The sequence below is a fragment of the Coffea eugenioides genome, chromosome 3 (genome assembly GCF_003713205.1).
Source record: "Coffea eugenioides isolate CCC68of chromosome 3, Ceug_1.0, whole genome shotgun sequence".
Classification (NCBI taxonomy): domain Eukaryota; kingdom Viridiplantae; phylum Streptophyta; class Magnoliopsida; order Gentianales; family Rubiaceae; genus Coffea; species Coffea eugenioides.
The window spans coordinates 41,722,557-41,794,645 of record NC_040037.1 but is presented as its reverse complement, the minus strand read 5'-3'; the positions used below and the strand labels follow the sequence as shown (position 1 = coordinate 41,794,645).

General features: G+C 34.8%; 3 protein-coding genes, 1 non-coding gene and 1 pseudogene across 8 annotated transcripts; 1 reads left to right on the top strand and 4 right to left on the bottom strand.

Moving 5' to 3' along the window:
• Positions 1-3,274: 3,274 nt before the first annotated feature.
• On the bottom strand, positions 3,275-3,410 carry LOC113767226. The gene has a single exon (XR_003467944.1). It is a non-coding gene; the product is annotated as a small nucleolar RNA snoR86 (small nucleolar RNA).
• Positions 3,411-6,581: 3,171 nt separating this feature from the next.
• On the bottom strand, positions 6,582-9,245 carry LOC113765276 (shewanella-like protein phosphatase 2). 2 transcript variants are annotated; one of them, XM_027309396.1, is made up of 2 exons: positions 9,136-9,245; positions 6,582-8,240 (listed from the first exon to the last, which is right to left on the bottom strand). In XM_027309396.1, exon 2 carries the CDS (start codon positions 8,051-8,053, stop codon positions 6,767-6,769), a length of 1,287 nt encoding a protein of 428 aa, XP_027165197.1. In that variant the 5' UTR covers positions 8,054-8,240; positions 9,136-9,245; the 3' UTR covers positions 6,582-6,766. The 2 variants fall into 2 exon arrangements, with proteins under 2 accessions (XP_027165197.1, XP_027165196.1); XM_027309395.1 differs by having other exon boundaries at positions 9,141-9,245.
• Positions 9,246-20,033: 10,788 nt separating this feature from the next.
• On the top strand, positions 20,034-53,652 carry LOC113765092. 4 transcript variants are annotated; one of them, XM_027309147.1, is made up of 3 exons: positions 20,034-20,087; positions 20,478-20,591; positions 28,657-29,026. In XM_027309147.1, exons 1-3 carry the CDS (start codon positions 20,039-20,041, stop codon positions 28,797-28,799), a joined length of 306 nt encoding a protein of 101 aa, XP_027164948.1. In that variant the 5' UTR covers positions 20,034-20,038; the 3' UTR covers positions 28,800-29,026. The 4 variants fall into 4 exon arrangements, 3 of the variants coding, with proteins under 3 accessions (XP_027164948.1, XP_027164950.1, XP_027164949.1); XR_003467699.1 differs by lacking the exons at positions 20,034-20,087; positions 20,478-20,591; positions 28,657-29,026 and adding exons at positions 26,897-26,968; positions 45,327-45,328; positions 53,270-53,652; XM_027309148.1 differs by lacking the exons at positions 20,034-20,087; positions 20,478-20,591 and adding exons at positions 26,905-26,968; positions 27,378-27,388 and having other exon boundaries at positions 28,554-29,026.
• A 3,874-nt stretch (positions 53,653-57,526) lies between these two features.
• On the bottom strand, positions 57,527-58,226 carry LOC113766661 (trans-resveratrol di-O-methyltransferase-like). Its single transcript, XM_027310829.1, has 2 exons — positions 57,845-58,226; positions 57,527-57,765 (listed from the first exon to the last, which is right to left on the bottom strand). Exons 1-2 carry the CDS (start codon positions 58,224-58,226, stop codon positions 57,527-57,529), a joined length of 621 nt encoding a protein of 206 aa, XP_027166630.1.
• A 10,487-nt stretch (positions 58,227-68,713) lies between these two features.
• Positions 68,714-69,692, bottom strand: LOC113766660 (annotated as a pseudogene).
• Between the last annotated feature and the right edge of the window lie 2,397 nt (positions 69,693-72,089).

The following is a 72,089-nucleotide window of genomic DNA, read 5'->3' as shown; positions in this document are numbered from 1 at the left end:
GAGGAATTTTTAAAATATATTTTGAGATACATTTTAAAATTAAAATATTTTTAGAATACTTTTTAAAAATTAATATTACCACCCATAATCACCAACACCACCCCCTCCCTCATTCTTTCTCCTCTCCCTCCCTCTTCCTTTTCCTCTTCCTCCTTCCTTCCTCTTTCCTAACACCCTCGATCAGGTCGCGGCCAGATCGCATTGGAGGGTGGCGGGGAAGAGGCGCAAAGGAGGAAAAGGGAGGGGGAAGAGAAAGAGGGAGGGAGGGGATGGTAGCAGTGGTAGGTAGAATTGAGAGAGGGGGGTGGTGGCGATAGTAGATGGTGGGTGGGGGTGGTGGCGGTGGTGATGGGTGATGGTGATTGGTAGAAAATGTTGTAGAATTTATTTATTTTTTAAATTTTTTATGTATAGTTGTGAGTTGTTTTTGATGTATTTTATGTATGAAATGTTTTTTTAGTTGTTTTGTTTGTATATTTTTGTAATATTGTATTTAAAAAACTTGTTTTTGAAAAATAAACTAATCCAAACGGATTAAATATTTTTTTGGTCCAAAACAGAGCCCATTATTTATACGTGTCAGATAAGGATAGGCCTCACTGACACGGGACTGTCTTTGTGAATTGATGAGCTTTCATTTCCTTCACTTTGGATGTGTCGTTGGGCTGCATTCAAGAGCGAACCAAATTGGACTCGATTTAGCATTGGTGGATAAGCTTCAATTATTGTTATTTGACTTTTCAGCCCCTAGGCCTTGCACAGATGTAATCCAATTACAACATTATTCTCATTATTATTATTTGAACTTATATTTATTACTACTATTTTGAATTACCATTTGAAGTTAAATTTGACAGATCTATGTGACAGGTTTACTGGGACTTATTAAAAATTATAGAATTCTATCTGTCTTTTCAAAAGTTCATACTTTTTTGCTCATATTACTATTTTCATTAGCATTTGACTGTATCTTTTTTCACATCTCTCTCTCTCTGTAAGTGAGAGATGTTGAATTTAAGATCTTCTACTTACAATTCCTCCCACTTTAATGTGATTTTGATATTTTCAAAGGTCTCAAGAAAAGTGAAAAAAAATTTCATCCTTATATTTCATTCCTAAGTTTCAGTCCAAGATTGTTACAATCCTAGATATAGTCCTAGGTTTCAGTCCAAGATTGTTACAAGTCCTTGTACCAGGATTATTTCAATACAGTCCTAGGTTTCAGATTGTTACAAGATTGTTACATGTCCTAGGTTTCAGTCCAAGATCAAAGTAACAACCTACTTACAATCCCTCCCACTTTCCATCTGTATTTCAGTCCTGGTATCTTGGACTGTATTTCAGTCCTGGTATAATGTGATTTTTGGTATTTCATCCTTGTATTTTCCACTTTTTTGGTGTGATTTTGATATTTTCCACTTTCAGGATGGAAAGAAATTTGTTTTTTGAGGTTTCAAACCCTCCATATACTTGCTTGAGTTGGAGCTAATCAATTTATTTGAGCTGATAATGCTTGACTTTATTCAATACATATAAAAACTCAAATTTTGATCATGCAAACTCATGAATAGTTTGAATGGCTTTCATTTATCTATAGCCCTACTTGCTACTAGTGCACCTAAATTTAAAGACATTAATATGATGTGAAAACTATATCGACAACGAGTCACTTCGATAAAAGTTTCTCCAAACGCAATGCTGTCACCTTCAAGCGGAAAGAACAGACATGTGCATCATTAAATTTGGCAAAATGACAAATCGTATGTTGAATGGGGTCAATATTGAGATTTTAATGTAAAACGTTTAAGATGTTCCCTTTGCGACATGGAAAATGGCACTTTCTTTTTCGGACATAAATTGACTCACTTGATAAGGATAAAACTATTTTATCACAAAAAATCATATGTTCGAATCCCTTTTCTATAGATGTGAGAATTGAATTGGTGAGCAATCTGTAAGAATCTTTATAAAAAAAACTTATGATTTCAAGAGCACGTTGTGACTTGCTACAATAATCAAAATCGAATCCACTTAAGCTTTTGAAAAACAAGGAGGAACCAGTGAGTCTTCATATAGATAATTTAATCATTTATAACTTTTTTTCCTTGTGTTGGTTTATCTTTGGTAATGGAAATGCCATCTACAATCCAAATTCTCAACCAAATGAAAATTTGGTATTTAGGTGTATGAATAGCGATAGATATATAATAGAAGAATATGGAGTATAATTTTCAAGGCTACAAGTTACCATATAGAGGACGGGTGCCATAGAGACAATTCTTGACCAAAGAATTTGGTTAAATGTCATATTGTTTGAGGCTATTTTTTGAAGACTCTTTTCTACACAGGTTGAGAGTCAATCCATCAACTTTTACAAGCCACTGTAAACAGATATGAAGATTGAATGGTTTTGATTTCCAGTTTATAACTGTTGAAGCACATGGAGTAGATTTAAATGCCAAGAGGCTATATATCCATTTGTAGCAAGAGCAACGACTATTGACATTAGCCCATTGCTAAAGCAACTTTGCTAAAATCCCCATTGAAGGCGATGCCCTTAATGTTATACAATCCCTCAAACAGCAGATTCATTTCAGAAGAAATAGTAACAAAATGAGACGAGAGGTAGGAATGAAAATGGTAAATGCAGTGATTTACACCTAAGATTTACTAGGAATCCAGAGATTTGCTAGCAGTAATTTCCCTTTTCTAGGTGGCTGGTGAATCGAGAAAAATCCACAAGACTAGTAGAAACAATTTATCATTGAATCATGATATAAATTGGATAACATTCGTAGTTTTTTTTTCCCTATATTTTCAGGATCATTAAAGAAAAGGAACAGAACCCAATATTCAATTTGAATTGCAAGTAATTATCAAGTATTCAATTTCAATTGCAAATGATTTTAAGCCAGTATTGAATTTGATTTAAAATTTGTTCTTCATAGTTACACGTGGCTTAATACCTATCCTTTCTTTTCGTTCATCATTTTTGGTTTCTAATGTTATTTCCCCAACGAAATTAGTTTACATATGCATTCATCAATTCCCAAAATACCAAAAAAACCAAATTAAAAAAAAAAAACGAAAAAACAAAACACCATAACCGGTATACATTATTTAGAATCTTAAAAAAAAAAACCAAGAAATTCTTATCCTAAAAAGCAAGAAATCGGTAAAAGTAAACCCGTTTTCTTTAATTAAAAAAAAAACTTTTAAAGGCATATTGTTTATTTGCATATTAACAAAGAGATGGGGGGAAAAGCGTTTTAGCAATGTAGCGACTTGTTCGAGGCCGTAATCAAAACGGGAACCGAATATCTGAAAGGCACGGAGAATCGCTGTAACGATTTCTATCGCCAACCTTCAATGCAAGAGAATCGTCATCGTAAAAATTGACGCCCTTGCTCTGCAAATTGGCTTAAAATCTTTTTTCCCCAATTTCTCCCACAACAAAATTAATTTAAGGAAATAAAGAGAAAAAGAGAAACAAAGAACAAATTAGTTTGAGAAAGAAAGAAAGAAAAAAAAATGAAGGAAAATAGAGCAACAAGAAAGCGGCTGAACGGATGAAGCTTGGAAGAAGAAGACCTGGAAATCAGAAATGCGATTTGAGCTTAATTTATAGGAAAAACAAACTGATTGAAATCAAACCCTAGCCCAGTGTGGACAGACAAAAATAGCCCTATACTGGAGAAGGTGGGCTGCTGGGGTGGAGAAGGTCCATTACATTCATTTTGTGGCCCAAAAGTTAGGGTTAAGCTTGCTGGTTGCCATTTTAAATTATGGGCCTTTAGAGTCTAGTACAAATTTCTTTGATTGGTTGGGCTTGAGAGCTGGTGGTGCAATTGCGGATTTGAATTAATGGGATTTTTACTTAGAAAAAAGAAATGCTTTTGTGTCTCCACTCTCCAGTTAGCTCTTTGTTACTATCATAACCCCCATAATTTTTAGGATATGACCAGCAAAAAGGAGCATAAGAGGGGTTGGAAAGATCATCATCAACGGTTAATGGCTAAGATTGGCTTAAAAGTTGTTTTTGAAAAACGGTTTTGCTGCAAAAAAAAAAAGTGACTACTTTTCTATATTTAGTGGTTAATGTAATAGGCGTGACATTGGATAACGGAAGGCGCGGGACAAAAAAGAACGTATTTGTAACAATTGTAGATAAATAATAAGGATTAAGTTTTTATTCACTATCAGTGTAGTGAAATTTTTACGCTAACAGGTGTACATGTATGCCACTTATACAAAAAAGTAAATTTCAAATTTGAAATTAGATTACGCGACGTGTATCTATACTAGCTCATGTATACATTGACTGTGCATACAAAATTATTGAAATATTAATCGTGCACAATATTTGCTTTAGAAACCCTTTTTTTTTTTTTTGTCTTTGGAGTTGTTGGGGGGGGGGGTGGTGGATTTTTTTTTTAAAAAAAAACTCTCCATTGAAATATATGCGGCTAAATTTTTAAGTTGTAAAGTATGTGTTGACATCTTTCACCCAAAATAACTCAATACACTGCTCCTTTCATTGTCGTCTTAAATTTTTGATACAATTTCTTATGTGAATTATGTCATACCGGATGATATATTTTTTTTAGGGAATATATCGCAAGGTATGATGCATTTGATATGTATAACATGCTTCAAAAATTAAATTGGCGTAAGTGGAAACTGAAAGAACACGATGTGTAATAGAATATTAGCGATTAAAAATACGACATGTAAAAACTTGTGTTTGTGCTAGTTTCATGCACTATTTCTACTTCTACTCTAACCTAACCTATTTAGGGGAGAATCCAACTAGATCAAAAGGAGTTAAAAGGAGTGGTTCCAACGTTTAAACCAAAGGGATACACTATTTCACACCCCTTTGAGATATAAATGGACTCATAAAAAAGCTAGGTTGAGAGGTGAACCATGGTATTTTTAGGGGTTGCATTCATGTCTAGTTCGCCTAAGTGTGTCCAAGATTCGTGACTTGCATTCCATGGTTTTTATTCATATAAAGAACTTGCTTAAAATCATATGATTGCTTCAAAGCCCTCCGGGACTTGGTCTGGTGGTTGAGGTTGCTGAAGATGGAGCCTTAGGTCCCTAGTTCGAATCTTGCTGCCAGCAAGTTGTGGAGGGTAGAGGGGAATACTCTACTGGGTCTACTCCTTACGGGTCACCCCTAAAAAAAATAAAAATATGATTGCTTCAAAGTTGGAAAATTGGAAACAACTTTGCAGTGATCGTAATCATGCCTTTTAATGTGATCAAATTCAGTAACTCAGTTTCTGATTCAACAGCTGAAATGACCTAAACTTCATAGTCACACCCTGTTAGTATAAATAATCGCCCCAAATTAAACCAAATAAATCACAACCTAAAAGCCAATACAAATAAATTAACATGCCTAAGCTTGCTTTCTTGCCTATCCTTTTGTTCCCAGTCTCAAGTAAGCCTTACCTCTTCATCATGTCAAAATTGCAAAATTTCTAGCATTGCTTAGAGTCTCCTACCTCTGTGTGTGTGTGTGTGTGTGTGTGTGTGTGTGTGTGTGTGTATATATATATATATATATATATTTTGCGCAGTTTACCAATTTCCAGAGGGAATAGGGGCAGGAGAAACGCTGCAGCCAAGTACATTAGCCTCCAGGAAACTGCTTAAAAGTAGGAAGAATTTAACCAAAAGCATTTGCATGATCACAAATTATAACTTTTGTCCTGAAAAATTAGTTGGTCCCAATCCAAGAGGTGATGGAGCTCTTCCTTGCGGTAGCTCCTGTGTTCATAACCCTAGAGATTGTAAGGGTGATTGTGCATGTATTTTTCCTATTTACGTCTGTCTGGGAAAATGTTGTGGTGATTCTTTAGCTTCTCTCTGATGAAATCAGAAGCTCAACTCATCATGCTAATGCTTCACAGTTATTACTAGCGTACCTTGGAAAGGCTTTACATACATACACATATATTGGTGTAGATTCAATATGAGATATATGAGATATAACTATATTGATAAAAAATGGGTAGCAGTTCGACTACTAAATCCCGTACACACTAACAGATTGTGGCACAAGATATCCAGCAAAACCATATCCTTTTTAATGGTACTCATAAAAGGATCCTGATGGCAGAATGGAGAGAATAGTCAGCCTGCACAAAACTCTGAAATATCTCTAAAAATTCTCAACTACATTAACCAGAAGTAATCGTCTTGAATATTGTAATCAACATATTGTTAGCTTAGTCTAGCTGCCAACAATTGCTTGTTAGTTCATTGGCTTGAATCAGGAATGCTATAATGAGTTTGTCATCAAACTCAAGAACTCTGCATTCTCTCTTTGAAATAAGTAAAAGGAACCCAATAGAGCATACATATTGCAGCATGAAAAAGCCATTTAAGCTAGATACATCAAAACACACACGAAAAAGGGACATGTTGGAAGTAAATTATGTTAGTCATACAAGTTGTAAATCAAAAGAAAAGCATGAAGTGCATCAAAAAATTCATTAATAGCTTTATGACAATAAGGGAAAACATGAAAGGCAAGATATGAAAAAAGACAGAAGAATGCTGGACAGAGATTCAGACAGTAACGGTGGATAATTATGATTTCGTGAATAAACTTAGCTTGATGCTAATAAACTGTGAATAAGATTTTTAACAACTGTACAATCACAGGTGATCTACAAATAAATTTAGTAAATATCAATATTTGGTTTCCAAGTTCGAACAAATGCATTTGCTTAGAGTTTCTTGAAATCAAGAATTAAGCATGCACCTCAACTTGCTTCTGCCCTTGTTTAGGGATTACGGATCCAAGTTCATCTTGTAGATTAGCACCCAAAGTCTCATTCTTTCTCTGATACAAAGGATTTGACGTCAAGATCGTGATCTGAGAATTTTCATTAATCTGCAATACCTCAGCCAATCCATTGCCGCATCCCTTTGACATACCCACATCTATCCTGATCGCTCTGTTACTACAAGCTCCATTAATGCCACCTTGCTGAATAGTATGCCCCATAATCATCCTCTTCGCCCCAGGAATTGTGTTCAGAACATATTCAAGAGTTGAACAATCACAATGTTTCCCCACCTTATGGGAGTACTTCCTTGTCCAAACAATGGAATCCTTGCCCTTAACTAACTCCCTAGCAACATTGTCCCTCACCCCAAGAATCCAATCCCTCACATGCTCATTCACCTTCTCCAACCCATACTCTACATGATTAGGCAAAAGCCCTCCATGTGCAAAAACAGAATCGCCTACCACTACAATTGTCTGGTTTCTTGACAAAAACCTCTCCGCAATTGGTCCCTCTGGCCTTAATGCAGCTATACGTGCTCTAATACCACGCAGAAGCTCCGGCTTAACATGAGAAAACTCATGAGGGATTCCGTCAAAAGGGTCCTCTGTGGGGCCACCAAACCCCTCACACAACTTCTTCATGTCATTCCCGACACAGTACCACATAGCCCAATCCTTGAACTCTTCCAAACCCTCTTTAGTTGCAAAACGGAAATCCCCATCAATGTTCATAATTTCGTGATTCCCATTCATAGTAATAATGGTTCCCCCATCCTTGACTGCTTCTCTTCTCAGTTTCTCAAACAAGTACATTATCTTCAGTTCATCACCACCACGATCCAAGATGTCACCAACTTGTACCACAGTGCTGGAGCCACCACACCAGCGATCCTCACCATTAACAAGGCCTGCAAGGCGGAGAGCTTGCTTGGCCTTTGAAAGGTCACCATGGAGATCGCCAATGGCTATGAGCCGAGTAGGAGCCGGGAAGATGGTTTGCAATGTGGTTGAAACTTTGGGGTCAACACTATTGGAATTAAAATCAGGATTGCTTTTGGGGTCAACACTATTGGAATTAAAATAAGGATTGCTTTTTGGTTCTGGATTCAGGCCCTGAGGTAACAGGAAGAGCCCACCGCTCACAGAAAAGTCAACGAAAGTGTCCACGAAAGAGGAGAGCAGAAAAGGGAGGTTTTGGCATGTGATATTGCTTGGGGATGTTTCTAGTTGCTTCATCTCCACCATGTTGGATAAGTTGTGTAAGTCGTAGTACACAACTTAATGGATTTGGAAGTAGGGGCCAGTGTTGCTCTTGGCTACTTTATACGTTTCTCAATTCTAATCAACCTTCCTTTTCAAATATAAATTGATCAAGCATGCCTGAAGAAATTCCTAAGCCTACTCACAGTTACATTACCTCGTAACTTCATCCCTGCTTAAACAAATTTTCAAGAAATGATATCGTAATCAAAACAAACTGGCTGAGGCCTTACAGTAATTTACATTACAAGCATGAGAATTTATAGATGTGTAAGACATATTTCGTGAATAAAACAAAACCAGTTATTAGGCACAACTTAAAACATGCTTCAATGGTTAATGATTGTTGTCATTTGCCTTAAAACATGAGTTCAATTCCCACCTATCCCATTCTACCTTCACACATCCCTCTTCAGTTACTGCAACCAACTTCTCAGACAGCGTTCTCCAAAACTTCTCAGAAGGCACACTAGTTACTCACCATTCATTTCCACTTCTATTAATAGCCGTAGCATGGCATTTTCCATACTGTATTCTCCATTGTTGAAATCAGCAATATCACATATTCTGACGCAATTACTCTGCGAAAATTTGTTATTGGCACTCCCATACACATTGAAAACACTCTCCCTAGACTTTTTAACCACGTGAATCAGACAATAAAACCCCTATGCTTCATTGCATTAACACACTTCCTCGTTGTAAACTTGTAATTAAACTCAATAACACCGGCACTTTTTTCTTCTTTCCTTTTTACCTGAATAGAACACTAATCTCAAACCTTTCCACTTCATTAATCAAATTCACTTATCTCTCTAATAATTCCCATGATGGCTTAAAATTGACTCATGACATCATATACTATAATCAAAAACAAAATGGATCTAAATCACAAAAGGATTAAAAGATTATTAAGCCCAATTAAACGCAATTAACAAAACGATATAAAAGGGGTAATTTCTTGAAATTCAAAGAATTGAAACGAAACCCACAAAAATCCTTTCATCATTCGGAAAATTATAGAGCAGGGATAATCCATTTCAGAAGTATATTAGAGAGAGAAGTACCTTACCTCCTCAGGTTAGGAGAATTTGCATCTGGAACGATGATCGATGAAGGCCGAGCTTTCCAGTTCAGGAGAAGAAGAGAAGACAGACTTGACCTTCAGTCTTTAGGGAATAATCTGTGGAAGATGAGGCAAGTTACTTTACGGGGACTCTTTAAACTTAAATCTCGTAACGGTGGTTGTACCTTTTGCATAAAGATTTGTACCATGAGGGGAAAGTACAAGAATAGTCAAAGCTGTTTCCCAAAGAAGTTTTTGGCTAAATTTAGGGTTAATTCCACTTTGTCCCCCCAAACTTTGGACGATTATCCACTTAAGTCCCTAAACTTCAAAATGGGACACTTAAGTCCCTAAACTTATAAATACCTCCCACTTAAGTCCCTGAACTTATAAATAGGGACACTTTAATCCCTAAACCCTCATAAAATGGGACACTTCGACCACCAACGGCATTCATGATTTGTTAACAATTTTCCTTAAGTGGGAGGTATTTATAAATTTAGGGACTTAAGTGTCCCATTTTGAAGTTTAGGGACTTAAGTGGGTAATCGTCCAAAGTTTGGGGGGACAAAGTGGAATTAACCCCTAAATTTAACTTCTACAAATTTTTTAACCATTTTAACCAGAATAATCTTAAAAAAAAATTTTCAAAAATTTTAAACTACACACTTTGAAACACACAAAACACAAAAAAAAAAAAAAAAAATTTCCTTCTTCCTTTCTCCTTCCACCTCAATACACCACCACCTCCGCCGCCGGCTGACGCCCCCCCTTTTTTTTCCCTTTCTTTCTCCCCACCAACACCGGCAACCTCTTTTGGTGTTGGCCACCTCTTTCTTTTTTTATCCATTCTCTCCTCCTCCCCTCCTCCTCTGCCCGATCTAGTCGCCCGTTTAATGTAATATGTACTTTCCTGCTGATCAATAAAAAAATTTGGTAATGGATTTTCAGTTGAAATCCTTTGCTATTTGGAATTTTCATGGTAATGGGATATCAGTTAAGATTCCTTGCAGTCTGGAAAAATTCCTGGTAGATGTCATTTTTTTGATACAACAAAGTTATTTTTTGTTGCAACTCATTGTCAGAAAGGAGAAAGTGTGCTTTATTGTTGTCATATTTTGGCACATTTAAATGATCATGTTTTATCACGAGGCTTTCCCGTAGAGAAAGTACATAGTGACGAACTACTCAAATGAAATTTGTATAAAAATATTTCCTGCTACTATTATTGTTATTTTAACTTTACACTATTAGACACAGGCTCATGCAATTTGAAGGGGACTAGGTGCGGAAAATTTATACGGATCAAACCAAGAGTTTTCATTCAAGAAATTTTTTGTGGTTTGACAATCAACCTTGAACATTGATTTCAAGAATTCACATTGAGGGTAGATTCTACAGAGGAAAGAATGAAAATCCTTTTAAAATTTCTGCAAAACTCAGACCTTACCTGTAACGTATCCAGGTAAGGAAAATTTTCTCCTCGCCTGATCATATATTGCAGTGTAATATATTTCCTGAATTTCTTGAAAATTGTGACGATCGAATAGCAATTCTTTTTCTGTTGAAATCTGACATTATAGGGTAATTCTTTTTTCAAAAACAGATTAGAATGAATTATTGACCAGGTATAGAATAAGTTATCCTCCTGGCTAAGGTTTACCATAATTAAGGGCTCCAAAAAACTGCAGTGAAATCTTGAGTCTGATTAAGGTTGTATCCCATGGTAACTAATTAGCCCAATAGTGAAAAGGGGATTGGGCATGTTTGTCATGTTTGGTTCCAATTAGGGGTGCAAACGAGTCGAGTCGAATTTTGGTTTAATCGAGTCGAACCTCCAGTTAATTTTATGAAGCTCGAACTCGAACTCGAACTCGATGAACTCAAAATGTCAAGTTCGAACTCGAGTTTAAAAAATAAAAAAAAATAATTTTTTAATAAATAATAAAATATTAGGGATATATACATAATTTTACTATTAAAATAAAAAATAAAAAATAAATATATATATATAATCGAGCTCGCGAGTCCAACGAGTTTAATGTTTTTGAACTCGAGCTCGAACTCGACTTAATTAGTTCGAGTTCGATATTGACCGAACTCGAGTCAAACTCATACTCGAGCCGCTCGCGAGTCACGAGCAGCTCGATTCGTGAACACCCTTGTTTCAATCATTCTTCCTCCTACAACTGAGAAGGTGTTACAAATAAAAGCCGAGATGCTGTAGATTTACAAATAAAATGCATCACTTACAAGCAGCATAGAAAATGGAATAATTTGATAAAGATGATAGAAGAGATCACATCAGCATATCCTCAATCATGGGGCTTCACAAGTTTCATTTTCTACAAGTTTACACTTTGACGTAATTGAGTTGAGAAACAATATCACAAAAATTTAAATGTGATATAACGAAGTTAGAAAAAGGAGTAACAAAATTTAAAATTTGTAGAACTCAAAAAATTCACCAAAAATCTATAGGAGATAAATTTCATAAAATCAATGCATATGAGGAGGCAATTTACACACATAAAAGTATGTGTAGGAGAAGAGGAACAAAATTCAACAATATATCATTAATTGCACACCATAATAATAAGACTCTCAACTTTTACTCTTCTCAACTAATACAATAATATGACTCTATATTTATAAACTAGAGGACTTGGAAAACAAATGTTACAACCATAAGAAATTTCCTAATAAGACACTTATTTCCTACAAAATAAAACTACCATAACTTGACTCCAACAGAATTACTAAAACTCTAACTTGACTAAAACACTACTAAATAATAACATGAAAATTTCTAATTTTGAGTCTTGATTTAATATGCCAACAAAATTGTCAATTTACCCGAAAATAAAATAAAATGGAACTTGTGAGGCCCTGAATGCCAATCATCTACCCAAGAGGACATTTCATGGATGCCTTCCAGTTTGGGATTGGCAAGCAACTTTCTCATCATTTCCTTCCAAATGTTCATTTGCTGATGTTCTTTCTTCTCAACAACTCTCTTCACCGCAAATCAAGAAAGCAGATGTGCACCGTGGGAAACCTGCGGTATTATTTCTTAGGAGAAGACATTCAAGCTTTTGTTGTTCCTGCTAAATTCTCTATAGTTCGTAAATTCTCTCGAGGGAGGCCGAGTGTGGAACAGCTTTGGAAAGACTTTCTTGCCACGGGTTTTAGAGGTTTCTTTTCGCTAGGCCTCTCAGACCCTGGCATCTCTCAATTCTGCTTGAATCAGAGGAGTACTGTACCCGATAAGGGTTTTCTATGAGAGATTTTAAGTGGAGTCCGAATTTCAATGTTGACATAAAATCCTCTATAGTTTCGGTTTGGATAAAACTCGATCGTCTGCCTATTCATGGTTTTAACAAAGTCACTTTATACTCAATTGGTAAGTTTTTTGGAGAGACTTTAAAGCTTGATGCAGCTACAGTTTCAATGGTGCGACCCAGTATGGTGCGCATTTGTACAGAGCTTGATGCCAAAAAATCACTGATTGATCTTGGCAATTGCTAAGATAGGATTTTGGCAAGCGATTGAATATGAAACTGTTCCTGTATGAGGCCTCGGGTCCACTAGACTGGCCAATAACATTTTGAGCTGAAATTATGAGATAAAATGATCAATCCAAATTATTCAGTAGCCTATGGGCCTAGAGTTATATGCCAATTATTTCTTTCTCCCACTTCCAATGTGGAATATTTCACTCGCTACACTTTTGGAACTTTGTGTCCTCACAAGGTTCGGTCATAATTCAAATTATCCACTTAAATTTAATCTCATGTGAACTCTCAAGGTTACTTGTGTGTACTTTAAAGGTGGTTTCCGTCCAATATAATACTTACTTCTCAAGATTCTAGACATGATCCTCGTCCAATATGGCACTTAGTCTCAATATCACTACTCCTAGGCTTATTCCATGCAAAGACCATGTAAAATTTACTCTGATACCATTTGTAATATCTTAGATCTACTTAACTGACCTAATAACTTTTTGAATTCAAACCACAAGATCAAAATGGTTGAGTTAAAGTAATTCAGTAATCCATAGGTCTAGAGTTGTATACCAATTGTTTTCTTCTCCCATGTCGAGACATCTCACTTACCCATCTTAGGAACTTTGCATTCTCATAAAGTTTGATCACAATCCAAAGTGCCCACTTAGTTGTGCATGAATTCTAGAGGTAACTTGTACAAATTCTAGTGATGGTCTCCGTTCAACATGGCACCTAGTCTCACAAGTTTTAGCAATTACCCCTGTTGAGCATGGCATTTAGTCCCACACAACACTCAACTCCTTAACTCACTTTTGTAGCTAGAACTATAACATCATTGGTCCCAAACTCATCCCAAGCAAAAACCGCATTAGGTTTGTTTTGATACCATTTATGCCACCTTAGGTCCACTGGACTGGCTCAATAACTTTTTAAATAGAAATCATGAGTTCAAAATGGTTAGTTCAAAGTTATTCAGCAGCGCATGGGACTATAGTTATGTACCAAAAGATCTTTTTTGAGAGACTAGTTTTAGGGCCTATTGCCATATAAATGAACACTTCCTTTATAAAAAATAAATTTGTGCGTGAAATAGCAGCAATTTCAGGCACTAGAGATTTGTATATGTATGGGAAGTTAAAGCTCCACAAACATAAATAAATAAAAGAATAAAAAACAGAAATTTTTGTACTCCAATTTTTCAAGTGAGACTCTAATTAAGAAAAAAAGCATAGAGGAAGAATTTGAGAGTCAAATCTAAAACTTCATAATTACTTGATTATTGCCCCTACTGATTAAGTTCAATGTGAAAGAAACTAAGAGGAAGTATGGAACTCAAAAGCATTAAGAAATAAGGATCGAGGGTATACCATTTCATTGTTGTATGACCATATTTCTACAATCATTTGACCCGCGAAAAAACCGTAACAAAATGATGAGCGGGGTAGGAAAGATCTTCAGAGGATCTGTTTGAGAGGGATTTGACTGAATTTGGATTTGAAATCCCCATCAATTGAAGGAATTTCAAAGCTCAAAATTATACAATGGAGAGTAAGCATCCCTAGTTTACCTCTAGGAGTAAGCATGCCAAAGGGAGGCATACCAAAGAAGAAGAATAAATAAATTATTGAGCCTTCCTGCTCCCCAACAACTCAAAACAAGCTCAAAAAATGGTTCTTTCAGACTCTCTGCCTCTTATTCATGATCATCAAGAGGTTGAAGAAGAACAAGAGCCCCAAGCGAAAAAAGACGAAGGAAAAAAAAAGCACAAATCTGAGGTTGACGCCATTGCATCGCAGCTTCAAGAAGCTGCAACTTCTACTGCTTCTGGTTAATTGGTTACTCTGGACTCCAGTGACCAAACTATACAAGGTCTAGCTATTTGTAAATCCATTTCATTTATTCTACAAATTCTAGTAGAATTTTTTCTTCACGTATTCGTTATTAATCTTGTTAGTTTTATGTTTGGTTTGGCTTCTGAGCCATGAGTGTGTAAGATGCAGCAAACACAAACTCAGAAACCAAATACACGCTCTCTTAAATGTGCGCACACATAGTCTAATGTCCATGGCAATCCAATAAGGCCTGCTTTACGTTTGGATTGTTATTTTCTAAAGTTTTTATAAAAAATTATATGAAACAATTTGATATATGACATAAAAATATGATTGAAAAATGTGTTTAACATTTTTTTGGAAGAAAAATGACAATCCAAACAACTAGAAATCTTAACTAACATTGAAGTCTAAACCAGCAATGATTTCACATTTAAATCAGCATCGCCTGCTTCTCCTTCTCATAATAATGAAAAAACAAAAAAGAATGGTCAGTTTACTATTTTCTCAACTTGTGAAAAAGGTGTGGCTTGTTACTATTTCAAGCTATTATTCTTTTAGCATATATTATATGTTATATGCACCATTCAAATTTTCAACATGTCTTCTTGTCTTTAACCAGGTTCCTTCCTCCTCAAAGAGGATACCTAAGCATACATGGTGTAGGGATTCTAATTCCACTAACCATTCTTCAGGTTTGCCACCTCTTTTAAACAGTAGTCTTTGATATTCCTCTCATTCTTTATTAACATGTAAACATTGAATAGTACCTGTTTACCGATTAATTTTTCCGTACCTTAGATCAACCACGCAATTGTGCAGGAAACATAAGCCAAAAAAGCCAAGCATTCAACTGTAAACATAATCCAATGACAAGAAGCCTATAGCCAATTAAAGTATTAAATCTATAATTATTTAATTGCTTTAAAATAGTGGTAATTGACGTGATTGGGTTTGTATCATGGGAGTATATGAGTTAATTTGAAATAACTCTCGTAGCGTGTTATTTGATTAAAACAGGGCTTATCTAGTTCGTAAAGTAATTAGGAAATTGAATTCTACGATCGTACTTAAGATTATTTCTCGAATAGAGTAGCGATTAATAGTCATACCTTAATCACCGATACAGTAAGGAGAAATTGATTATTATCGTTTGTTTGGTTATAACTTGTTTATCAGTTAATAATCGAAATTATCATTGCATCAATGATCAATTGAGTGAACCATTTTCCAAGTTATTCCATGGCTAGCATTTATTTATTATTGATTCAATCATAATAAACTGTCATCAGTTTTATTTATTTATTTATTTTTATTTTTACTTGAGCTGTTTAGCTACCTCCATTCTTATGAAAATCCCCCCAAACTTTGAATTTAAGAGAAAATGAATTTCCCCAATTCCTACGGATTCAACCCTACTTACTACTGTACACAAAATCTATATATTATTTGAGTAAATATTTATTATTATACAGACTCGACACCTGTTAACCATCCCTCCTTAAATGTTGATTTTGACTGTCCAATTGTGGGGCTCGATTGTGGGCCTTATGACAGAAGGGTATTTCATTAAAAAAATTTTAGCTGCTATAGATTTAAACCACTCATAATTGCATTCAACAGCAATAGATTTAAATGCAACCATTTAAATTGCAGTTAAATCTATAAACAGCTCATGTATTTATGGACTTATAAATCTGTTTTATGGCAGATTTATTTCCATCTCATGTATTTACATCGTGGACTTGTTTCCACAAACCATTTTAGTTTATTTCCACAATAACCTCATTCTTTAAAACTATTCCCAATCTAATGCACTTTCAAAATATATTCCCTTATTAACCTACTTGTTGCCATGTGGACTTTGAGTATAGAAAGTATTCACATTTCCATCTTATATTAAGAGATACAATCCACATCAATAGATTTTTAATAACCTTTCAATAGTTCAAATTTTGCTACTTATGTACAATCTTAAAGATAAATAAAAATATTTCTCTATATATTATTGAGTTAATTAGTATTTCTCAAATTAGATTGGCTCATATAGCGTGTTAATTTTGATACTAACACTGATCTAGTTATATTTTCTCTCTCCTATTTTTTTGGAATGTATTCTCTTTTGATAAGTCAAAAAATGCAAAAGAATTTTTTTTCAAATTTTCTTTCCTCTTATAGTGAAATTTTTATAGTTCACGTAAACTATGATTATTATGTATCTTGAAATGTTTACTCGTACTTCAAATAATTTGAGTTTTTGAAAACTTCTTAAAATTTACAAAGTTAGGAGACTACCATATATATAATTGCAAGTAACAAGGAAAAAAAGAAAGGAACTTGTGATATAATAATCAAGAACAAAGCTAGGGAGGAATAATGGCAGAAAAAAAAAGTTCTTCGACAAAATCATTGCAATTTGGAGGGTGATCAACAATTTTAAAACACTAATTATGGATCCACTTTCCTTTTTTAATTTGTTTATAGAATGTCCTTAGAGCACTAAATAAAGAAAAACTGTGTAATATATAAACAAAAAATTTATAAGTTATTTTTTTCCTTTGACGGGGAGTCTACATGGCAATAACTAGATTAATAAGGGAATAAAAACTGAAAGAGCGTTACTTTGAAATTATTTTTTGAAAAGTAGATTATTTTAGCCAAAAACTTCCACTCATAAGTCCACGATGTGACAATCACCTAAAAAAAATGGTATTTACAAACAAATTTATGAGTGTGACAATCACCTAATATAGTTTGGATGTAGTTATGAGTGATTGTCCACCATTTTTCATCGTACGGAATTAATTAATGCATGGAATAATTTTTCATCTACTTCAAAAAATTGATGATAAGCTTGTCCTGAGCCTATACACATTTGGCCACTTCTTCACCACGTGGTTCCTTTTTTTTTTGTTCGGGTTATAAATTCTGGTCCACAATGATAAATCAAGTGTTGTCTGTGAAATGGGATTCACAAGCATGTTTTGATTGGTAACCATTTTTGTCTTACAACCTACAAGCTAAAACCATCATGATTTTACTAGGTGAAGAGTATCTTTCCTGTGTGGACCTGTATGGCTGCACAAAGTGATTATAAATGAATGTACATGCACTTGTAGGTGTCAAACATCTGATTATATAAATGAATGACTTTTGACAAAATGGGCATGATTGTACTTCCAATGTTTTCAATCTCTTTTTGCTGCCAGTGTATTCATTCAACTCTCATCATCTTTTTCTTAATGAATTATGTTTAGTCCTTTAGTATCATCATATCATTTTTAACATGCATATGATTCTTGTGAATGTTCTGGTTTTTTACTACTCATATGCTCGTACTAATTTTCTATTTAGTTTCAGTTAGCATGTAGACTTGTTATTAATCTGTATTTTTTGGTTAGATCCTTTTTTCCCCTTTCGCTTTTTACTACCAAGCTGATGATATCATGTATAGGATAGGAAGCTGCATTTTCTTGGTGTTTTTTTAGCATATTTATTTTCTTGTGTTCAAGGTCTTTTGCCTTTTCACTTGTATTCTTGTTTGTCTGTAACTTTTTAAAAATTCTTGCTTTTCCACCATATTTTTTAAGCAGGTTCTTCTTCTGGTCTTGCTTCCTGTTCATACTGGTCACAAAATCTAGGTTTAAGCTTACTGGTATCTCTTTATGTTTTCTACTACTATTTAACAATATGCATATTTGTACTTTTATTTAGCCTTAGTTTTTAAACTGTAGCCATATTCAGCTTTTATTTTCCCAATTACTATTTTACTGCCTTGATGTGTCGTGCCTTGTGCTTTTGCTTTCGCAATTAATTAGATATTCATTAGTTCTGTTGTTTCTATGCTTTTAGGTTTTTGATTGCCTTTAGCACATAACCTTGCGCGATTTTATGTATTAATGCTGCGCGATTTGGTAGGATGAGCCTGTCTAAATTTAATGTTCCTGATTTTGATGCGATAAGTGAAAAAAACAAAGAAACAATACGCTGCATTATCCTCTCAAGAAAAAGAAATTCGTCTGGCTAAACAAAGGGAGGCATACCAAAGAAGAAGAATAAATAAATTCTTGAGCCTTCCTGCTCCTCAACAACTCAAACAAGCTCAAAAAAATGGTTCTTTCGGACTCTCGGCCTCTTCTTATTCATGAGCATCAAGAGCTTGAAGAAGAGCAAGAGCCCCAAGCGAAAAAAGACAAAGGGAAAAAAAATTGCACAAATCTGAGGTTGACGCCCTTGCATCGCAGCTTCAAGAAGCTGCAACTTCTACTGCTTCTGGTCAATTGGTTACTCTGAACCCCAATGACCAAACTATACAAGGTACAACGCTGATTTCCCATTAAGATCAGCATCGCCTGCTCCTCCTTCTCATATTAATGAAAAAAGGAAGGCGAAGGGCCAGGTTACCATTTTCTCAACTTGTGCAAAAGGTTAAAAGAGGATTATTCTTTTAGTATATTACCATTCAAATTTTCGTCGCGTCTTCTTGTCTTTAACCAGGTTCCTCCTCAAAGAGAATACCTAAGCATGCATGGTGTAGGGATTCTAATTCCACTAACCATTCTTCAGGTTTGCCACCTCTTTTAAGTACAGTAGTCTTTGATATTCCTCTCATTCTTACTGAATAGTACCTGTTTACCGATTAATTTTTCCGTACCTTAGATCAACGACGCAATTGTACAGGAAACATAAGCTAAAAAAGCCAAGCATTCAACTGTAAACATAATCCAATGTTATATTATCAATAAAAAAAAACTAACAAAAAATATGATGATAGCTTATAGGTCGTAAAAGTATGAATGAAGCAACTAAAATTACTAAATCAGTACAAAAACAAAAATAGTATTTATCAACAATATATTTGTACTCTCAAGAAAAATTACAAAAATCTTAAGGAACATATACCCGGTGCCCACGCATCGCGCGAGAAAAATCCCTAGTAATTAAATTCATTAAAGATGATAAAACAAATCAGGAACCGTGTTGACAAAGCTTGTGAACCACCAACTACCCTTTCATCCAGAAATCTCTTATTTGGAACGTGTTTTTTGTGGTCATACAAGTGAAATCATTGCCGCCTACCCGTGGTCCTGCAAGGGAAATTATTGCTGCCAAGCAGCCTTATATTCAACCATCTTATCTGGAAATCTTATCCGGAACATGATTTTTGTGATCATACATGTGAAATTGGTGCCCTCTATTGAGATATCCCACATCGGAAGTCAAAAGAAGAAAGAAAAGTAATATAAGTTCCAATTTGTTGAATTATTTATAATTTTGAGTTAACTATTTTGAACCGAGACTTCAACTCAAAAAGTTATTAGGAGTTCTATAAAATTAGAGGAGTGAGATATCCCACTATTATAATTTTGATTTGAAATGAAATATGAGCTTTGGCACGTTGGATTACTAATAATTTTGATTTAATCATTTTAAACCTATATTTTTAAATCAAAAACTTATTGGGACAGTCCAATGGACCCGGGGTGATACAACTATCCTTTCATTCACCACTATACATACACATATATGTGCAAAAGTTTATGCACTTAGAATCTCACAGCAAATGGCTTTTAATCAGTCTTTCTTCCTTGTTCTTGTGCTCCTTGCATCTAGTTAGTCTCTCATACTGATATTATTTTATCATTTACGTACAATCATAATTAACACAATAGTCTCTCTCTCTCTCTAAGTATATTTCATATAGTATTCAAATTATTCGTATCATCTAATATGAAAGGAAGGAAATAGTATCATGAGAGAGTAAAAAAATTATTGCAAGGACATTTTTTGGGGGGAGGGGTGGCACGAAAGTGCCTATTAGAGAAGTTTAGGGGGTAAAGTGCAAATAAGTGAAAGTTCATGGAGATTTAATGCATTTAACCCAATTGAATTGTTAGTTTGTCTTTAAATTCAATTAGAGTATTAATTACTAGTAGAACTCAATTACCATCCATTACTAGCTAATTTCCTTCTAAGATTTTTTTAAAAAATTTCTTTTGCAGGCGTGGTGGTGCTGGGGCAAGATGAAGCTGGGGAAGCTACAGAAACCACCAATGCTGTCAAAACTGCATCCAGAAAAATGCTGCCAATTGGAGGACAGATTATAAAAATGCTTGGTGTTGGAGTTCATGATGGTCAGGAACCGAGCTGTATACCCGTCTTGGGATCCTGCGTAGGCAATCCATGGGGCTGTTGTCCTGGCTGTATGTGCATCCGGCAGCTTACCGATAGGTGTCATGGTTACTGCTGAATCAAGCTAAAGCTCCAAGCTAAAATGCTGCTAGCATCTAAGGGAACAATTAGCAAATTGTTCTTGCTGTAACATAAATAAATGGAAGCGTGGTTCTAGTGTAAAATATGTTATCTCCTGCGCGCTATTGAATAAATTATGATAAATGGATTTTCAGTAGGAAATCCATTGGTGTATGGACTTTTCATGGTAATGAATTTTGAGTTAAAAACTCCTTGCAGTTTAGAATTTTTTTGCATATGTCCGTGTATTTTGTCTGATAAAATGGTGAAATGCAAAATGCCTTCATGAACTATATATTCGGTTACAATTTCCCCCCTAGATTGTTTTTAAAGGCACTTCGCTCCCTCCCCCCTCCCCCCTCTTGATATATTTGGACAAATCCATCCCTTCTATCGTAAGCATTCTCGCTTTTCGTTAAAAAATTGTAATGTCTTCTGCTACATGATTTTTTGTGCTAACAAATAATATTAAAACCCTTGATTCAAGCGAAATTGATCCTAGAGTCGTTCCTGTCCATTTTGTGATAGAATACTCAAATATCAGAGAATTGGACCACTATCTGGATCATTTGTTGACAATTAAAGAAAAATTGACCATAGTTGGACAGGGGTCTAAAAAATCCTGTCAAAATTATTTGTGTTAAGCAGTGATTAGAGAAAAATATTCCGTCAATAATTGAGCCATAAATCAAGAAGGCCAAGAAATTCAAGTAGGGGAGGAAAAAATTATTTGTGAAGGTACGTATATTATTTTTTGAGTTGCCATGACAAACAAGGAATTTATTAATGGTAAAAGCTTAAATTTTGTACACGTACTCTTAGTACTGATGAAAAAAGATCTGAATGAGTAGCAAAAATGGAATACTATCTCAAAAGGTGTGATTTGGATAATATTTTTCAAATAAATTTTAGTAATAGTTTGTCAAAAGAGGTTAAGAAAAAGAAGGTAAAGTTGCTTTTCAAAATTATAAAGAAATCTATAATTGGCGAATTTTATAAAATACTCTTTTTTAGTTCTCAATCACCTCGATTGTTTTGGTCGACTATTTTCTATACTTTAACAAATTTTTTGTATGAATCTAATCACATGTTAAAACTTGATTTGGAATGGCAAGTCAATTTGAAAGGGACTGCGTTTGTTGACCTTTGGAGCAAAATTACTTTGGCAGGAAGACTTTTACTCCTCGCGAAGCATGTGAAGATCGATAAGCATGATAATTTCTCCTCGCGAGTAGAAAAGACTCATGAAGTCATTATTGCGATGGGACGAAAAACACGAGGCACTGGGGCTTTGATGTTTTATTCTCTACTTGTCCATTTACTTTTTGGTTTATCTGCCTAGCATGGTACCCAAGGTTGTTAAAATTGCGATCTGGATCTTACGATTGTTAAAATTTAAGAGTTTTTTGTGGGATTTTACGATCCTACAATCCGATTCTGTGAAATTAAAATCGATTCGACGTGGGATCCCGATTTTACAAACCTTGATGGTACCACATACAACATGAAAACTACAGTTGAAAACGAAAATTGCATTTTTTCGAAGGACACCTTCGTGAAACATATGGCCTTCCTATTTCGTTTATCGCTGCTTTATACAGTTTCTTATTTTTTTTTCAAAAAAAAAGTAAAACCAGAATACTTTTTATATTATGTTCTTGAAGTCGAGTTTTGAGGAAAATGCAGTTTTAGTCCTTAATGTTTAATATCTGTACAGTTTTAGTCTTTAAAATTTTAGCAAAAGTAAATTTGGTCGTTAGTGTTTAGTATATGTATAGTCTTAGTCCTTAAAGTTTTGATAAGAACAAATCTGGTACCCAGTGTATCCAATTTAAAGCAGATTTAGAACATTTGAAGAATTTTTCTCAAATACTAACAAAATGTAGTCATGTCTAATCATGTGTCCATTAAATTAAATTTCAAAATAAAGAATCAAAATAGTGGCTAACTTTAAATAACAATAATAAGGACTAATTGCTTGTGTCCAAATTAATTAACTAAGGTTTCGAAGCATTCAATTCATCGATCTAGAATCCATTTTCATATTCTAATCCTATTACCTTTAATCAACAAATCATAATACTTAGTTTTTCATATATATTCTTTAATAATTAGTTACTAACGTTCTATCATGTAAGTTACTCTTATTGTTCAAGATTACTAGTTAGTTTGCTTCTTTTTTAAGAAATTTAATTCAACAAACATGTGATTGTCATGACTGACTCCGTCAATATTTGAAAAAATACATCAATTGTCCTAAATAATGCTTCCAATTTGTAATATTGGGGACCGGATTTAATTACTATTGCTAAAATTTTACGGACTAAAACTACACATATGCTAAACATTGAGAATCAAATTTGTTTTTAACAAAATTTTAAAAACTAAAACTGCAAAGTAGCTAAACATCAGGGACCAAAACTATATTTTTTCCAACTCGTAATACTTTACTACTACTTTTTGATAATGGCTTAATGGGGGTTCAAAATGGAGTACTCACGTATGTCTCTGATCTAAAGTTATACATCTCCCAAAACACATTTCATTTTTATTTTTTAAATAAATTTTATTTTATTAACTAATTAAAATTAAAGATACAAGAATCTAAAGAGAGAGAGGGGGGGGGGGGAACCTAATCTCAAGAGCTCTTGAAAAGTACTCAAAAATATCACTTAAACATTCTGGGAGTAAAAACTTTTGTGGGTGACTCACAATAAGATCAGCAGTTTTTCTTATTATTCTCTTTGTTTAATTTATGATAAGAAAATATCGTTTCATGTTAAAAACTCTTATATCTCAAAAAAAAAAAAAAGCTCATATATATATATATATATATATATATATATATATATGTTTGCGCACGCGAGGGGAGACAGCGGTAGAGTGGGTCCAAAATGCCAACAGTTTTTTAATACTACTTTAAATATACATGCACAAATATGAAAACAATCCAGTTTGTCATCATCCAATGTGATGAAAGCTACTTGAATTTCTAAACAGACGGTATGCGGAACACGGCCCTTGGAGAGTACAATTATCTCACTTCGCTTATAGAACGACACATTTTCTTGTATGACTTTCCCGTCTAACAAATAGGGCCGAATAGATTGACAATCTGGTAACCGGATCTTCAGCTGATTGCCAAGTTATAAAATTAACCACAAAGACCATTTGCCTGCTTTAATAAGTTTCGTGTTTTTTATGAAACTATTTTTCTTTCATCAATGGATATTAAAATTAAGGGTTAATTATATTTACCTCCCCGAGGTATGGCCAAACTACAAACTAAACCCTGAGACCAAACTACTGAAGAACCCTTCGAATACACAAAAGCTTAACAAACGTTGACTGCTTGATATTAAACGAAAAAGTCAGTGAATGTCCTAAACTGCTCACGAGCTTATTCCCATTTGAGTCTTTAACTCTTCTCTTCCTCAGGGATTGAAACCAACAGAGTTGCAAAATTGTTAGTTGCACAATACTTCGTTGTTCGTGTAGAGTGGATTTAAATGGGCACACACTCACTAGCTGCTTATCAAAAATACTCCTCCTTCTTCTTCTTCTTCTATTAAAACACTATTTCTTCACAAATTGTCAGCCTTAGATTCAATCAAAAGTAGGAAAAAGAAAGAAAAATAAAAAACACGAATTGCAATACCTATCAAAATATAGATCTTGCAATTTAACTACCAAAACCAAATCTTTAGTTCAAATGATTGTCCTCTCGACATGAGATTTGAATGATGAACCCTGTTTATGAGGTAGTGGAGAAGAGATTCTGTGCATTGCTCATGAGTCGTGGCTAAGATGGGATATGGTTTTGCTTGTGATTTTTGTGGTATCGATTTTTTTTTTTTGTGAATTTTATTTATTGTTGTCAGTAGAGGGTAAATTTGTCATTTTATTTGTTCTATTTATTGGCTCTTGATTGTATTATTTGCAAGGGAGGCAAATGTAATTTAGTTAAACCTCAAGATTTGATTCATAGTTTGGTCAAACCTTAACGGAGACAAATGTAATTAACCCCAAAATTAACCCACAAGGCCCTTTAGCCCATTTTAATAACTTAATTTATATTTGACTACACTATTTTACTTCGATCAAAAGAAAGTTTGAAGAGTCCAGTGATGCACATGCCATTGTTAGCTCTAAATAAATAAGGGATAATTTTAGAAACCTCCCCTGAGGTTTTCAATAATTTCACTCGGCTCCCTTGAAATTTACATAATTACAGAAACCTCCCTTGATGTAATAAAAAGACAACAATGCCCTTCATTAATTGTCAACTCATTGAAAAACTCTATCAAATATTAAAGCTCTCTCATCTATTATCAATCAATAATTCAAACTATAGTTTTTCTCATTTAACTATCTATCCTCTTTCTCCTACATCCATTTTCCTTTTAAAATCATTTATTTATTATTATCAACCAAATGTGTACTGTCGCCACTAATAAAATCATTATATACACCAAACCACCAATATGTACATATCTTGGTATATATTTATAACTACATTGGTATATATTTATATCTTACCATGAAAACAAAATGTTCTTGGTATATATTTATAACAACATTGTGTTTCTATTGTTGATTTATAATTATTGATGTCATTCCTATACAGAGAATTTGATTGATTTTAAACTCTATGCCAATGGAGTATATTGGATATTGATATTAGTAGTAATGGTTTAGATTATTTTGTATTTAAAAAGTGGCAGCCATGGAATTAAAATTTAGGGATATTAATGAATATTTTTGTGTATTAAGTAAAATATTATATTGATATGAGATTATAGGAAAACTTTTGAGTATCTGATGTAGTGTTTATAGTTGGTACAATGGTCAACATAAAAAATTTTTAGATAAAAAAGGTACATTAGAACAAAGCTAAGTGTTTATTTAATGATGATTTGGATGTTGATGGATAGGTATTAGTGATAGCAAGTAAAGATAAATGAAATAGAGATTGTGAACCATTTTTTTCCTTTACATTTTTGTTGTAAATTATAACTCAAGGGTATTATAGGAATTTTGAGAAAAAGTATAACCTTTTGCGCCTAAAATGTTACTTAAATAGTGAAAATAGGTGAGGTAGGTGTAATTTTTAGAACTTGAGGGGAGCTTTCTACAATTGTACAAAACTCAAGGGAGGTATGTGAAATTAACCCAATTAAACCATGAGAACTTTTGTTTAATACAAAATAACACAAAGTTTACCCTTACAAATCCAGCCAAAATGTATTCCGAATCATTCAAGTCTTAACATAATTTGTTTGATCAGATAGCAAAGTGCAACAGATCTACATGGGATAAAGTGCCTTTTTTTTTTTGGAGAGACTGGTTTTTGGGCCTATTGCCGTGTAAATGAAAAGGTCTTTTTTTTTCAATAATTTTTTTGTGTGAAATAGCAGCAATTTCAGGCACTAGAGATAAAGTGTATTTTATCCTTAAAAGTTGTTAAAGATGACAAGACAAATCAGGTACGATGTTATCAAAGAGTACATCGCAAAGTTTATGAACCACCAGCCTTTCATCCCATATCTCATTCGGAATTGTGTTCTTGGGGGTCATGCAACGGAAATTATTGCCGCCTACCCCCAATCATCGAGTGAAGTTATGACCACCAACTACCCTTTCATTCAGCCATCTTATCCCAAAATCTTATCCGGAACGTGTTTTTTGTGTCCATGCAAGTGACCATCTACTGAGATAATCCACGTCGGATATCGGAAGAAGAAAGAAATGAAATATAAGTTTCGGTCCACCGAATTATTAATAATTTTGAATTAACACATAGTTTCAATTCAAAAAGTTATTGGGCCAATCTAATAGATTTGGAGGTATCAAAACAAATTTCGTGTGATCTCTGTGCGGGATTCTCTAAAATCTGCATACGATTAAGTGGATAGTTATGAGCAAATTTTGCAAGAACGTAAAATTTCTATGGGAAAAGGATTCAATGAGATGTTCGACATTTAAAATAGAATGAAGAACTAAATCAAATATAAGTTCGACCCCATCAAATTACTAATAAATTTGGATTAATCATTTTGAACGCATAATTTTAGCTCAAAAAGTTTATGGGTCACACCAGTGGACCCAAGGGGTTACGTCTACCGCTTCATTCAGCACTATATATATACACGCAGGTGTGCAAAAGTTTATGCACTCAGGATCTCACACCAAATGGCTTTTAATCATTCTTTCGTCCTTGTTCTTGTGCTCCTTGCATCTAGTTAGTCTCTTATACTTATTTTGTTTTATCATTTGCATACAGTCATAACTATCACAATAGTCTCTCTCTCTCTCTCTTTCTCTCTCACATAGTATTCAAATTACTTCGTATCATCTAGTATGGAAGGAAGGAAATAGTATCATGAGAGAGTTAAAAAAATTATTGCTAGGACATTTTTGTCCAAAAATTTTTTTGGGGGGAGGGGTGGCACGAAAAGTGCCTATTAGAGAAGTTTAGGGGGTAAAATGTAACTAAGGTGAAAGTTCATGGAGATTTAATGCATTACTAGTAGTTGAATTGTTAGTTTGTCTTTAAATTCAATTAGAGTATTAATTACTAGTAGAACCCAATTACCATCCATTTCTAGCTAATTTCCTACTAAGATTTTTGTTTTTAATTTCTTTTGCAGGCATGGTGGTGGTGCTGGGTAGGGGTGTGCAAAGTCGAAAAATTCCGATTTACCGACCGATTTCGAATTGAATTCGGAATTTCGAATTCGGAATTTCGGTAATTCGAAATGAAATTCGGTAATTCCGATTTCGAATTAGTCGAAATCGGGTCGAATTCGAAAATATAATTTTTGAAATCGGAATTACCGAATTCGAATTGGGGAATTCGAAATCGGAATTCGAAATCGGAACTATGATTTCGATTTCGAATAATAATAGTTATATATAATATAATATAATATTTTTTAACAATACATAAATAATATATATTATATAACAACAATTAACAAAAACAAACGTACAAAAGAAAAAAAAAAGAAAAGAAAGAAGGGAAACACCACATTCACATTCACACGGACAAATACACGCAGAGACCCAGGAATCCTAACCAAAAACATTCTCTTAAATTCCAGAGTTAGATCTAGCGAATTTATGTGAATGTAAGCAGTGACAAATAGTAGTATGAGCAGCACTGGACTGGGGGGCATTTCGCACTACCACCACCGGTTATGAATCCCACTGCTGCTGACCCAGCATCTCCGTCTCCTCCTCCGCCGCAGCCTCCGCGTTCCTCCTTCAGCTGTGACCGCCACCTTCAGGAACAATTTACTGGTTTCTGCCCCTCCTGCCTCTGCGAGCGCCTCACCACTCTCGACCAATCCTTCCTCCTCTTCTCGCCGCCCCTTCGCCTCCTCCTCCTCCGCTGCCGCCGCCCTTAAATCCGTCTACTCCTCCTCTTCCTCCAAGCCCTCCACCTCCTTTCTGCATTTCAAACTCTGCTAGGATGTTTGTATAGGCTATAATTGTTATGTTATCAGCTTCATCCTTTATCCTTTCCTCTTGAATTTGAATAAGAGAAACAGCCGACTTGTGGAATCCAAGGGGACTGCACCTGGGGAAGTCATTAAATTCGAACAGGTTTCTTCCGTTTTTGAACAAGGAAAAAAAAGGAGCAGGTTTGAATTCGGTGAATTCGGAATTCACCGAATTCCGAATTCAATTCGGCATCGAATTCGAAATCGGAATTCCCCATTTCGAAATCGAATTCGGTCGGGAAAATTTATGTCAAAATTTCGAAAAATTCCGATTTCAAACTTCCGATTTACCGAATTCGATTTCGATGCACAGCCCTAGTGCTGGGGCAAGATGAAGCTGGGGAAGCTACAGAAACCACCAATGCTGTCAAAACTGCATCCAGAAAAATGCTGCCAATTGGAGGACAGATTATAAAAATGCTTGGCGTTGGGGTTCATGATGGTCAGGAAGGGGAATGTTCACCCCTCGGGAAACCCTGCAGATATAATCCATGGGGCTGTTGTGGTTCCTGTCTGTGCATCGTCGATCAACCTACGCATGAGGGTACCTGTGTTGGTAACTGCTGAATCATGCTAAAGCTCCAAGCTAAAATGCTGCTAGCATCTAAATGAACAATTAGCAAATTGTTCTAGCCGTTGCATAAATAAATGGAAGCATGGTTCTAGTGTAGTATGTTATCTCCAGCTGTTGAATAAAATATTGTACATGGATTTTCAGTCGGAAATCCATTTCTTTTGTACGTGAACTTCCTTTTGATTATTTTCTGCAATTTCCATTCTTATATTTTCTTTTATCTATCAATTTTTAAAGTTTAGGCTTTGGGATAAAGATTTATTTTGTTCAATTATCTTTATGTTCTCTCTATTAAACTCTCTCGATTTTTATTTTTGCAACTTTTTCTTCTTTTTGTTGAATTTTATTTATTGTTGTGAGTAGAGGGTAAATTTATCATTTTATTTGTTCTATTTATTGGCTCTTGACAGTATTATTGACAAGGGAGGAACATGCCGTTGTTAGCTCCAAATAAATAATTAACCATGAGAACTTTTGTTTAATACAAAATAAACACAGAGTTTACCCTTCCAAATCCAGCCAAAATGTATTCCGAATCATTCATGTCTTAACATAATTTGTTTGATGAGATAGCAAAGTGCAACGCATCTACAAGGGATGAAGATTTCCTTAGGATCTGTTTGGATGAGGGATTTGAGTGGATTTGGATTTGAAATCCACCCATCAATTGGAGGAATTTCAAAGCTCAAAATTGTACAGTGGAGAGAATGACATAAAATATGCATCCCTAATTTATCTCAAGGAGGAAGCATGTTTAACCAAAAGACTCATTGGCTTGGTTTAAATTGACAATACCGTAGAATAAATAGTCCTAATGTTCCAAGTTATATGACCACATAATTAAATTTAGGGTAAAAATACACTTTACCTCTTGTGGTTTAGCACTTTTCCACATAAACCCCTTGAGGTCTGAAAAGTAATATATAACCCTTTTATAGTTTGGACAAGAATGTCGAAATGGCAGAATTTTTATTCCATAATAGAATCAACTAAAATGTCAAAAATACTCCTTTATAAAGTTGAAAATTATTAATTACCAACAGGGGGTTATGCATATATTTTAAAAATCAAAATGGGATTATATGGTAAAGTACTAAATCATAAGGGAGTTATGTGATAAAATACAAAACTATAAAGGGTTGAAATGTCATACATATTACGTTTATATATTTTAGTCACTTCAACTATTTTAGTTTTTAAATAAGGGTATTTTCTATATTTTTTGGGTTCCATTACATAAGATCATTGCTGTCAATTTGACACTTTAATTTAAATCACAAAGGCATTGTATATAGCTTTTAAAACTTTAGAAAAATTATGTGAAAAATTATTAAATCATGTGGGAGTAAAGTATATTTTACCCTTAAATTTATTGAAGATGACAAGACAAACCAGGTACGATGTTGTCTAACAGTACATCGCATGGTTTGTGGACCACCGACCCTGTCATCCTAAATGTCATTCGGAATTGTGTTCATTGTGGTCATGCAAGTGAAATTATTGCCACCTACCTCTTGTATCATTTATTGTCACAACGTGTTATATGTTACTTGTTGAACTAACCTCTCCTTGTTTCCCCTTTTTCTGCATACACAAACTTTAGAAATAAGAGTCCTAACATGGTATTCGTTTAAGATAAGACCGCCTCTTATATCAAGCATGTTTAAATTTTAGTCAATTGCATATGCATATGTACTGCACATCATTTTAGGCTTACCCCGGCATTTAAAGGGGGCACTTTTAGGTCACATTTCAATTATTTCATTGTATATTTAATATGCTTTAATAAATTGTCATCATGCATTAACCATAGAGGGAATGCCGCATAGGGAATCCCACGGTAGAAATAAGTCACCTTTTGTCTCGGATATGTAATCCAATGAGATTTGCACGTTTATATTTTCTGTACCATCCAAAGGGGTAGTGCACAAGGTAAGGTAGGATTCGATCCCTTTTGTGTGACGGCATTGAGAATGATGGAACAGTTTTTACGCATTAGAATATGAGCCTTTAATAATCACTTTTTGGCCATTTTATCAGAATTGGTAAAAATCCCTTGCGTAAAGGACATTAAGTTGAAGAAATTCACAAATTTCTCATTGTTGAGATGATAAGTATGTTAAGGTCAAATATTGATTTCCGAAGGCTCATAGACTGATGCATCGCAATGAATTTTTTGAAACTACCAATGGGTTGACAATTTAATCAACTTTCAAATAAACCATCAATTCCATTCACCCCACCCCATTTTTACATCTAAGATGATTAAGTCAATTTTTTGGATAGACCATCCACTCTATACAATTTTGCTCATTTTTAATTTCATTTTTTGATAAATTATCAATTTCAGTCAATTCATTTAATCTGTTTATTCATTTTAGGACAATACAATCAATTTTTGAATAAGCCGTCAATTTTATCCAATCCATTTGATCAGTTTTATTTACTTTTAGGATAATCTAATCAATTTTTGAACTAATCATCAATTTCATTCGATCGATTTGGTCATTTATTCTTTTTTAAGTTTCGATCTATGGTTCACCGAATAAACTAGTCGAGACATTTCAATTCTTTCAAAAAATAAGCTTTTCACACTAAATTGATTTTTAATATCACTTTATGTGTCAATCAAAGCAATCAATCCATTCGAACTTTGTCCTCTTTTTGTTAGAACAAATTGTCTCTTGTCACTCCAATTAACCAAAATTTTCAAAATTGTCTTTTATTCGAATTTCAATAAGTCGATCGGATCCATCAGGTATTGTATGATGCCTATCCCTAAGGATTGCATTTTTCATATTAGGCCAACCCTTGGCATAAAAGGGCTTACCCATAAGACATGCATACCGATTTTGCAGTTTTGCTTACTAATTCTGGGTATTTTGCTTTTATTTTTTCCCCCTCCCCTGCATTTACAAAAGTTGTTTTAACAAGGTAAAAGTATTTTTCCTATATCTGATAATATTTTTGGGTCTAATAAATTTTGAAAAATTACAAGTGTTACTTGATTCTTGGGCAGATCCTACAATGTGAAAAAAAATGAAAAAAATGAATGAAAAATCCATTTGAAAATGCTAGTGTAAAGCATCTCAAAAATCTCTTGATTCTTTGTTTCTAGTACATTTTGTCTCAAAAGATAGAAAGAGAAAGTGTGTATATATTTGAAAGTGTATTCTTTAGAGATTTTTATTTTCTCACATGTATTATATTTGAGAAATTTTCAAACATTTGAATAATAAAGTTTTTATTTAGACAACTATTGTTTTGTATATACTCATTCTTTATTTTCTCATTGGGAGATTTCATGATGAATCCTAAGAAATAAGACTAAATTGAAATTTCTTTTGACCTCTTGTTCGAAATTCATGAGTGTATGTCCAATTCTCAAAATTCTTTGCATACACTAGATTTGTGGTCTAAACTATTCAATGAGAGCAGTCGAAAATAAAGAGGGGTCATTCAAATTTGATAGTTTCTCATAAAAGATCAACCTAGACACTTTTCTTTTTCATTTTTTGTACACTTCTATTGAACCTCTAAGATCAGTCGCACTGGTTGACTAGCTTCAAAGTGAGACAATTTTGTTACCGTGAAAATGTCCTGGTTGTCTAATCAGATTCAATCCACATCTGAGTGAAAGCAAAAATGTACATTACTTCTTATTTATTTTGGAAATTTGGGATGATGCTTTAGGCTTTCATTTCTCTATTCATACAGTTTTTATCATTCCGTCTCCTTTTTGAACCATCGCAAGCACAATTTTGTTTCAAATAAGAGGCTTGGTGATCACAACCCTACATTGATGAAATTTTCAAATGTCAAAAGGAAGTGGATTTTCCCAATGGGCTATTCTTTACTTTGGTTGTCATGAGAAATAAGAATGATACTTTGGCTATCGTTTCTACTATCTACACACTATCCATCCTTTGCATCCTCGTTTGAGCCTAAATTGGTGGTTCGTTCCAAAAGCACTTATGATCGCACCCCCACACTGGGGAAGGAGATTTGAGAATTGAAAAAAAATGACAAAGATGATCAAAATTTTTGAAAGGGACATCAAATAAAGAAAACGAGTGAAAAAAGAAGAAGAAGAAAGAATTACAAGTTGGGGGATTCTGACTCTACTATTGATATTTTGGTATTCAATATCGAAAAGAAAGAAGGGCCATCTACACTCCAAATTAGGGAGTTTTCAATTTTATCATTGACTTTGGGATATCAATATTGGTAAAAAAAAAAAAAAAAATGAAAAATGTGAAAAAAAAATGAAAAAAAATGATGAGAGAAAAAAAGAAAAAGAAAAATGCGAAGACATCCAATGCTGCATTCCCCTTAGTGATTGTTGAAGAAGAAAGAGGATTGATAAGAAAAAGGGAGTCAAAATGGGATTCCGGATTTTAAGTCTAAAACTGTGGCAATTTTTGGGAAGAAATGCGATCTTAAGTGCGTTGTTCTTGAAAATTTTATTTCTTTTAGCTATCGTTGTCAAGCCACATTACAAGCTCATAAAGTCCATTGCTGACTTATCTTTCATGACAATTTGAAGTGAAAATCTTGCCTCTAAGGAACCTACCATTCACTCGTGATCATAAGGTCATAACTTGTTTCCATATGTTTGGCTATCGTTTCTACCCATACATTATAAGCCCATAGAGATTATATGTTGACTGAGTTTTCTCAAAAAATAAGAGTGATAAGCTATTTGCTTTCACTAAGATGTGATATTGAATGTGTTGGGTACAATTTGGGCGACAAAAAAAAAAATAGATTCTGATATACCATTACCCTGAGCCATCTCAAAATCCTGAATAATATCCATTTGATTGGTTCTAAAAGATGAGCTCATAAGAAAAGTGGTCCTTTTCCCTCAACACCAATCCCAAAATAAGGAAGAGATCTTTTTCAATTTGGTCTTATTTTTGAGGGATTTATCATGGAATCTTCTACATGAGTTTGGATATGATATTTAAATTCTTCATTTGAAAAATGTAGTTTCTATTCACATTGCATGTTAGTTTTCTAAATTTTGAAAAAAAAAAATCAGTTTTCTGGTTTTGTCTGGTTAAATTGAGAACCATTCGACTAAAATTCTATAATAGGCCCAAATTGGGGCAACATTTTTTGTAATATATCTGTGAGATTTTGTCAAATAGGTTCAAATTGAGGCAAAAGTTTTATAATACATTTGTAGGGTATGTCCAAGATCAAGTATATATTTTTTAAAATCTTGATAAGTCAATACTTTGCATGAATCTTAATTGTTACTTCATTGCTCAAAAAAATAAATAAACAAAAAAAGTAAAAAATTGAAAAATTCAAGTGCTTTGAAAAATTCCCCTTATGCAGGTGTTTATGGTTGAGATCGAGGAAAAAGTGCAATTCAAAACTTGCAAATTTGGAGATTAATCACAAATAAAAATGGAGCAATAATGCTACATTGCAAAGTGGAGGATCGGCTATTTGCTCAAAAGGAGTACATACTTCAGCAGCCAACTTGAAAAAAAAAAAGAGAAGAGAAAAGAAAAAATGGGGAATAAAGAAAGGAAAAGAAAAAAAAAAAGAGAAGAGAAAAGAAAAGGGGGAATAAAGAAAAAAAAAAGAAAAAGAAAAGAGAAAATAAAAGAAAGGGGGAATGAGAAAAAAAGAGAGAATAGTAAAAAAAAAAGGAGGAAAAAAATGAAAAAAAAGGGAAAAAATGAAAAAAGAGAGAAAAAGAAAAAAAGGGATTGAAAAAAAGAAAAAGAAAAAGAGAGTTTTCCCTTCGATTTTGCAAATTTTGCAATTGAACTCTGGGAGCATTTCATTGGGGATTACATTTCTAAGTTGGGGTAACACCTTGCCCTCTTATGCTGTAATGGAAATGGTAATACATGCCAAAACCGAGATTCCGTCCTTGCACATTTTGACAAAGGCTCAGGTAGAAGAAATCGAATGGATTAAGGAGCACAATGAGTTGCTGTCTCTAATTGATGAAAAAGAAGTTGAATGTTTGTCATGGACAATGCTATCATCAAAGGATGGTTCGTTAGTTATGACAAGAAAGACAAATCTCGCTTATTTGAAGTGAGGGATAAGGTTTTGAAGTAAATTCTTCCGATTCAAGAGGAGGTTAAAGAAAAGTTTGCTCCAACTTGACAAGGGCCATTTATTGTTCAAAGAGTGCTATCCGGAGGAACACCCATTCTCACAGAACTGGATGGACAGGTTTTTCCTCTGCCAATCAATTCAGACATGTGTAAGAAATTCTTTAATCTGATTAGATGATTTTTCTTTTTGAGATACCATCTAGGGTGGATTAAAGGCGAACCTTCTTCTTTTCTCTTTGAATATCTTACCCTTGATTTTTCCCTTTGAACCTTCAAAATAACTTAATAATTCTTTTTGATAGCCCCCTAAAGATTGCAAATCCCACACCAGGGCAAATTTTATCTCCTATTTGTCATAAAAAAAAAGAGAAGGAAAATGAAAAGGAAAATAGATTCAAAAGCCAAACTGGGGCAATTTTTTCAGTTTTAATACCCTCATACTGGGGCAAATATTGATAGAACATGATCTTAGGGTTTTTGAAACCTCTTTGAGGATTTTGCTCTCAAGCCTTCACATTTCTTCCACACCCCACCTGACCCCATCATAAAAAATCATGAAGTCCCGACCTCCGCCTTAGTAGTATCTCTAACAAAAATCACTCAATCAAATGGCAAATGATGTCAATACACCTTCACCAATTTTGCATGGGAAGGATTGTCGCACTGATGCCATTATTTCTTAAAACATATTCTTGAGTTGATAAAGGTTGTTGACAAAATTTGTTCATTGAGTGAAAACCCGAATGGGTGTTTTTTTCAAAAAGAAAAAAAATGAAAAAATGAAAAAAAGAAAAAAAAGAAGAAGAAATAGAAAAAGGAAAAGAAAATGGGGGTGACCTTAGGAAAAATCCGAAATGCTAAGGTCATCAATGTAAGGTTTTGGAGCACAAGAGAATCATGAACGAAGAGCAGAGTGTTGAAACTTGAAACGGACATTCCTTCAAATCTGGTCATTAGAAAGAGTTGATTTGTGATACAAAGGGAAGTATGACTGACTGATGCTAAAAAACTGAGAAGATTCAACACAAGTTGCAGCACAACTCTTGGGGAGCAGTTTTGACATCAAAAGATCATGCTTACATGGTTCTCAAGGCCAAAGGAATCACAAGGGATCACATGGGTGGTGGCATTATGTGATCACTTTTTTTTTTTGTCTTTTCGAAAGCATGAAAAATGTGGTTTTTGTTAAACATGATTTACGCTGGAGCAAATAGCAAAAGGAGTGAGCTCCAATTTTGGTAATGCATTCTAAATCGATTTTGTGAAAGAAAAAAAAAAGTGAAAAAAAGAAAAAGAGCCTTTTAAAATCGAGAGGATAGTGACATATGTATGTACCTCTCGAATCTCTTGAAGGGAGAATTGTCATTGGTATTCTTCTAGTTTTAAAATTCGTAACTTTGGACTTTTTCAAAAAAAAAAAAAAAAGTGTGTTTCTTTCATTTCTTCTAAAAAAAAAAATTTTTTAAAAAAAAAAAAGAGAAAAAAAAGAGATTGCAAATCCACCAACTTGAGCAACGTGCATTTAAGCCTTTCAGTTAGATAGTATAGGACTTGCATTTTCATTTCTTTCAGTATTTCATTGGGCTCGGGTCAATCCCACCAATCTGTTATTTTTTTAAAAAAAAAAAAAAAAAAAAATCAAATAAAACTCAATTAAGAAGATCAAATTTAAATTCCTGTTGGAGCGTAATTGCGTCCCTCCGCGCATCAATTTAATTTCCTGTTGGTGAGTCTCAGCGTCCACCGCGCACCCTTCTACCTCCCATTCTTGATCAATTTAATTTTCTGCTAGTGAGTCTCAGCGTCCACCGCGCACCCTTCTACCTCCCATTCTTGATAAATTTAAATTCCTGTTGGAGCGTAATTGCGTCCCTCCGCGCATCAATTTAATTTCCTGTTGGTGAGTCTCAGCGTTCACCGCGCACCCTTCTACCTCCCATTCTTGATCAATTTAATTTTTCTGTTGGTGAATCTCAGCGTTCACCGCGCACCCTTCTACATCTCATTCTTGACAATTTAATTTTCTGTTGGAGCGTAATCGCGTCCCTCCGCGCATCAATTTAATTTTCTGTTGGTGAGTCTCAGCGTCCACCGCGCACCCTTCTACCTCCCATTCTTGACAAATAGCCTTTCAGTTAGATAGTATAGGACTTGCATTTTCATTTCTTTCAGTATTTCATTGGGCTCGGGTCAATCCCACCAATCTGTTATTTAAAAAAAAAAAAATCAAATAAAACTCAATTAAGAAGATCAAATTTAAATTCCTGTTGGAGCGTAATTGCGTCCCTCCGCGCATCAATTTAATTTCCTGTTGGTGAGTCTCAGCGTCCACCGCGCACCCTTCTACCTCCCATTCTTGATCAATTTAATTTTCTGCTGGTGAGTCTCAGCGTCCACCGCGCACCCTTCTACCTCCCATTCTTGATAAATTTAAATTCCTGTTGGAGCGTAATCGCGTCCCTCCGCGCATCAATTTAATTTCCTGTTGGTGAGTCTCAGCGTCCACCGCGCACCCTTCTACCTCCCATTCTTGATCAATTTAATTTTTCTGTTGGTGAATCTCAGCGTTCACCGCGCACCCTTCTACCTCTCATTCTTGACAATTTAATTTTCTGTTGGAGCGTAATCGCGTCCCTCCGCGCATCAATTTAATTTTCTGTTGGTGAGTCTCAGCGTCCACCGCGCACCCTTCTACCTCCCCCTTCTTGAAAAATTTAATTTTCTATTGGTGAGTCTCAGCGTCCACCGCGCACCCTTCCGTCCCCCTTCTCGACAATTTAAATTTTGTTGGTGAGTCTCAGCGTCCGCCGCGCACCCTTCTATCCCCCTTCTTGGAGCGTAATCGGGTCCCTCCGCGCATCTTTTTCTAATTATGACAAGTTACTTTTCTTGACTGTTTTGACCAATAATTGTTGTGCTTTCTCATTCATTTGGTGTTTCATGTTTAGAAGTTCTGAGAGCTCAGACTTTTTCGACTTTGCAAAGACCACAGTTGGTCAATGCACTTGTTTCATTGTGGTTTACTTGCATTCGAACTACGTTTGACCTGATTCCCATGGTGGGATACGTAGGCAACTCTACATGGGTCCGGTCACATTTTCTGCAATGTTATTGCATCATTTTGTCCAATAATTTCAGCCAAGTGTTGGTTTGTTTATTTTAGTTCAAGTGCAGCTACAAGAGACAGATAAGCAATTTGGTGTCTACGTCTTTGTCTTGAGTTTCTTTGAAACTCTAGACAAAGAGGGGCAAGTTGTAGACACCAAATTTTTGTCAATTTTTAATATTTTCCCAGGATTTTTCTATTTAATAAGTTATTTATTTTCTTGTATTTTAATGTGCATTTTCTCATTTTTGCAGGTTTGCTTTACGAAAAGAGAAAAAAAAAACAAAACAAAACAACAAAAATCAAAAAAAATCAAAAAAAAATCAAAAAATCATTTTGATCATTTTGTTTCACCAAATTAACTATTAACCCATTTCACACTCAATGACCATGGACTTGTCTTTTCATTAATTGAGAAATCATCATTTTGGAAGATTCAGCACACAAGCTCCATTTTGGCTACAAGACATCTCTCGGCTCTCTCCAGGACAGAAGAAGGAAGAAAGGAAAAAATTTTCCCTCCCTCTCTCGGCTAGCTCTTAACAGACGAGAACAAAAACCAAACAAAAGAAAAAAAAAAACTACTTCCTCAATCTCCTCTCTCGGCTCTCACGGACAGAGGACAAGAAGAAAAAAAAAGACTCCACCCTTTTGGCTCAATTTGCTCTCTCGGCTCTCTCCCTCATCAGACAAGAGGAACAAAAAAAAAAGGGGGGGCTCCCTCTACACATTTTCTTCCACAAAATCCAAACACATTTGCACACAACAAGGCAGCAATCGGTTGGATTGGAGCTTGGCAATTTCATCAAAAATCTTGGCAAAGGGACCAAACTCTTCATTGAGGTATTTATCTCCCTTTTTTCCAGCTTTTCTTTTTTTAATTAACTAGATTGAATGTATGTGTGGTTACTTTTTTTATTGCTTATTTTTGCTGGTTTTTGTTGGTGTTGTATGGATGAAATTTTGGGATGGGTCATGAACAAAATTAGGGAAAAAAGAAACGGTGCTGTGAATGCATGCCAAATGTTTGAAAAAATGTTTGAATGAAAAAATGAATCAAAGGAGTGAATTTGGTGTGTATGTTTTGCTTAAATGGATGACCATTAGCTAGCAAAGATCTGAAAATGCTTGGTTATCCAAAATTTTGGGAGTTTTTGAGCCTTCAAAGCATTAGAATAATTTTCTTCATTTTTTGGGCTGTTTTGACTTAATGCTTTATTTTGTTGTTGTTTATTTGTCAAACTAAGATTATAGTTATAATGTAGAAGTTATCAGGAGGGTTTTGGCATAATTTTTATGATTTTTGGTGAAGATGTGAAGGTTTTAAAAAATAAAAAAACTGAACTGATTTCTTGGCATTTTGACCACTTTCGACTCATTTTTTGTAAAAATTAACTCCGAAAATGGAATTTACGCGAAAAATCGAGTGAGGGGATGTATTTTGAGAAAATTTGGTGACCGGAGAGGTCACCGGCGGTGGCGGTCGGCGGCGGCGGCGCCACCGGCAGCCGCCATGGCCACCAGCTGCGAGGAGCTTCAGCTCGCCGGGGAAGAAGCAGAGAAGAAGGTGAGGAAGAAGAAAGAAAAGAAAAGAAAGAAAAGAAGAGAAAGAAAAAAAAGGGAATTGGGCTAATGTTTATTTTTGTGATGGGCCAAGAGTTAGTTTTGATTGGGTTTGGGGAATGGACTTTTGTTTTGTTTCTTTTGGATTTCGGTTGGGCTAGAAGATCAGAGCCCATGCCTTTATTTTGGTTGGATCTGAGTGATAGAAGACGGGCTGGCCTTGTGTTTTGGCTTGGACTTTCGGTTGGGCTTAAGTAGTGTCCGGCCCAAGGAAATAAAATGATGGCCTGGTGGCCCATTTCTTAAGAATATCAGAAACCGTTTTTGCACTTTAGCCCCTGATCTTTGGAGTAGTTTCGTTGCCGCCCAAAACATTTTAAATTCCTTTCAACTCGGTCCTTATAGTAATTGCACTTTGGTCCCTGAATTTTATCTTTCATTTAATTTTGACCCCTAAACTTTGGAAAATATAATTTTTGTCCCCAAAAGTTTCTTCAATTTTTGCAATTCAGTCCCTAGTGAATTTTGATTCTTTTTATTGTGATTGCTTCTTTTCTTTAATAGCTAATTATGTTACTTTTGAATATATTTAACTTGCAATTTTTAAATGTTCTTAAATTTCTTTGCGTTTGACATGTTAATGTGGATTTAGTATTTTAACATTATTATTATTTTCAATTAAAGTGGTGCCATGATTCTTTTGTTCATTGTGCGTATAATTAGAACAATTTGACTCCATTTAGTCACCACTTCAAACGGGAGGTACTCCTATTTTATTATTTCAATGTCAATTACGTGCTCTTATGTGCTCCTATGTGTTCCTATGTGTTTATATATCTTTATATGCTTTATTTATTTTGATTTAAATATTCATTCAAATTTTCTTATATATGTTTTAGTTAGTTTTCATCATGATTCGAGAGGTATTTAAATACCTAAAAATGTAATATATAGGATAATTAGATTTGTTTTATTATATTTTTCCCTTCTTGATTGTAGTTAGGCGCTCCCCGATGTAATAGATAGGTTGCGTGTTTATGTGGCTTATGTGTTATGTGTTTTATCCGCTTTTCTTAGGATTTTGGCATCTAGATATTATGTTTACGTGTTATGTGCTACGTGCTCTTATGTGTTTATTTGTTTTAATTTATGTTTTATTTGTTTCACTATGAATTGTTAATGCATGACGTCACCACACTAGTCCAACGCTAGTTGTGGTTTCTCCCTCCGCTTACTTGCTAGTCCAACACTAGTAAGGACTTTTAGAAATGGGCTAGTCCAACGCTAGACCCTTTAGGTCATCTTGCGCTAGATTCATCTTTGTATGCTATTCACTACATTTTCATGCATATTTTCATTTTTAGGATTTTTTCTCATTTATATGATATTCCCTATTATATTATCCCCTACCCGCTATAGGTGCTAATCATGCCATTTAGAATTGCATCTCATTTAAGTTAGTTCATTTGATTGTTCATGTTAGGATAATTATTTTTCAAACATGGAAAATGGGTGATTATAACTTTTTAGTTTAAATACCCCATTAATCCCTGTATAAGAAAATTATGTCACGAGTTTTTGCCTCCCATACCCTTTATGTTGCATTCCCTTTTTCTTTGATCACTTATATATATGTATATAATTTAATTTAATTTATTTTTATTTTATTTTCTTTTTCATCATTTGCATCCTCGTGACACCTTCAAGGATTCATTTTGGCCTTCGCAATAAATGTGATTGGATCAATTAAACCCTTGAATGAACATTTTGTCCCTTTCGATATTTTATTTTTGCATTCATGTAGAAAACATCCAAATGTGATAAATTAAGGGTTAGATTAGGAAAATTTTGACTAAACCTCGCAACTAGCTTAGACTAGGTTGAAAGGATGCCTTAGGTTTGATTTAATCGAACTTTTGCCTTCCCTTTCTTCAATCGTGACTCCCGAATCCATTTTCTCTTGTTTTCAAAGACCTGGAGTTGTCGAAAAAGGGTTTTATTTTATTCTTATCAAAAGTATTTTTGGGGTGACTTGGTACACCCAAACTCAATATCAAGTGGCGACTCTTCTTTTTTTTTCTTAAAAACCCTTTTAGACTAAATTTTGGACCCAAATTGTCGCATTTCTCAAAGTCCCATTCTAGGTCCATTTTTTACTTGTTTTAAAATAAAATCACATCTTTTATAAACCTTCTTTTTATTTTCCCATCGCGAAAATATAATAGGGAATATCATATAAATGAGAAAAAATCCTAAAAATGAAAATATGCATGAAAATGTAGTGAATAGCATACAAAGATGAATCTAGCGCAAGATGACCTAAAGGGTCTAGCGTTGGACTAGCCCATTTCTAAAAGTCCTTACTAGTGTTGGACTAGCAAGTAAGCGGAGGGAGAAACCACAACTAGCGTTGGACTAGTGTGGTGACGTCATGCATTAACAATTCATAGTGAAACAAATAAAACATAAATTAAAACAAATAAACACATAAGAGCACGTAGCACATAACACGTAAACATAATATCTAGATGCCAAAATCCTAAGAAAAGCGGATAAAACACATAACACATAAGCCACATAAACACGCAACCTATCTATTACATCGGGGAGCGCCTAACTACAATCAAGAAGGGAAAAATATAATAAAACAAATCTAATTATCCTATATATTACATTTTTAGGTATTTAAATACCTCTCGAATCATGATGAAAACTAACTAAAACATATATAAGAAAATTTGAATGAATATTTAAATCAAAATAAATAAAGCATATAAAGATATATAAACACATAGGAACACATAGGAGCACATAAGAGCACGTAATTGACATTGAAATAATAAAATAGGAGTACCTCCCGTTTGAAGTGGTGACTAAATGGAGTCAAATTGTTCTAATTATACGCACAATGAACAAAAGAATCATGGCACCACTTTAATTGAAAATAATAATAATGTTAAAATACTAAATCCACATTAACATGTCAAACGCAAAGAAATTTAAGAACATTTAAAAATTGCAAGTTAAATATATTCAAAAGTAACATAATTAGCTATTAAAGAAAAGAAGCAATCACAATAAAAAGAATCAAAATTCACTAGGGACTGAATTGCAAAAATTGAAGAAACTTTTGGGGACAAAAATTATATTTTCCAAAGTTTAGGGGTCAAAATTAAATGAAAGATAAAATTCAGGGACCAAAGTGCAATTACTATAAGGACCGAGTTGAAAGGAATTTAAAATGTTTTGGGCGGCAACGAAACTACTCCAAAGATCAGGGGCTAAAGTGCAAAAACGGTTTCTGATATTCTTAAGAAATGGGCCACCAGGCCATCATTTTATTTCCTTGGGCCGGACACTACTTAAGCCCAACCGAAAGTCCAAGCCAAAACACAAGGCCAGCCCGTCTTCTATCACTCAGATCCAACCAAAATAAAGGCATGGGCTCTGATCTTCTAGCCCAACCGAAATCCAAAAGAAACAAAACAAAAGTCCATTCCCCAAACCCAATCAAAACTAACTCTTGGCCCATCACAAAAATAAACATTAGCCCAATTCCCTTTTTTTTCTTTCTCTTCTTTTCTTTCTTTTCTTTTCTTTCTTCTTCCTCACCTTCTTCTCTGCTTCTTCCCCGGCGAGCTGAAGCTCCTCGCAGCTGGTGGCCATGGCGGCTGCCGGTGGCGCCGCCGCCGCCGACCGCCACCGCCGGTGACCTCTCCGGTCACCAAATTTTCTCAAAATACATCCCCTCACTCGATTTTTCGCGTAAATTCCATTTTCGGAGTTAATTTTTACAAAAAATGAGTCGAAAGTGGTCAAAATGCCAAGAAATCAGTTCAGTTTTTTTATTTTTTAAAACCTTCACATCTTCACCAAAAATCATAAAAATTATGCCAAAACCCTCCTGATAACTTCTACATTATAACTATAATCTTAGTTTGACAAATAAACAACAACAAAATAAAGCATTAAGTCAAAACAGCCCAAAAAATGAAGAAAATTATTCTAATGCTTTGAAGGCTCAAAAACTCCCAAAATTTTGGATAACCAAGCATTTTCAGATCTTTGCTAGCTAATGGTCATCCATTTAAGCAAAACATACACACCAAATTCACTCCTTTGATTCATTTTTTCATTCAAACATTTTTTCAAACATTTGGCATGCATTCACAGCACCGTTTCTTTTTTCCCTAATTTTGTTCATGACCCATCCCAAAATTTCATCCATACAACACCAACAAAAACCAGCAAAAATAAGCAATAAAAAAAGTAACCACACATACATTCAATCTAGTTAATTAAAAAAAGAAAAGCTGGAAAAAAGGGAGATAAATACCTCAATGAAGAGTTTGGTCCCTTTGCCAAGATTTTTGATGAAATTGCCAAGCTCCAATCCAACCGATTGCTGCCTTGTTGTGTGCAAATGTGTTTGGATTTTGTGGAAGAAAATGTGTAGAGGGAGCCCCCCCTTTTTTTTTTGTTCCTCTTGTCTGATGAGGGAGAGAGCCGAGAGAGCAAATTGAGCCAAAAGGGTGGAGTCTTTTTTTTTCTTCTTGTCCTCTGTCCGTGAGAGCCGAGAGAGGAGATTGAGGAAGTAGTTTTTTTTTTTCTTTTGTTTGGTTTTTGTTCTCGTCTGTTAAGAGCTAGCCGAGAGAGGGAGGGAAAATTTTTTCCTTTCTTCCTTCTTCTGTCCTGGAGAGAGCCGAGAGATGTCTTGTAGCCAAAATGGAGCTTGTGTGCTGAATCTTCCAAAATGATGATTTCTCAATTAATGAAAAGACAAGTCCATGGTCATTGAGTGTGAAATGGGTTAATAGTTAATTTGGTGAAACAAAATGATCAAAATGATTTTTTGATTTTTTTTTGATTTTTTTTGATTTTTGTTGTTTTGTTTTGTTTTTTTTTTCTCTTTTCGTAAAGCAAACCTGCAAAAATGAGAAAATGCACATTAAAATACAAGAAAATAAATAACTTATTAAATAGAAAAATCCTGGGAAAATATTAAAAATTGACAAAAATTTGGTGTCTACAATAAGGTTAAAAGTAAAAAAACCAGCAATTAATTTCCTTCTCTGATGCATTAATTTTCTGTTGGAGCGTAATCGCGTCCCTCCGCGCATCAATTTAATTTTCTGTTGGTGAGTCTCAGCGTCCACCGCGCACCCTTCTACCTCCCCCTTCTTGAAAAATTTAATTTCCTATTGGTGAGTCTCAGCGTCCACCACGCACCCTTCCGTCCCCCTTCTCGACTGGGCACGGCAACCACCAACTATCCTTTCATTCAGCCATCTTATCCCAAAATCTTATCCGGAACGTGTTTTTTGTGTTCATGCAAGTGTAAATGTACTGAGATAATCCACATCGGAGATCGGAAGAACAAAGAAATGAAATATAAGTTTTGATCCGTTGAATTATTAATAATTTTGAATTAATTATTTTGAATACACAGTTTCAGTTCAAAAAATTATTCGGCCAATCTAGTAGACTCGGAGCGTTATAAAAGGTATCAAACCAATTCTTGTACGGTCTCTTATCGGAATTCTCTAGAATCCACATATGACTGAGTGGATAGTTATGATCAAATTTTGCAAGAACGTAAAGTTTCAAAGGGGAGGATTGAGTGAGATGTCGCACATTGGAAATCGGAAAAAGAGCTAAATGAATTATAAGTTTCGCCCCATCCAATTACTAATAAATTTGGATTAATCATTTTGAATGCATAGTTTTAACTCAAAAAGTTAATGGGTCACACCAATGGACCCAAGGCGTTATATCTTCCGTTTCATTCAGTACTATATATACACACACATGTGTGCAAAAGTTTTTTTCTGATTGGGTAGCATTATTATATAAGAAAAATGTTTTAAAAATAGTTTGCAACAGCTACCCTTAATTTATCTTGTCAATGAACACTCCACTTGTACTTAGATACTAAACTAATATTTGACATTGCAAAAAAAAAAAAAAATGAAATCCCTCAAAACTAGGATTCTCTCCATGTAGTATTATATTCTGAATTAATTTAGATGAAGACATGGTTACTCGTCTATTTTGAATTAGTTGCAATACTTTTGAGGATATAATAGGATGTTATTTTCATTAACAACAAAATAATTGTTTGATATAAAAGCTTAAAGTACCTTTAGAAATGTATATATCTACACAGGTAAAACTTAATTGTCAAATCGACTATTGAAACTACTTGTGTCATTCTTTAGAACAATAATAGAGATAAGTTGAAACTTTGTTTAACTATGTCTTTCATTTTTGTTACATTTCATGTAAAGCGCTCTAACATAACATGGGTTCGATATAGAGAACGGCTCGTCCAAAGTTGGCATTCTTGGAGAACTGGATTTTGGCAAATTTGTTTTGTCAATTTTTCTTAGCATTGAAACTTGCAATATCTGTGAAAAATCCAGCACAAGGCTGTCAAAATGGCAGTCTTGATTGAATAACTTTGTCTGAATTCTTAAAAAAAAAAAAAAAAAACTTTGTTTGATTTTTTTTGTTCCCTGAATTTCTCTCACTAAGATTATTTTGATGTACGCTGGTCTTTACTCCATATGGTAGAGTAATTTCATCATCAAACTTCGGATGTGTTAGAACGTGTATGATTTTTTGGTATATTGACATGATCATAGATAGATGATCTACAACCATTCTATGCTTCTTGAGATTATTCAGAATAATCAGCTTTTTCCAACTTATGGACAATCAATATTACGGTAGACATATTTTGGCATCTAGTCAAAAAATAAAGACTTTTTGCCCCTAAAGAGTCATTTAGCTATAAATGAACGTTTGCACCTTTGCGGGTAAAAGAAGCAAAAGAAAATATTAAAGATGTACTAAAATTTTTCTAGTTAAGCAATGAAATGGATATTTATATTGAATGCGATAATTTACACTCTTGTTACGATGAGATAACAAGTTCAACAAAACCAGCACGGGGAAGTATAGGATCAGTAAGACATGGAAGAGACTGGTGCAGGAGGTAGAAAAGAGGAAGCCTCTGACTAAGATTGAAATTGCACAGAATGGCACGGAAATAGGGAAGAGAAGAAAGGGAGCAGGTGCGGGTGAGCTGGAAAGGAACTTGAGGAAGGCTGAGTGTAAGAAGAAAGCCAGGCTGATTGAAGGGGTTGAGAATGTGGTGATGCTGTCTGAGGTGGTGGAGCCCTCCCTTAATGGGGCTCCCACCCCTCAATGAGAACTCTGGTGTGGAACTGTCGAGGTGTGGGGAGCCCCTTGACAGTTCCCCAACTTAAGGAACTTGTACAAGTCCACTCTTCATCTCTGATATTCTTATCAGAGACAAAAAAGAAAAAGACCTTCATAAATAGTGTTAAGCAATGGGTAAAGTTTGATGATCTGTTTGTAGTAGACCCTGTGGGGATTGCAGGTGGTTTAGCTGTGATTTGGAAGAGGGATATACGGGTGAAAAGTATCTTATTTACTAGTTTTACTATAGAGTTACTTATAGGGGATCAGGGAGGTAGTCGAGATTGGTGGTGTGTGTGTGCCTATGCCAGTTCAGATGATAAGATTAAGGAGCAGCAATGGAGGGTGTTAGAGAGGAGAACACAGATTTGGGGTGATTGTTGGGCTTTAATGAGAGATTTGGACGATATCATCTCTAATGGGGAGAAGTGGGGTAGAATCAGGCCTGCTAGCAGTTTTGAAAGTTTCACTGGTTTCATTAATAGAACTGGCCTGATAGATATTGGCTTTGAGAGAGTGCCTTGGACCTGGTGTAATAACTGGGACAATGAAGGAGTGATTGAGGAAAGGATTGATAGAGTGATGGGTACTAAGCAGTGGTGTGGAAATTTTGGAAAGGCTAAAGTTACTCATGCTGAAACAGAAGCTTCTGATCATTGTGCCTTGGTAGTAGATCTGACCCCTGTAGAAATACCAAGGAAGAGGAGATTTGCTTTTGATAAGAGATGGATTATGCAGGAGGGGGTTGGGGAGGTGATCAAGGAGGCATGGGGGAAGGAGCAACAGGGGTCAAGGTTGTATAGAGTGCAGAGTAAAATTAAACAAGTTCGTATGAATTTGCTGCATTGGAGCAAAAAATTGAATTTGAACTCAAAAAAGCAGATAGAACAGATTAAAAAGGAAATTAAAGAGGTGAGGGAGAGCCAGGGCAAAGAGGACAGAACAAAAATTATAGGACTGAAGAGGAAGTTGGTAGAGGCTTACAAGAGAGAGGAGGTATACTGGAGTCAGAAGGCAAGAATTAAATGGCTCTAGGAGGGAGACAAAAATACTAGCTTCTTCCATGCTAGTGTAATAAGTAGGAGAAAGCAGAATAGGTTTAATGGCCTGAAAAGGAGAGGTGGGGACTGGCGTAGGAATGAGGAGGAGGTCAGGGAGGAAATTGTGGACTATTTTCAACAATTGTTCACGTCTGATGATCCAACTGATTTCAGTGTTATTTTGGAAAAGATCTCACAGACTATAACTGTTGACATGAACAGAAAGTTGACAAGGCCAGTCTCTGATCAAGAAATCAGTCATACAGTAAATTCCATGCATCCAAACAAGTCTCCTGGACCAGATGGTATGTCCTCTATATTTTTTCAAAAATTTTGGCATGTTGTCAAATGTGATGTTATTAGTGCAGTTCAAAACTTTTTTCACTCTGGTCATATCCTAAAATCCATAAATGAGACCTTGATCAGCCTTATCCCTAAAACTGATTCACCAATTCTGATTGCTGAGTTTAGACCTATCAGCTTGTGTAATGTAACTTACAAGATCATCTCAAAAGTTCTAGTCAACAGATTTAAAACTGTGCTAGACTGTTGCATTAGTTCCTCTCAGTCTGCTTTTGTGCCTGGTAGGCAGATTCTGGACAATGTCCTAGTGGCACATGAGAGTATTCATTTTCTTAATAATAAGAGAACTGGAAAGGATGGTTATATGGCTATCAAGCTTGATATGTCTAAGGCTTATGATAGGGTTGAATAGGTGTTTTTGGCAAAGATGATGCAAAAAATAGGGTTCTGTCCAACTTGGATTCAGTGGATTTTAGAGTGTATAACTAGTGTCACCTACTCTGTGAATGTTAATGGGGAAAAAAAGGGGTTTATCAAGCCTTCTAGAGGCTTAAGGCAGGGGGATCCCCTATCCCCCTACTTATTTCTGATTTGTGCAGAAGGTTTCTCTGCCCTGCTCAGAAGAGCTAATAGACAAGGTGGTATGTCTGGAATGAAGATTGCTAATGAAGCTCCTAGCTTGTCTCATTTCTTCTTTGCAGATGATTCACTAATTTTCTGCAGAGCCAAGGTTGGGGAGGCTGTGCAGCTTATGAAGGTGTTGGAAGAATATGGAAGAGCATCTGGCCAGTTGATCAACAAAGAAAGTCCTCTATCTTTTTCAGCAAAAATGTCAAAGGAAGGAGAAAGGAAGAGGTGCTTAAAGAGCTGGAAGGCATGAGAGAGGTTCATCAGAGCAAATATCTTGGGTTTCCTATGGTTATAGGAAGGTCAAAGAGACAGGTATTTGAGTTTATTAGACAGAAAGCAGTTAAAAGACTTGGGGGTTGGAAGGAAAAACTTATGAGCCAAGCAGGAAAGGAGACTTTATTGAAGTCTGTCATTCTAGCTCTCCCTGCATACGTGATGTCTTGCTGTAGGCTGCCAAAGGCATTGTGACAGAATGTATGTTTAGAAATGGCTAAATTTTGGTGGGGATAGAGGGAGGATGAAAAGAAAATTCACTGGATAAAATGGAGTAGAATGACAGATATCAAAGCTGAAGGGGGCCTGGGATTTAGGGATTTACAGGACTTTAACTTGGCATTATTGGGGAAACAATTATGGAGAATTTTGATGCAGCCTAATTTGCTGATGAGTAGAGTAATGAAAGCGAGATACTTTGGTGGGAAATCCATATGGGATGTGCAACCGAAAGGAATAGCTCAGGGGAACTGGTAGGTTCATCGGTGAGGCCAACTGAAGGCTGTGCTGAGGCACAGGTGGAGGAAGCTCTGGCAATAAGAGAGGCTATGGTACTAGCTAAACGAATGGGATGGAGAAAAGTGGAGCTGGAATCGGACTGTAAGCTAGTAGTGGACAAAATCAATGCAAGGGAGGAGGAAGTCAGCATAGCCGTAATTCAGTTGGATATTTGGAGGCTGATGAAAGAATTTGATAAATGTTGTTTTTCCTATACTAGAAGGAGCAACAGCTATGTAAGTCACTATTTACCAAAGTTTGCTATAACACTGATTGATATAGCTGAATGGAAGCTTAGCTTCCCAGCGTGGCTGCTTGAGTTAGCTCAGGCAGATTTACAGGAGCAGTTGCTCTGACTTTGTACCCGTTTATGCTTAATACAATGTTATCGTTTGGAAAAAAAAGAAGTAGGAAAGATTTTCTTAGGATCTGTTTGGATGAGGGATTTGAGTGGATTTGGATTTGAAATCCACCTATCAATTGGAGGAATTTCAAAGCTCAAAACTATATAGTGGAGAGAATGACATAAAATATGCATCCGTAATTTATCTCAAGGAGGAAGCATGTTTAGCCAAAAGACTCATTGGCTTGGTTTAAATTGACAATACCGTAGAATAAATAGTCCTAATGTTTCAGGTTATATGACCATATAATTCAATTTAGGGTAAAATACACTTTACTCTTGTGGTTTAGCACTTTTTCGCATAAACCCCTTGAGGTTTGCAAAGCTATATAACCCTTTCATAATTTGGATTACAGTGTCAAAATAACAGAATTAGTATTTTATAACGGAGTCAATTAAAATATAAAAAATACTCCTTTGTAAACTTGAAAATTATTAATTACCAATACAGGGTTATATTTTGAAAATCATAACGGGATTATATGGTAAGTACTAAATTATAAGGGAGCTATGTGGTAAAATACAAAACTATTGGGGGTTAAAATGTCATATATATTATGTTTATATATTTCAGTTATTTCAACTATTTTAATTTTTAAACAAGAATATTTTCTATATTTTATTGGATTTCGTTACAGATGATTATTTCAGTCAATTTGACACTTAGTTCAAATTATAAAGGGATTAAATATAACTTTTAAAACTTTAGAAAAATTATTTGAAAATTATTAAATCACATGGGAGTAAATAGTATTTTATCCTTAAAGTTATTAAAGATGACAAGACAGATCAGGTACGATGTTATCTAGGAGTACATCGCAAAGTTTATGAACCACCAGTAGGGGTGGGCACGGGTCAGGTACCTGCCCCTAACAAGATTTGGCTGATCCGACCCTAAAATATCGGATCGGTCATTTTGCGACCCTAACCCGCTTTTAATGTTTTCGGGTACCCGAAAAAAAGGGCGGGTCATAGGGTACCCGCCCCTAAAAAAAATATTATTTTTCAATAAAAAAATAATTTTCACTTAATATCAACATGTTTTCCAATAAAAAAAAGTATGCTTTCCAATTAACATTGGTAGAGATATTATAATCAAAATCCATACATCACCATTCTCACATTTCATCCAATAATCAAACCGATTTCATAAATTTAGTACATATTAGAATTATAATATCTAATAGATAAAACGAAATTATATGATAATTTTGAGTACATTACCATTCTCACGCATTTCATCCTTTTATAACATAACAAACACAAGGATAATAAGTATATGGTAACTTTTCCAACTTTTCCAAGTATGACAAACACAAGGATAAAACGAAGTTTTATAATAATTTTGAGTACATCACTATTCTCACGCATTTCATCCTTTTAAAACATAACAAACACAAGAATAATAAGTATATGACAACTTTTCCAACTTCCTTAAGGATATTATGGTACAAGATTGCATCCAAAATGAGTCGATTGTAGAATCAAGTCCGGATAAGAATTGAACAGAGTTAATAATTTTTGAAGAAAGTATAACCAAAATAATTTTGAAAAATTTTCTCCAACTTTCTTACATCTTTGGAATAGACCTTGTTGCATTAAAGGTGATGAAAAAGAAAAATAAATTTCTTGCACTAAAATAAAGGAGACAAATTTAAGAGACACAATTGCAATAAAATAAATAAATAAATAAAAGAGACAAATGTTTTAATTATCTAGCTAACAGAAAATTGGAGCTCCAAACACAAATTTTTGATTGAATTGATGAAAAATTTGCAGGAAAGATCGATGGAAGTAGAATAAAAATAAAAAAGAATGAAAGGGATGAACAATTTTTATGATAGAGTTTCACAAATTTTTCTTTGCTTCATTTATTTGGTTCAGGTTTCACCAAGAATATTCACTTTTTTTAAACAAGACAAGGAGAGGTGGATCATATAAGATTAAAATATGATATTGTGAACCACTTTACTTACACTTAGAATTAAAAATTATAAAATTATATAATGAACCCTTATTTTTTTAATATTTATATAATATACCCTACGGGTTGGGTACCCGCGGATTTTTATTTTGCTGATCCGTATCCGTATCCGCATCCGTTTTTGCGGGTACCCGACCCGCATCTGCCCCGCTAAGAAAAATAGGATCGGATATCCTATTTTTCAGATCGGATCGGATCAGGTTAGTCGGGTTTCGGATTCGATCGGATTTTTTGCCTACCCCTAACCACCAGCCTTTCATCCCATATCTCATTCGGAATTGTGTTCTTTGGGGTCATGCAACCGAAATTATTGCCACCGACCCCCAATCAGCGAGTGAAGTTATTACCACCAACTACCCTTTCATTCAGCCATCTTATCCCAAAATCTTATCCGGAACGTGTTTTTTGTGTTCATGCAAGTGAATGTCTACTGAGATAATCCCATCGGATATCGGAAGAAGAAAGAAATGAAATATAAGTTTCGGTCCTTTGAATTATTAATAATTTTGAATTAACACATAGTTTCAATTCAAAAAGCTATTGGGCCAATCTAGTAAAATTGAAGGTATTAAAACACATCTCGTGTGATCTCTGTGCGGGATTCTCTAAAATCTGCATACGATTAAGTGGATAGTTATGATCAAATTTTACAAGGACGTAAAATTTTTAAGAGGAAGGATTGAATGAGATGTCTCATATTTAAAATTGGAAGAAGAACTAAATCAAATATAAGTTCGACCCCGTCAAATTACTAATAAATTTGGATTAATCATTTTGAACACATAATTTTAGCTCAAAAAGTTAATGGGTCACACCAGTGGACCCAAAGGGTTACATCTGTCGTTTCATTCAGCACTATATATACGCATGTGTGCAAAAGTTTATGCACACAGATCTCACACCATATGGCTTTTAATCATTCTTTCTTCCTTGTCCTTGTGCTCCTTGCATCTAGTTAGTCTCTCATACTTATTTTGTTATATCATTTGCATACAGTCATAATTAACACAATAGTCTCTCTCTCTTTCTCTCTCTAAGCATATTTCATATAGTATTCAAATTATTCGTATCATCTAATATGAAAGGAAGGAAATAGTATCATGAGAGAGTAAAAAAATTATTGGAAGGACATTTTTTGGGCGGATGGGTGGCACAAAAAGTGCCTATTATAGAAGTTTAGTGGGTAAAGTGCAAATAAGGTGAAAGTTCATGGAGATTTAATGCATTTAACCCAATTGAATTGTTAGTTTGTCTTTAAATTCAATTAAAGTATTAATTACTAGTAGAACTCAATTACCATCCATTACTAGCTAATTTCCTACTAAGATTTTGTTTTTTAAATTTCTTTTGCAGGTGTGGTGCTGGGGCAAGATGAAGCCGGGGAAGCTACAGAAACCACCAATGCTGTCAAAACTGCATCAAGAAAAATGCTGCCAATTGGAGGACAGATTATAAAAATGCTTGGCGTTGGAGTTCATGATGGTCAGGAAGGGAAATGTATACCCGCCTTGGGATCCTGCGTAGGCAATCCATGGGGCTGTTGTTTTGGCTGTACGTGCATCCGGCAGCTTACCGATAGGTGTCTTGGTTACTGCAGAATCTAAAATGCTGCTAGCATCTAAGGGAACAATTAGCAAATTGTTCTAGTGTAGTATGTTATCTCCAGCTGTTGAATAAAATATTGTAAATGGATTTTCAGTTGGAAATCCATTTCTTTTGTATGTGAACTTCCTTTTGATTATTTGCTGCAATTTCCATTCTTATATTTTCTTTTATCTATCAATTTTTAAAGTTTAGGCGTTGGGATAAAGATTTATTTTGTTCAATTATCTTTATGTTCTCTCTATTAAACTCTCTCGATTTTTATTTTTGCAACTTTTTCTTTTTTTTTTGTGAATTTTGTTTATTGTTGTGAGTAAAGGGTAAATTTATCAGTTTATTTGTTCTATTTATTGGCTCTTGACAGTATTATTGACAAGGGAGGAACATGCCGTTGTTAGCTCCAAATAAATAATTAACCATGAGAACTTTTGCTTAATACAAAATAACACAGAGTTTACCCTTACAAATCCAGCCAAAATGTATTCCGAATCATTCATGTCTTAACATAATTTGTTTGATCAGAGAGGAAAGTGCAACTGATCTACATAGGATGAAGATTTCCTTAGGATCTGTTTGGACGAGGGATTTGAGTGGATTTGGATTTGAAATCCAACCATCAATTGGAGGAATTTCAAAGCTTAAAATTGTACAGTGGAGAGAATGACATAAAATATGCATTCCTAATTTATCTCAAGGAGGAAGCATGTTTAGCCAAGAGACTCATTGGCTTGGTTTAAATTGACAATACTGTAGAATAAATAGTCCTAATGTTCCAGGTTATATGAGCATATAATTAAATTTAGGGTAAAAATACACTTTATCCCCTGTGGTTTGGCACTTTTCGCATAACCCCCTTGAGGTTTGAAAAGTTATATATAACTCTTTCATAACTTGGACAAGAGTGTCAAATGGCAGAATTTGTATTCCATAATAGAATCAACTAAAATATCTAAAGTGCTCCTTTATAAAGTTGAAAACTATTAATTACCAACAGGGGGTTATGCATATATTTTAAAAATTAAAATGGGATTATATGATAAAGTACTAAATCGTAAGGGAGTTATGTGGTAAAATACAAAACTATAAAGGGTTAAAATGTCATACATATTACGTTTATATATTTTATTTATTTCAACTATTTTAGTTTTTAAATAAGGGTATTTTTTACATTTTTTGGGTTCCGTTATATAGGATATTTTTGTCAATTTGACACTTTAGTTCAAACTATAAAGGGATTGTGAATAACTTTTAAAACTTTAGAAAAATTATGTAAAAAATTATTAAATCACTTGGGAGTAAAGTATATTTTACCCTTAAATTTATTAAAGATGACAAGACAAATCAAGTACGATGTTATCTAAGAGTACATCGCACAGTTTGTGCCCCACCAACCCTTTCATCCCAAATGTCATTCGGAATTGTGTTCTTTGTGGTCATGCAAGTGAAATTATTGCCACCTGCCCGTAATCATGCAAGTGAAGTTGCTACCACCAACTATCCTTTCATTCAGCCATCTTATCCCAAAATCTTATCCGGAACGTGTTTTTTGTGTTCATGCAAGTGTAAATGTACTGAGATAATCCACATCGGAGATCAGAAGAACAAAGAAATGAAATATAAGTTTTGATCCGTTGAATTATTAATAATTTAGAATTAATTATTTTGAATACACAGTTTCAGTTCAAAAAATTATTCGGCCAATCTAGTAGACTCGGAGCGTTATAAATGGTATCAAAGCAATTCTTGTATGGTCTCTTATCGGAATTCTCTAGAATCCACATATGATTGAGTGGATAGTTATGATCAAATTTTGCAAGAGCGTAAAGTTTCAAAGGGGAGGATTGAGTGAGATGTCGCACATTGGAAATCGGAAAAAAGAACTAAATGAATTATAAGTTTCACCCCATCCAATTACTAATAAATTTGGATTAATCATTTTGAATACATAGTTTTAACTCAAAAAGTTAATGGGTCACACCAATGGACCCAAGGCGTTATATCTTCCGTTTCATTCAGTACTATATATATATATACACATGTGTGCAAAAGTTTTTTTTCTGATTGGGTAGCGTTATTATATAAGAAATGTGACAGCCCCACCTCACCTTAAGGCGAATCAAAGGGTTTGGCGGACCGCCTGCCCAACTTTCGCCAGGACTACGGAGTCGATACACACAAACCCAACATAGTACGCGCGAAAGGATCCAAAGAAAATGAACAATCGGAAACTACATATATTTATATTGGAGTCTTGAACAAATTAACATGCAATGCAATCCGAGGTATTCATACTACATACAATACAATTAGGGTTTCGTTTTCCAAAAGAGCTTAACAACATGACATATATACTAGCTTGACCCTTTTCTTCCAAAACCGTGATTTCCAAGTTTGTCCCTTGTAAGGAAAACAAAAGCAACAGAAAGGGGTGAGTTTACGCTCAATGAGGTACCAAACATATAGGGGTAAAATCATGGGTCACACCAATGGGTACTAATAAATTTGGATTAATCATTTTGAATACATAGTTTTAACTCAAAAAGTTAATGGGTCACACCAATGGACCCAAGGCGTTATATCTTCCGTTTCATTCAGTACTATATATATATATATATACACACACATTTGTGTGTGTGCAAAAGTTTTTTTCTGATTGGGTAGCATTATTATATAAGAAAAATGTTTTAAAAATAGTTTGCAACAGCTACCCTTAATTTATCTTGTCAATGAACACTCCACTTGTACTTAGATACTAAACTAATATTTGACATTGCAAAAAAAAAAAAAAATGAAATCCCTCAAAACTAGGATTCTCTCCATGTAGTATTATATTCTGAATTAATTTAGATGAAGACATGGTTACTCGTCTATTTTGAATTAGTTGCAATACTTTTGAGGATATAATAGGATGTTATTTTCATTAACAACAAAATAATTGTTTGATATAAAAGCTTAAAGTACCTTTAGAAATGTATATATCTACACAGATAAAACTTAATTGTCAAATCGACTATTGAAACTACTTGTGTCATTCTTTTGAACAATAATAGAGTTAAGTTGAAACTTTGTTTAACTATGTCTTTCATTTTTGTTACAATTCATGCAAAGCGCTAACATAACATGGGTTCGATTTAGAGAACGGCTCGTCCAAAGTTGGCATTCTTGGAGAACTGGATTTTGGCAAATTTGTTTTGTCAATTTTTCTTAGCATTGAAACTTGCAATATCTGTGAAAAATCCAGCACAAGGCTGTCAAAAATGGCAGTCTTGATTGAATAACTTTGTCTGAATTCTTAAAAAAAAAAAAAAAAAAAACTTTGTTTGATTTTTTTTGTTCCCTGAATTTCTCGAACTAAGATTATTTTGATGTGAGCTGGTCTTTACTCCTTATGGTAGAGTAATTTCATCATCAAATTTCGGATGTGTAAGAAGGTGTATGATTATTTGGTATATTGACATGATCATAGATAGATGATCTACAACCATTCTATGCTTCTTCAGATTACAAGTTCAACACAACTAAATGCTGCAGAGAGGGGGAAAAATGATGGGATTTGTATCTCAGGGAAAAGGGGAAAAAAAAAAAATCCAAAACCAAACACTTGGGTTTGTATGTTACAAGCAACAAAATGTTCCTTAACTTAGGGATAAACCTCAATGAGACACCTCATGCCCAAGACTGGATATACTTTATAGCTACTAAATCCAGCATCTGAAAACAATTTTGACCATTCCTTCCCAGTTCTTTCTTTGGCAGGGCCGAGCATAACCAACATCTGCATGTCCAAGCTAAATTCTGTTTCAAATGATGTCTCATCTTGTATCTGGCTTCCCATTACACTGTCTATAATGATCACCTTCCCCCTACTGTCCATTTCCGTTAAGTTTAACGGATTCCGTCATCTTTATAATTTAGTTCAAAATATGAGTGGTCGTGTTATATATTTTAAAACCATGAGGGGCTTTTCTGTGTATTAGGTTTATCACAGGAGGTTTTTTTATTTTTACCCTAAAGAAAATCAGAATTCAGTGACAGGATGTCTTTAGTTACCTTGAGCAAGATTGCATTAGCACAGGGTACACTTTGAAACATATCTCCAACTAAAAATTCCAAGTTCTCAGCTCCTTTTTGATTAGCAACGACATGTGCGAGATCATATACAGTACATTTTATGCTAGGAAAGTTTTGGGCAACGGCCTTAGCAACTTTGCCAGTACCACCCCCAACATCAGCAAAAGTTGTCAAGCCTTCAAACACAAACTTGCATTTGATTATCACTAGCCATGGCCTCGTTAAACATGTTTCCAAATCGAACTTCTCGCGCACTGTAATCCCAGAGATTATTCCCATATGCAGTATCAAATGGAGAGGGACCATCATTCTGGAACCACTCGATCAAGAGATTCCGGGGCTTCAACAGGGCAGGATCACATGATAGAAAAATGTGTGCCCGTACATTGAATGGCTCGTCTTTCAAAAGAAGCTGACCTGCAGAGGTGAGTGCATAGCCTTGAGGGTTTTCAACAAAGAATCCAGAGTTAGCCAAGAATTGCATTAAGCGAAAAATGTGGGCAGATTTAGAAGGGTGGATTGGGAGGACAGAAATCAGGTCAGAAAGTGTGATGGGCTTCCCATGATTACTGATCACATCTGGGATTCCCAACTCAACGGCACATTTTAGACATGCAGATTTCTTGAAGTGGAACATTGCATTCCACACGAGTTTGAGCTTCAATAAGCTTAACTAAATTCTCAGCTTTTTCCATCTTTTGTTCAAATTCAATGGCATTAATTCAGTAGCCTAATTAAACAATAAATGGTCAAGCAGGACTGCATGTATATGCTAGTAAATTATGAGTAGCAGTGCATATCTGCTACTAAATTATGGCAGTAGATTCCTCTTGTGCCTCCTATGAGGCTATATTTGATTGGTTTCCACTATTTCAAAGTATCTAAATAGGTTTGGCAGATCCAGAGGTGTCAAACTTCACCAAACCAAATAAATACGCCCAAGCAATTCGATTAAAATATCTAATTTCTGACGCAATTGCAATTATGAGTTAGTAACTGAGAAAATTCAAAACGAATGAACCACGAGCAAGACTGAGAGTAAATTGAAGCTGCCACCATTGATGGTGACATAAAAGTTGAAACAAATGGTTATGGGGGCTTGACTAGCTTTTCGAGGATCGATCGGGTAGCAATTGTTTTGCCGTATTCTTGATGGCAGACCTCTTCCATGTTACAAGCATTTACAGAAAAGGTAATCCAAAAAAATGTTATCATCTTCCTTGTTCACTACAATGGTGGTCTGGAAATTTTTTATTAGAAAATCTCAAATAAGTGTCGGGATGCTTTTTAATTTTGAATGGGCTCACAAAAGGTCGATTCTCTAATTTTGACTCGTCAAGGAAATTTTGTTTAATGTGGCCTCTCACATAAAATAGTAGAAGGCTAAAGCCTATAAGCTGTATGCAAAAGATGATATTGTATTACTCAAGTAATTTTTGTTGTGATCACTAGATTATATAGGGATAACGTTAAAAACAACTTCTAGAATTCTAAACAAAAGAAAAAATCTAGAATTCTAACAGGTGGTTTGAAAGATTCAACTTTATACGGCTGGACTAAGACAATCTAGTAGTTAGAAGTTAGAACGCAAAATGAGATAGGATTTGCCTAATGAAGTGCTAAGATACTGATTTGTCGCAGATAGCTTTGGGCTGGGGATTGTATTTTGAATGTTTTCCAAGTTGATTTTATTTGTATCTATTGTGTATAGTATAGGTTTTCTTATGTGTACTTGAGGGCTTTTTCTCTTGAAAAAATGTTGTTGCAAATATTAGCATAAGTTTTACCGTTTGGGGTAAAAATAAATTATTGATTAATTTGGGCCCAAATGCATTAAATTTGAAAATTTCAAGTTGGGCAAATAGGCATGCAGATTTTGCAACCTGCAACATGGAGACACTAACAAGTGGTTTTAGGCAAAGTTATTAAAACCAACATGGGCATCAACCCGACGGGAGGATTGGGTTGGCGGGTCAATGCACTACAACAAGAAAGGGCACTAGCGACAACAATTTTAGCATGAAATAGGAGATTTGACGCTATTAAGAGTCTTATAGCAAGAAAAAAAACAAGGCCTCACAAAAAATTGGAGCCAGCCTACACCTAGCAAGGGCTATCACTTTTCTTGCCTAGTAGCCTCGCCAATAGCAACGCGGGAAAGCTTCCCTCCAAATACCTAATTGTAGTGGGCCAAAGTTTTTATGTTATTGGTGAGAAATGATGGAATTGCAGCTGGTGTACGCTCTTTTGGGAGGATGTGGTCGTCTACTTGTTTAAGCAACGGAGAGGATGTGGTGTTTTTCTTGCCAAAACCAAAAATTACCACCAAACAAGATCTTAATAGGATTTAAAACTAAAAAACCAAGAATATAAAAATTGTCTGCCGGAGAGATAAAAGTCTCCACTTCCAAAATTTCCTTCTTTTTCCTTCTTAGTATCTATCAATTCTCTCTGCAACAGTCTCTAACCAGGTATGCTTTTTCATACTCGATCAAAATGCTTCCCAGTATCTTTTCTGAAATGCTTCTTAGTTGGATAGATCTATTACTCGATCAACTGCGTTTGGATAGATCTAACCAGGTAAAGCCGAGAGATCAAAGCCCATTTTCTGAAACGTAGTTGTGCTGTCAATTTCACCATCCTTCTTCTGCAACAGAACTCGTGCGTTCAAACTCGTGGGAAATGCACAAAGAGCAAGCATCATTAGAAAGATTAACGTTGTTCCTTCGGATATTTGATGATGAGGAGCCATTTTTTTCGTACTTAATATACTATCCAAACCCAGTTGATTTGCCACCTCCAAAATGCTTCCCGGACTTGAAAACAAAGATGGCATTTGGGTCCTTGACATCATACATCCTAGCCAATTTCTCCTTCAACTCAGCCTTGGAAACATTAGGCCTTCCAGGATGTAGAACATGAATGACGAATTGTTTTCTGGAAAGAAGACGATTGGTCATGAACTGCTTTCTTGAAGTGATATCATTGCTCTGTTTTTCCTCTGTTTCTAGCCGTGTTTCCAACAACTTCTTTGGAACTCTCTAGTTTTTACAGCTTGTGTTTCTGTCGGTAGGTTTCCATGACTAGTTGCAGACGTAGCTTCTTCTCACAATCCAAAGCCCCAAAATCCAAACACCAATAATAATGACTTTCCATCATTCATAATTTGCCATCATCTTGGGTCCATAGCTAGCAACTCACCGTACCATATGCACTTTTTTTTCATACATCTTGCATGTGAATAAAGACATCTCTGTCGGTTTGTATTGGTTTTTGCACAGTTAATAGGAAAGTAGTTTCATTTTGTTTATGATAAGATGTCTAGATTATTCTTTGAGAGTTTTTTTTTTCAATTCTTTGAGAGATTTACGTTGGCTTTGTTCCCAAAATGTCACAAATATATAACTGGTTTAATTTTTTTTCTAAAAGTAATAAAGGGACCCATTCCAATGCTCTCAAGGCTCAGTACAATTATTGTTAATCAACATTTTATTCAATGACTAGGGACATTGGATGCAGGAAGCATAAAGAGTTCAAGTTCTAGCATTTTATTAATCTTCTTGAGCGGTCCTTCATGGTAAGTGCATTACAGTCCTCAAGTTTGATTTCTATTTGAAGTGAAACTGCCATTATTTGGATCTAACTTGTGATATTGTGAATGCATATGCTTTTGTTTTTTATGGACATATTATGCTTTATTTAACTAGTTCTTTATAATTATCATCTTTTTGAATTTCAGTGCTATTTTTCCAACACAATTCCTCTGGGAAGGCTTGTCATCTAAACTTGCACCTTGGTATAGCATGTAGTTCATATGACAGGAGGAAAAATGGATAAGGGTTGGATGTTCCTGGCTGATAGATGGTGTGATGAATATAGGAATGGACTAGAGAAATTTTTGACAATGGCAAAACAGCACAAAGGTGATAAACCAAAGATTAGATGTCCATGCAGAAAATGCAGAAATGTGAAGTACTACTCTGTTCATGTTGTTGAGAGTCATCTGCTGTATAAGGGGATGGATAGTACTTATACATATTGGAAATTTCATGGGGAAACTCTACCTAATGAAAATTCAAATGTTCATTCATGTTGTGATAATGAGCATGAAATTAATGCTAACAATGCAGAAGTAAATGATGATGAAATGCAAGAAATTTTAGAAGACATCTATTGGGGGACCTTTAATGAAGAAGAATTAAATGGTGGGAGTAATAAGGAGGTTTCTTCTAGAAAAGAAGATGAGTTAGAAAAATTTGATAGATTATTTAAAGATGCTAAGCGGGCCTTATATCCTGGCTGCAAAAAGTATTCAATATTACTTTTTGTTGTAAAATTGCTACACTTGAAGGTACTCAATCGATGGAGTAATAAATCTTTTACCCAATATGCAAAATTATGCATATCCCTCAAATCTACCCAATATTAATGTTTTGTTAAACTCTAAATAACAAAAATATGAAATATAATATTTAAATATATTTTAATACACACAAGTTGGACGGGTAACTAGTGTGTCAGAGAGTTGCCATAATCTCCTTAAACCCGCATGCGGGTTTAAAGAGTATTCGGATATTCTCATATGCACCTATGCAAATTGAACCAACCGGATATCTTATCCGTATCCCATTTTTTTAAATAAAAATCTTATAAATTTGAAAAATAAAATCAAATTTAGATGTATTAGGGTTTTAAAAATATTATATAAGTGATAAAAATTTTATAAATTGTAAAAATAAAATCAAATTTAAATAATTAAATGTTATATTTGCATAAGAAATAATACAATAATCATAATAATGATAATACAATAATATTGGTGTAATAAAACTGCCATTAATTTAAATATTTACTTATAATGCCCAAAGCGCCTAATTACCAATTTTTTCTTCTCGCGCTCAAATATAACATTAACCCGCATGCGAGCTAACCTTGAAATAGAAAAAACACAGAATCCCGCTTGCGGGTTTCAACGTTATTATGCAGGCGGGATTTTAACCTGCTTGCTTATGAACATGTACCACATTGCTTTGAATTTTTGTGACAAGAGGAAAGCTTTGTCTGATGAATGTATTTGTGAAATGACCTGAGTGGTGGTAGATGGGTTAATTGGGTCGGTTGCGTTACCCAATTGTTTATATCCATAAGTAAAATTTTATGATTCCCATACCCATCCCCTCACTTTTTCTTATTTATTTCTGATTTTTATTAGTTTTCATTAATTCACCAATATAACTTGTACACCTACCTTAAGGGCATTTATGGGAACAAAATTTCCTCTCTTTCCTGAAAACACTTTTTTATGTTTACTTTTGTGGTCATGGGCTGATTTTGTTACAAAATCAGAAACCTCAAGGGAGGTTAGTGTAATTGTGGAAACCTCAGGGGAGGTCAGTGAAATTGTCAGAAACCTCAGGGGAGGTTTCTAAAATTATCCCTAATAAAAATGGAGCGGTTTACAATTATTAATACTCAATGAAACTTCTAAAGTACATTATTTCAATCAATTTTGTATTTGACTATAGATTAAACCCATTACACTAGACTTTTTTCTTAATAAATGAATTACATACTTTTGTAACAATTCAATAATAAGTGGATAGGCATTGTGAAGCACTTGTTACAGAAATTCCTTTTTATAAACTATGATTAAAATTTCATCATAGAAATATGAGTTTAGCAAAATAACACATATAGTTTAAAGTCACATTTGTTATGTTTGTATTAGAATAATAAAAATGGAGCGGTTTACAATTATTAATACTCAATGAAACTTCCAAAGTACATTATTTCGATCAATTTTGTAATTGATGAGAGATTAAACCTATTACACAAGACTTTTTTCTTAATAAATGCATTACATACTTTTGTAACAATTCAAGAATAAATGGATAGGCATTTTGAAGCACTTGTTACACGAAACACATATAGTTCAAAGTCACATTGTTATGTTGGCATTAGAATAATAAAAATGGAGTGGTTTACAATTATTAATACTCAATGAAACTTCTAAAGTACATTATTTCAATCAATTTTGTAATTGAGGAGAGATTAAGCCTATTACACAAGACTTTTTTTTTCTTAATAAAAGAATTACATATTTTTATAACAATTTAAAAAAAATGGATAGGCAATCTAAAGCGCTTGTTACACAAAATTCTTTTTAATAAATTATGATCAAAAGTTCATCATAGAAATATGTGTTTAGCAAAATAACACATAGTTCAAAGTCACAATACAAATAGATTTAAAAGTTGAGGAACTGGAATTACAAGTAATTTACTATAATTTCATAGATTATAGTACATCTATACCAATTTTATTCTTTATCCTCGTATTTAAGACTTTAGAACAATTAAATTAAATCATCTAATTATTAACACTTATAAGTGTTTTATACAGTTACTTGAAAAAAAACTCATATATGAAATACATAAGATTTTTTTAATTATGGAAATGGGCATGTATTAGCACAAATATAATATAAATATTTATTGACTAGCACATTTGAAGGCATTCCTCTCATGCTATTTTACACGTAGTTAAGTTCTTTGAAGTTTAGCAAAAATATAAGAGTGAGGAATAATTTCAAGAAATGGCAATTACATATCATACAACAAACCTTTATTTGAAAATTAAATGCAAATTTATCAAACTTAGTTAATTTGATTAGAATATTTTCATTAGTTTCATTTTCTCATACATGATCTCTTTCAATTTTTATATACTTCTAACACTCAATATTCATTCTATATAATATACTCCGATTCTTAGAAACTTTAACTACAACACTTAAAACATCATTAATGTTTCAGAATTTAGGACGCGCGCTTTATTCCCTCCAAGAATTTATTTTTCCCGCAACATCCTTCCGGCAAAATTTGAAGGCTCATTACAGCTGAGGGATAATACTATTATATATATACATAGAAAGGCCGGTCCTCACTTATCTCTCTCAATTGATCAAGCACGCATATGTTCTTCTCTCAAAGGCCAAGATTGGTGGTTTTTAGTCCAAAATGGAAGAACAGATGCGGGAATTGCTAAACGTGAAGGAGACCTCTGAGGAATTGCTAAAAAATGAAGGCCCACCTCCTGTCTATCTCCTAAGAATTGCAAAACGTGAAGGAGCTTAGGTTTTATTGCTGTAAGAAAACCTCAGAGCAACTTCAATACTTCATCCATTTGCTTCAAATACTGTTAGATCTATAGTTTGGTGCCATTTCGTGAATCTTCATATCCTTCTTGTGCATTCTTATTACCATTATTGTGTTAGATTTCTAAGATTGCACTATTTTCCTCACAATTTTAGGAAAATTGAGTTCCAACCATTCTCTAGACTCTGTGAAGGTAAATTATGTGGGTTTGTGCTTAATTTCAAAGATTGTATTTTTCGATTGGTTGTGGTTTACGCTAACAACCTCTGATTTTCATCTTGTTTTCTGGTTGGTTGAGGTTAACTTCTCTGCTTTTCCTAGTTGGTTTAAGCCCCTGTTTTCATATGCAATCAGTAAAATTTCTCCATCTAATCTAATCTTCCCTTTTTGTACAGCTTCATCAAGTGAGATTTACAGAGGGGCAGTGCTGATATGGAGCCATATCAAGTTAGTTCAATGCCTTCTTTTGAACTTACCTGCAAGTGTAAAGAACAGGTCAGCCTCTGTTTACATACTAAAAAGTTAGTTCCTGGTTGGTTGAGGTTAACTTCTCTATTTTTCCTCGTTTGTTTAAACCTGTTTTCATATGCAATCAGTAAAATTTCTCCATCTAATCTAATCTTCCCTTTTTGTGCAGCTTCATCAAGTGAGATTTAAAGAGGGGCAATGCTGATATGGAGCCACATCAGGTTAGTTCGATTGAATGCCTTCTTCTGAACTTACCTACAAGTGTAAGGAACAGGTCAGCTTCTGTATACAAACTAAGTGTCAGAGGCAAGAGGACTTGGGGGTGATTTCAGGATTCATGGAATCACAATACCGGCTTGCAATTTACTGAAGTTGAAGTTGCAGTTCCATTCTACTAGGAATTTCTACATTTGTACTAAACTCTATTCCAACATGGGTCGTTTGGGTTTAGGTGCTTTTCGTGCACTTATTGTAAAACCTGATTTCAGGTATAAATATTTTGTTTCTTTTGGATATATTCTCATTGATAGTTGACAATTTTGGATTGCCAATTGGTTTCAAGCACTTCCTATTGTATGGCTCAAGATATTGAAAAAGTCGGATGTTGATGTATTACTCTGCTAGCAATTATTTTTAGCTAACCAAAGCTTTTGTATGTTCTTTACCGAATGTTTAGCAAAAGGGAGTTGTTGGGACCATGTGATATTCCATAAAACTATCAAATACCAGGGCTTATGAGTTTAAATTTGATGAGCATCTATGTTGGTGATGTTCATAAAAAAAATTCCAAACAATTTGATACTTATAAGAAACTCGAAAATGTACAACAGACATGAGAAGCCAAATTTAAGCTATTTGCAGCTAAATTTTCTAACAAAACCACTCCATAATTGGCTCAGGGAATTAAGATTAGCATATTAAAATGGGATTAAGAAATGTTCACAACAGCATTGGAGGGGAACATTTTCCCACCGAATAGTTAGGCAAGAATCAACTATCGCTTGTTAGAGAGGAAACTTTCCTGGCCAAAAATGTTTTACTGGTATGGGGGATTGCAGATTTGTCAAAAAGCTCCTTGCCAATTCTATATTATTGGTGAGGATGCACTATTTCCTCACAAAACAGCTTGAATATTTGCAAGGAACCACTGGTTTTTGTGGGGAGTTTTTGACTTTAGTGGAGAGGAAAGTTTTTCTTGCCATAGCATTCGAGCAATTAGCGAGGAGGTCTGCCCTTGCTATTGATTTGTTCCATTAGTGAGAAAGGCAGCAGCATTCACGCTAATAACTTTTAGCGACGAGCATCTAGCGAGAAACTCGGCGAGGAAGCATTTTCCTTGCTAAAATTAATTGGCGAGGAAGTAAAAACTTTTGGCGACAACTTTTGTTCCTTGCCAAATCCCTTTTTTGTTGTAGTGATGGTTCAACTGGCGGGTCACTGGTTGAACCGTCGAATCACACTATATAATAAAATATATATATATAATTAAATAAACACATAAATTATAATATAAGTATAGAAATTCTTAAATGTTAAGAAATCATAACCTATTTATATTTCATATTTTATACACACAAGCCATACCCATATGTGTTTTTTAGTTCATGAATTTATACTGATATTATACACAAATATAAATAATAAATCTAAATATCAAAGAAAGAAAAAAAAACCTAATTCTCAAATTTCTTTTTAATTTTTCTCATCTAATTGTCAAAAAGACGACAATGCCAATGTTGATATGGCTGGTCAAATAAAAAAATTGAGTAAAAAGGTAATTTCAGAAAAATTTTCAAAACCAGCCAGGTTTAACGGGCCATAGGTTCGACCGTTCGAGTCAAATGATTCAAAACGAATTATTTGCAACTCCGATCCAATTGCTAAATCGCTTGGTTCCATGGCCTATTTACTGATTTTACCGATTCAATATTGGGCCGGGCCGAATTTAATAACTTTGGTTTTGGGCAAAAAAGTGTGGCATGGATCTTCAGAAATTAATTCATTTACAGAAAGAGCTCTCTTTTTCTTTATTTCTGTTTTTTTTTTCAAAGCTTCACTAGTCAATAGTTAGTGACGCCCTATTTTTTTCATCTTCAGTTTCCATGTACACTACGCAAAGTGGAACTGAGTATAGCCGACATGTAAGCACATTTGACGGTTAGCAACAAGGAATAAAGATAACGAACAAGCCATGAGTTTCAATCCTGGTCATGTATATCTATGAAATAAAAACTGAATTTAGAAATCTTCAACTTTGGCCTGTGAATTTAGAAAACCACTCGTACATCATCAAGTCTCGAGGTGTTAAAAGCAAAATATATAAATATAGTGAGAATAATCCAACTAGAAACGATTGCCCGTCTCTTTTTAAAGTAAAAATTTACCTCGAATATATGTTAAGAGTTTGACATGAGCTCCCACACGAGATGTTTTCATATTGGATGAAGGGAAGCTGCAAAACTGGTTAGGTGATACTAGTGCGAGTGATGTTTGCTTGAGCTCTAAAAGCTTTCTTTTGAAGAAAATTAAGAGGTTGTTTGAATTGCATTTTGAGGAAGAGATTTTGGGAAAGAAATTGCGGTTATACTTTTTGGATGTAATTTTCATGAAATAAAACGCAATTTTGAACATCAATGGTGGCAATTTTGAAAGTACTGTTATACTTTTTATCTCTGTCCTGCATTTTCAATCGGTAGAATCTTGAACATCAACCTATTAGGTTGCACCTACAACTTTGGGTATTTGTCCAGCTACTCTATTGATTTTTCCCCCTTCCAATTTCTGAATTAATCGGGTTGTGTAAATAGTTTTGTTTATGTGCTATTTCTTTGCTTGTTTGAAAAAAAAAAGTGAAAGGAAAAAGTAACAAAAAGGTCAGACGTGCTGTAATTTCATTATTGAGTTGTGTAAAAGCTTTTTCTTTTTGACAGTTGAACATACATATAGAATTTATGATACCTTACTCTTGAAATTCTTGCCTCCTCGTGTGAAGGTGAAAAGAAATTACTGCATAGTTATATTTTCATAAGTTGTATAAAAGAATCAAAAAAGAAAAAAGAATAAGGTTTTGATGAGGAAAATTCAAAAATTGAAACAGCACGATTAGAGTTGAAAGATGAACTAATTTATATGATATTTGAATTGAGTTTAAGAGTTCATTCGAATTTGATTCGATAACTAGTCAAACCAAACTCGAATAACATTTTATATTCGATAGCATTCAAATTCGATAAAAACTCGTTCAAGTTCGATTGGACAAATAAACAAATCAAATTTAAATAAAATTTTAAAATCATTAAAATAATCAAACAAATTTAAATACTAGAGTGTTCGTCTTGATTAAGCTCAATGGCATCCCTACGCACAATGGCTAAATGTTGGGTCTCCTTTTTGGCTAAGTTATCTGCCCTGTAGTCTGTCTCTTGGGGTTAACGAATGATTCCTCAAATTCTTTCCCTGGGACGGGCCATGACAAGAAATAAATACTCAAGAAATAAAATCATTCCTCATCATTCCAATCGTGCAATATCCACTGTTTAAATTAACATTCATATCACAAAGAATTCAAATTAGTCAAGAATACCACATCAAAAAGACATGGTTGTAATGAATCAGCAGCATATATAGATGTGTTTAGAATCAATACTAAGCTGCCTTTTAACAACAAAAAGGTGAATAGGGATCTGTTGCATCTTCTTGGAAAGGTGATCTTACCTTCATTGTAACATCATCTGCAGGAGGAATAGCTACAAACATACTTCCTCCAACAAAGGCTAAACTCTTGTTATTCGCTACCAAGCCGTCAGCCACATGAGGAAGATCGAGAACAATACAGTTCAAGTCAGGAAAAGCATCAGCAATTTCCGTAGCCAAAGTTCCAGTTCCACCTCCAACATCCACCAAAGAATTCAACATTGAAAGAACATCCTTGCAATCCCTGATCAGAATACTGCCAACTAGCCTAGAATCGCTAGCCATTCCTTCATTAAAAAAATTATTAAGCCTCAGATCCTGGCCTGCAAGCTCCCACACTACCTTGCCGTGACAAGTCTTGAAGGGATTCACATCACTGTTGTTTTGCAACCACCGGCTAAGGTGGTACCATGGATCCATCAAGGTAGGATCAAGCATGGTGTCACGCTAAAAGGCTCATCTTTTAATAAAAGTTTAGAAGAAGTAGTGAGCATATAACCTTCCTCTTCATCGTGCTGGGTAACTTTTGCCTCGATGAAGAAGCCTGAGTGGATTAGAATCCTCATCAGACGATAGACAAAGGGGGCTTTTGCATTGCCAATTGGAAGAGCATTGGTGAGTTCATCCAGACTCATTGGCTTAACATGCTTGTGATTAATGTCTGGTATGCCGAGTTGAATTGCACATTTGAGGGAAATGGAGTTTATGAAGTTGAATATGTGATTCCATATGTGAGCTTGAGCTTGAAGTAGCTTATTAGCATCACCATTTCTACCCAAGTCCATCTTTCGCTGTCGATTTTGTTTTCCTTTTTGGGTATAACAGGTAGGCATCCAATCTTATAGTTAAAGAGCATATAAGGCCCATACCAATGGATAGGCATGATGATTAGTAACTGGTGCCATGAGTGGCTATAACAATTCAATTTAGTTCTTCTGCGCACTCTTTTTGTTGACTAATATATTTGCAAGATCCAGAAAGGTGTATTTGTACTTGGGACTTCCCCTGATGATAACAGCATCAAAAAAGCAAGTTTTCGCCTACATTGTTGATAAAGCAAAATCCAAAATGCAGGGATGGAAGCACAACTTACTTAGCTATGCAGGAAAAGAGGTACTTCTTAAGTCAGTCATAATGGCATTACCAAATTACACAATGTCATGCTGTAGGTTGCCTAAAGGACTTTGTTATGAAATATGTGGTCAAATGGCAAAATTTTGGAGAGGCCAAAATGAAGAGGATAGGAAGATGCAATGGGTAAGTTGGGAGAAAATTACACAGGTGAAGGGAAATGGAGGTCTGGGTTTTAGGGATCTAGAGCACTTTAATAGTGCTTTGTTAGCAAAGCAACTATGGAGGATATTGATGCAACCAGACCTATTAGTGAGCAGAGTGCTAGGAGCAAAGTACAAAATAGCGCAAACAGGCTGGGATGGAGAAGCTCCAAAGAACGCAACATGGGTGTGGAAAAGTATATACAGCTCTGGACTGGTGCTAGAAAAAGGAATGTGGAAGAGAGTGGGAGATGGGACTACTATCAACATATGGAGGGACAAATGGATCATGGCATCACCAACCTGGAGAATAGCAACTCAGAAACCTCCAGCTTGTAACTTGCAAACTGTGGCAGACTTGTTGATAGAGAAGGAATGGAATACAAAGCTGATTGAGGAGACGTTCTCAGAGCAGGAAGCTTCACAAATATTACAGGTGCCATTAAGTTTGTTTCCCAGAAAGGATGCGGTTTATTGGAAATACTCAAAATCAGGAAATTACACTGTGAAGTCGGGATATGCAGTAGAAAAGGAAGAGGTCAACCAAAGACACAAGAAAAATCATGGAAAGGAAGGAACCAGCTACGCACAGCATAAAGGAAAAGTGTGGAAGAGCTTGTGGGGATTAAGGATGAAGCCAAAGATAAAACATTTCATATGGAGATGCCTACACAACAGCATTCCTGTAAATGAGTTGATACACAAAAGAACAGGAAAAGGCTCTCCATTATGCAAATGTTGTGGGGAGGGGGAGGAGACAGTGGAACATATGATTTTCTTTTGCAATAATGCTGACCCTATATGGAAGCTGGCCCCAATACAGTGGGACAGATTATTGCAATGGAGATCAAATTTCTGGAGATGGTGGGAAGGTATATTAGAGGCAAGGAGCAGACAAAGAGGAGAAGACCACATCACTTTAACAGCAAACATCATCTGGCAAATTTGGAAGGCAAGAGATGCTCGACAGTTTGAAGGGAAATGTGGAGAGCACATGGCCATACTAGAAACGGCAAAAAATGAATGGCTGGAGTTCCAAGAGGAGCAGGTGGAAAATGAAAAAAAGCATAGGACAGGAACGAGTCACCAAATGCAAAACTATCTATGGAGCCCACCAGACGCAGGGGTAATAAAGATAAACACTGATGCCACGATTCCTACTAAATCAGCAGGAGCTGGGTTAGGAATGATAGCGAGAGATAGTGATGGAAACATTGTCCAAGCAAGAGGCATCAGGAAGTATAGTAGGGGTGGTGCGGAAATGGAAGAGGCAGATGCACTCAGACAAGGCCTGCTAATGGCTAGAGAAGCTGAATGGCGAAGAATTGAAATGCAAACTAATTGCAAAGCTGCCATTGAAACAATATGCAAGACAGGCTTGGGTGAAACACCAATTGGCACGATCATAGAAGATATTAGACATTTGAGTGACATGTTCCAAGACTGTACTTTTTCTTTTGTGTATCGAGATGGAAATAGAAGTGCTCATAAAATGGCACAATTTGCAACTAAACTTGTTTCCAAAGTAATATGGAAACAAAGTTCCCCCCTGTGGCTCAAAGAGAGTATACAGGAGGATAATAAGACCAATGTCCTTTTATGTAACTAAAATCTTGTATTATCAAGTTCATATATGTATAAGAAGAATACCGTTTGAGAAAAAAAAAAAGAAAAAAGAAAGGTGTATTTGTGGAGAATGGGCTGGGACGGTTGTCAGGTGCCACCGTCCCAAATGATGTATGGGAAAGATTTTCTCAACAAGGCAAATTTTGATAACGTGCAGCCAAAAGCAAGTCACATAACTTTGAAATTACAAACATATATGGATCTACACGAATATTGATTAGATACAATGTCATTGTTCGAAATTGAATAAGTAATTTACATTTTGTTTAGAAAATGTTGTAC

Bases quoted from the DNA above. Each gene is read 5' to 3' on its own strand.
- LOC113765276 (XM_027309396.1), bottom strand. From the start codon at position 8,053: ATGGTGGAGATGAAGCAACTAGAAACATCCCCAAGCAATATCACATGC.
- LOC113765092 (XM_027309147.1), top strand. From the start codon at position 20,039: ATGGCTTTTAATCAGTCTTTCTTCCTTGTTCTTGTGCTCCTTGCATCT. The intron at 20,088-20,477 runs GTTAGTCTCTCA...TTTCTTTTGCAG, and splicing joins TCTTGTGCTCCTTGCATCTA to GCGTGGTGGTGCTGGGGCAA. The intron at 20,592-28,656 runs GTGTTGGAGTTC...TAAAAATGCTTG, and splicing joins ACAGATTATAAAAATGCTTG to GCGTTGGGGTTCATGATGGT.
- LOC113766661 (XM_027310829.1), bottom strand. From the start codon at position 58,226: ATGTTCCACTTCAAGAAATCTGCATGTCTAAAATGTGCCGTTGAGTTG. The intron at 57,766-57,844 runs GTGCGCGAGAAG...TTGTGTTTGAAG, and splicing joins GAATAATCTCTGGGATTACA to GCTTGACAACTTTTGCTGAT.